At 41.0% G+C, this 67588-nt stretch overlaps 1 protein-coding gene across 4 annotated transcripts; it reads right to left on the bottom strand.

The window, feature by feature from the left end:
- Nucleotides 1-1035: 1035 nt before the first annotated feature.
- On the bottom strand, nt 1036-59455 carry LOC115361783 (uncharacterized). Of its 4 annotated transcripts, none has more exons than XM_030055413.1 (5): nt 16457-16932; nt 4212-4727; nt 1988-2043; nt 1763-1792; nt 1036-1383 (listed from the first exon to the last, which is right to left on the bottom strand). In XM_030055413.1, exons 1-5 carry the CDS (start codon nt 16910-16912, stop codon nt 1308-1310), a joined length of 1134 nt encoding a protein of 377 aa, XP_029911273.1. In that variant the 5' UTR covers nt 16913-16932; the 3' UTR covers nt 1036-1307. The 4 variants fall into 4 exon arrangements, with proteins under 4 accessions (XP_029911273.1, XP_029911272.1, XP_029911275.1 ...); XM_030055412.1 differs by lacking the exon at nt 16457-16932 and adding an exon at nt 6240-6718; XM_030055415.1 differs by lacking the exons at nt 4212-4727; nt 16457-16932 and adding an exon at nt 59204-59455.
- Nucleotides 59456-67588: the final 8133 nt, after the last annotated feature.

Consider the following 67588-nt stretch of genomic DNA (forward strand, 5'->3'; position numbering starts at 1 on the left):
AGTACTGAGAAACGTTTCTGCAGTTTACATACAAACACACACACACATAACACACCATCAGTGCAAATATAAGGAGAAAGTTTTGTTTTGTTTTAATCTCAACATGTTTTGCTATAATTCTTCTCAAACAACAAGATCGCAGAAGAAGAAATTAAAAACATTTGTGCTAGAAAAAAAAAAAAAACAATTGGCAAAATCTCTCCTTCTTTGTTGGTTTGGCTAACAGACTTCTTTGTTCCTCAGCTCGTCTTCCTCTTTCTCCTCTCCTCGCTCTCCTCTTCCTCTCTGTCCAAACCAGATGTTCCCCAGCGGCTCCAGCTCTGATCTCAACTCTTTATTTATGTGAAAGTTTTCTCTCGTGTGGAAAAGTGGAAAAGCAGAGTTTCTAAGCTGAAATGTGTCATGAAACAACAACCTGTCTGCAGAGCGCTGAGCCGGGCTGTCTCTGTGGTTTGGTGTTTCAGGAGGAGAGAGAGCGGCTGCAGCTCAGAGGCCTGGCAGACGCTGCTGCTTCTCTGCAGCCTGATGAGCCGCGTTCTTCTCTGATCCGCCACTAGATGGCAGCATTGTGCCCAATCTATTCTGGTAAACCAGTGACATCTGCTTTTACTTTCCTCACTGAAGTGCATTTTACTGCTATTTACTGTATACTTTAATTTCAGTAAAGATATCAGTGGAGTGCTGTTACTCTGTGGTACTGCTGTTTTTTCTTCAGCAGATGATTTGAGAAGTTTTCCCACCACAGAAGATTTCCCAGCACAGTCACAACAGAGAGAAATATGTTTCATGGTATGATGTTTATTTGCAAAACAACAAAACAGGGGAAGTGTGATTAATATCAATACAATTGTGATCAATACAATTTCATTATAAAATATACAGACAGGAAAATAAAATTTGAGCAAACAAAAAATCCTGAAGTGTGACGAGATTCCTCTAGACACACCGACTTTACATGCTGATCAAAAGCTAAAAAAATGATATTCTACTTATGATTATATTGACATTACAGCACATGTGAAAGTTGCAGCTGATTTATTTGTACAGCACTTCATTAGAAGCCTGAGCCCACCTGGATCCAACTAATCAACCAATCACAGAGCAGAACGATCCAACACAAACACCAGGCAGCAAAATACAGAGCAATAATTTTTAAATGTCATCAGTAGAAAAATGAATCAAACTTTACAGTTTTGATGAATGCTGTTTCTCCTGCCACATCTTCACATTTACTGATCATACTGATCAATACCCAATCTGTGTTGGTGAACCAGTAACGTGTGTGTGTGTGTGTGTGTGTGTGTCCATCATGTACGTTCCTCTTTTTCCAGCAGGTCTATGTCTTCGCCAGGTGATGAATCACGGCGTCTTGGGTTGGAAAGGCTGTTTGGAGGTGAAACACAGTGAGTTGTAATCAGTGAGTTTCCTGTCAGGAGCTGCCAGCCCTGCAGACAGACCTGAGGACAGCTCTAATGCAGGACAGATGCAGGACAGATGCAGGACACACACATGCAGGACTTCATATCACTGCATGCAGGCCAGTTACAACAGATTGTACCAACAGTGTTAGAGGAAGCAGCTGTTAGTGCATCCTGTTACTTTTCCTTCTGGATGAAGCTCACATTCTGGATTTTGGGACATAAAAAATCACCATCAAAGTCAAACCACACTGTGTTTTGGTAAAGTAATCCATGTGTCATCACATGACATGTGACATCACATGTGAGTGAACAGGTGATCAGGAATGGAGGGATGCACTTACCCCAGACCGATCTGATTCGTTTGGAGGCTCCTGTACAAAAGAAATATATTTATTTCACAAAATAAGCATAACCAAAACTCAAATCTTATCTAAAAATGTGGGGTTTTATAATTTTTTATGGGTGAGAAACACAATTTTGTTTTGTATATATGCAAATGCATAAAAAATGACAATAAAGGCATCAATCAATCAATCAATCGATCAACCAATCAATCAGAGCCATACTTGCTCGGATGTTGCCCCAACGAGGACCGCGCCTGTTGATGGGGATCGCCGGCAGCCTGATGACAACACAGACAGATAGATAATACTTTTACTGTTTTTTTTTTTTTTTTGTGCATCAACAGCAGCTCCATTTGTAACAGCACACAACAAAAAAAAAAAAAAAAGAAAAGAAATTAAGACGAGAAACAACAACGAGCACATTTCCATAACACCTCAGTCACTGAGGATAATATGTAGTCCCATATCAGGGAGCTTCAGCAGTTTGATGGCAGCTGGACATCTTCACTGTTCAGAACATGGTCGGGGTTAGAGATGGTGTTGTTGGTCAGCCTCAGTGAGGTGTCATGGCTGATTCATGAAGTGTCTCAAGAGGTTGTCCTACACTCTTTGAACAGATGTTGCAATTTAGATTTTAAAATCATGGTCAAATTCTTGTGCCATGTGGCATTGTAGTACTGTAGAACACATAATGACACAAGTAATAAATAACGGTAACACTTTACAATAATAGTACAACAATTAAGGTTAGTTAATGCCACAATAAGCATTAAGTAACAGTTAACTAACCGTTAACTAATGTGTCTACGAATCATTTACTAATGCTGTTCATGCTAAGGTATTAATTTATATGTTATCTAAGGGTTATTGTAGATATTAACATTAGTAAATGCCATAATAATCCTTAAATAACAGTTAATTAACCATTAATTAACCTTTACGGCATTAACTAACGTTAAGTAACGTTAATTGTTGTACTGTTATTGTAAAGTCTTCTTATTACCAAGTTCGCCAAGTTCGGACTTGTGAACTTTGAAGTTGGGACTTGTTGAGGTCGACTTGGGAAAACAGACTTGGAGGACATACGGTCGTTCTGCAGTTGGAACAGCAGCAACTTGATGACTTCTCATCTCAACTGTCTGGGCAATATTTAACCAGATCTGCTGTAGTGTTTACAATAAAAAATAAAAATGATATAAACACTGCCCTGCCTCCTCCGTTTTCATAAATAAATTCCATTTAATTTAGTTAATTTAATTTAATTAATTACAGCCTACAGCTCAGAGAGCGTATGTTGATTTTATAATAATGACTACAACTCTGCCTCATTCTCATTTTCTTGAGATAATTTATCAGTTTTACAGTCATGAGTTCTCTCCTCAGGAGTTGCTGCCATCCCTGCTGGTTGGTGCCAAATGCATGCTGGGATACCTGGCTGCTCCAAGTCCACACAAGTCACCGACTGATGCCTCCTCGCTAAAAGGGGCGGAGCAAGAACACATCCGGGAATCTTTGAATTGGAACAGGACTGATGACGTTTCACAAGAACACAAGAACAGACAACAACGCAAATTGAGAAACGCTCTTTGTCTTGGTCAGTGTCAGCTGAGACAGGCTGGACAGTCTGGCCTCATCCACCAACACAAACAGCTCGTCATGAGCCTCAGACGGCCTTTGGTGCTGCCGCTGCTGATGGGAAAGTTGTGGGAATGGGAATGAGGTGTTAAGATCCAATGCTAGTTTGCCTTGGCTGCCCTAAAACAGTTTGTGAGCGTCATTAACATAACAGTCATTAACATAACAGTCATTAACATATCAGTGTCATTAACATAACAGTCATTAACATAACAGTCATTAACATATCAGTGTCATTAACATAACAGTCATTAACACAACAGTCATTAACATAGCAGTCATTAACATGACAGTGTCATTAACATAACATTGTCATTAACATAACAGTCCTTAACATAACAGTAACATAACAGTCATTAACATATCAGTGTCATTAACATAGCAGTCATTAACATAACAGTCATTAACATAGCAGTCATTAACATAACAGTCCTTAACATAACAGTAACATAACAGTCATTAACATAACAGTGTCATTAACATAACAGTGTCATTAACTCTCACCAGACTTAACATGCTCACATTCACTTTCATTAGCTGCAGAAACAGCCGTTCAGTTCACCGTTCATCAAAAATATGAGCATGTTCAGTGAACGCTGTTCTTTTAACGTGTTCATGTGCAACACTGCAGATATACATGCTGTAAATATTATGACAATATCCTTTGCATAATTCATGATGGACACCAGACACTCTAGATTCAGCTCCAGCTGCTCAGTACTTGTGAACATCAGCGTTCTCAGAATAAAATAAAACTAAATGTCATGATGTTGACTGATGAGGCTGACAAGATGTGTACACTGTCTCTTACCTCATGTCGTGCTGCTGGTTCAGCTGGACGTTGTCCACTGGTTTGTTGTAGAGCTGATGGTTGACTTTTCCCATCATCATCTTGTTGCTTGTGCTGTTCTTCTTCTTCTCCTTCTCCTTCTTTTCCTTCTTCTCTTTTTCCTCCTTGTTTTTCTTCTTTTTTTGTTTCTACTTCTTTTTCTTGTGGTTTAGCCAAAAGCAATAGTTTTGGATCTTTGCTTATTTCATCAACATAGTCAAAGCATTTCCCCGTTTTCTTATCCTCTTTGAGTTTGTTGGTCAGTGTCCTGTCTGTTGCTTTTTTCACACCGTCCTTCAGTTGATTTTCCCACTCTTCCAGAATCAGTTCATTAACTTCATGCTGTGTGTTAAAGCAACAACTACAGCATCCACACAGGGATTTGCAGCATCGACTACAGCAGTCCATCCGTTTACAGCATGATGACAGACAGGAGTAAAGCCCACCTCCAAAAACACCCAAAATGCAGATACCTAAGAGGACATATAGGCCCCGCTCCTGAAAAAGAAGCATTAAAGAACATGTTGCATTAACACAGTATTATTGTGCACTTCCAGCAACACACGTGAATCTACTTCATCAGTCCCACTGTTGAGTAAAGGGATGATAGATAGATAGATAGATAGATAGATAGATAGATAGATAGATAGATAGATTTTATTGTCCTTTTTCAGGATAATTGTTTTCATTTCCGTACAGCCACGAGGATTACACAGACAACATTACAGAGAGAACACCAACCAATACAATACCATACCAATACAATACCATAAGCGCATACCCGCCACCATACATATACATTTCGCCACAGTTACAGTCTTTTCATTTTCTTGTTCAGTTCAGTTATGGCATATAGGATGAAACTTTTGTTGAATTTTATTTTCTTCCAGGCCAACGACCTGTAGGGGAGAGTGGGGTAATTTGTGCCAAGGGGCAAGTAGTGCTACCCCTGTTATCTAGAAAACCATAGAAGAAGTTGGTCATGTGACCACATATTTTTGAAGAGGCATCCATTTCACTAACTCTGCAAAGAAGGGAGACGCATGGCTTGAGAGGTAAGCACATTTAAGTTCAAAAAACATTTTTTTGCCCTCCAAAGTAAAATTTCCATGATCAAGGTTTTTTGATTGCTGTGTTTGAGCAATTATAGAAAACTTTGAAAACAGTTCACACAGGTTTTAGTACTTTAGTAAGCTACACCATGAGTCTATACAGTTAGCATGATGTTAGCTCAAAACAGCTGGGGGATGCATTTTTTTCAAAATGGTGGGCTTGGGGTAATTTGTGCCAAAGGGCCTGGGGTAAATTGTACCAGTGGCACAACTTGTGATTATATACTATATATTACTTTATTGTATTTTATTGTTATTGTACATTGTCTTCTTACCTTTGATCACTAAAACTATTCAGATTCAGATGAAGATGATTTGCAGGTGCTCATTTTGGATTTTTTATTTTGTTCTGGGTATGTGTTCATGTGGCGCTAGGCCTTGTTATAGAAAAGTGGCCTGTGATCTTGTTAAAATAATAAATAAATGTTAAATAAATCATTTTGTATTGAATTTGTTTTGCTTTTATATAGCATTATCATTTGTGAGATTAAAATGATCTGTTTTACTTCAATTATTAATGGCACAATTTACCCCAGTGTATTCTCTCTAATGGCACAATTTACCCCGCACTGGGGGCAAGTTGTGCCACGAAACCACTTTTTTTTCGAAAGCTGTATTTCTCAAACAGTTTATAAAAGATCCAAAGTGATTGTTCCCAGGGATGTACAACATCTTAAACTATATGTGCATATTTTAGTTGGAGGCATTACTGTAATCCCCTCACTTTAAAGGCACTTTAAGTAAAAATTGGCACTATTTACCCCACTCTCCCCTATTGTCGGCCAGATGGAAGGGGTGTGAAATATGAATTAAGTGGGTGAATGGGATCAAGTCCTATGAAATGTGCTCTGCATGCAGAGGTACCACTATGACTTAAGAAAACAAGACAAACACTCACCAATGATGTGCCTTTGAGGTCAGTAATAATTTGTTGTTCCTTGGGTAAGAGGTTGCTCCTGTTCTTGGCTTTGCAGGCCAGTACTATCTGCTCTGGTGACTGATCGTTCTCACAGCACACAAACCAGTCTCCATCAATTAATACAGATGCCACCCATGTAAGACCTATAGAAGTTGCTTTGAAGATATTCTTAACTAAAACAAAATGAAACACGCCCGAATGATGTTGACATGTATATTTCAGCGCTCTGTAACATGCTCTGTCCGTCCACAGTATCACTAAAAATATTATAAAAAATGGCAGAGCCATGTAGACGACACACTGTCTCCTTCTTGGTTTACAAGTGCATGGTAAGTCCAGATGCAGCACAATATGGTAAGAAAAAATCAGAATGATGGAGACGTAGATGCTGGCTGTTCTAGAAATATGATCAGTAAATTTATTCAATGTAATCTTTAAGCTCTCCATGTTCAGCTCAAGTCCCCGTGTCTCTCCACTCCTGCAGCTTCACACTGAACATGTGCTGACAGGAAACCACACTCTTCCTGTTTTTGTATCACAGTTTGTTATGATTGCTTAGGCACGATTTTCAAAACTCTACACACAATTAGCACATCCACACACACAACATGCAGAACACGTCAAATCGTCAAAACCATATCATGTTACCATATGAAACACACACATTTCATAAGGCTTCATTCTGTCTGAATCAGTTACACACAGCTGTGTTTAACTTCAAACTTCAAGCATGACTGTTCACATCCTTTGCATAGTGAGTTTCAGCTCCTTCGTTCTGGCTGTCGCTTTGTGGTCCCTAAGGGTAGGCTAAAACGATACAGAAATAGTTTTGTACCCACAGCAATTGTAATGCTGAAGAGTAGGGCCACAATGTGAACAATTTTGATCATATTGAACTGTAGTAGGATCCATGGAGATGTCCAGGCACTTTTATATTCTGTGATGATGGCATTGTTTTTCTATTGTATGATTTGTCTGTTTTGATGTTTTGTGTGTCTGTGATGTTATATTGAGATTGCTGAGTTCCTGTCTGCACAACAAATTTACCTTCTGGTACTAATAAAGAAACCTTGACCTTGACCTTTTAGCAATTCTACCTCTCAGTGATTAGCCTGCTGTAAGTGAAGTACACAGAGAATGTGCAAATATACAGTCATATACAAAGATATATAATGCAGACTACTGAAAATATGATTTATTTCTTATTATACACTCAAAATTAGTCAACATGGCCAATCACAACAAAACATGTCCCAAGATTTATGCTACCACAGTACTGTAAATAACACTGTAAGCCCAGAAAATAGACAAAAATAAAATATTGTATTTTGTACTTTTGCACAACACTTCTAACATGTGTCATTTACATGGCCCTGACTCCACTGACTTCACTGTGGTAGTCAAAAGCAAAACATCTGCTCACAGCTAATAGAAATGACATGCATCACTGTGAAATCACTAGTGCACCTGCATCACTACCCTTTCCACCAATCACCATTCACCAATCAATCAGTATGCACCTACAAAAAAGGGGCCTATAAACTGTAAAACTGTATGTGAATTACAGTATTTCAGTTTTTGCCATCAATACAGTAAAATTCACTTCAAAGTCTCTCTGAGTTTGGATGCAATTCTTTACTGTAAGTTCCAGCAGCAACAGTAGAAACATATAATAAAGTTAAATAAAATAGAATAAAGGCTAAATATATATAATAAAGACTATAAAGACTAAAAACTAAAAATATGCAATAAGGGCTAACCTAAGAAAAAGAGATATGAGATGTGAAATATACAGATAGTAATGAATATGAAATATACAGATGGAATTGAAGCATATACATGATTGTATAGATAAGGAGAGTTAGCATGAAACCACGAAACCAAGAACCAAGTGGCAGAACCCGACGCCCGGTACTGGGATTCAGGAACTAACCAACTTGATTCAGCCTCTTAAGGAATCATCCCTTCCCCTCCAGTCTGAAAAACAGTGTGAATGTATATTAACCTAGGATGTAATATATAGATAATAAATAATAAATAAACAGTTAAGGTGCTGGGTAATGGATAATAAATAAACAGTTCAGGTGCTGGGTAATGGAGTGTTAAAACCAGAACTATACAGCAGACAGTTGCAAGTCTCTCTCTGACAGATGTGATTTGTTGTACAGTGTGATGCTTGTGGCAGGAATGATTTCCTGTATCTGTCCCTTCGACAGCGGAGCTGTAACAGTCTGTTGGAGAAGGAGCTCCGCTGTCTGTCCAGTGTGTGTGTGTGTGTGTGGTGTGTGTGTGTGTGTGTGTGTGTGTGTGTGTGTGGTGGAGAGGGTGATCTGGGTTATCCATGATGGATAACAGTTTGTTCAGGGTCCTCCTCTCCACCACAGCCTCCACAGTGTCCAGTTTGCAGCCAATCACGGAGCCAGCCCTCCTGATCAGTTTATTGAGTCTGTTGGTGTCGCTGGCTCCGATGCTGCTCCCCCAACAAACCACGGTGAAGAAGAGTACGCTGGCCACAACAGACTGATAGAACATCTCCAACATCTTGCTGCACACATTGAAGGATCTCAGCTTCCTCAGGAAGTAGAGTCTGCTCATCCCCTTCTTGTACACAGCTTCGGTGTTGGACTTCCAGTCCAGTCTGTTGTTGATGTTGACGCCCAGGTACTTGTAGTCCTCCACCTCCTCCACATCCTCTCCCAGAATACACAGTGGCTGTGAAGGCTTCCTCTTCTTCCTGAAGTTGATCACCAGCTCTCTGGTCTTGTTGACATTCAGCCTCAGGTGATTGCGTCCAGCCCACTCCACAAAGTTATCCACCACTGCTCTGTACTCCCCTTCCCTTCCCTCACTTATACACCCGACAACAGCCGAGTCATCAGAAAATTTCTGCAGGTGGCATGACTCGGAGTTGTACTGAAAGTCTGTGGTGTATAAGGTGAAAAGGAAAGGGGACAGCACAGTCCCCTGTGGAGCTCCTGTATCACTGACCACCGCGTCAGACAGAATACTGCCCAGACGGACAAACTGTGGCCTGCCTGTCTGGTAGTCAGTAATCCAGGAGACAATGGAGGTGTCGACACCCATCACCCGCAGCATCTCACCCAGCAGCAGTGGCTGGATGGTGTTAAAAGCACTGGAGAAATCAAAGAATGTGATTCTCACAGTGCTGCCACCACCATCCAGATGCATATGAGCTCGTTGCAGCAGGTAGATGACGGCGTCGTCAACTCCCAAATGGGGCTGGTAAGCAAACTGTAGAGGGTCTAGCAGCTCCTTCACCTGCGGCCTCAGGTGGGCCAAGACCAGCCTCTCCAGCACCTTCATCAGATGAGATGTGAGGGCAACTGGTCGGTAGTCATTGAGGTCCGATGGAGTCGACTTCTTTGGGACAGGAACCAGGCAGGACATCTTCCATCAGCAGCTGCCTGATGGTTGCCTTTGTCTCCCTTTACATCCTGTGATCTGCTTCATCCCAGTCCACACATCCCTCACGTTGTTCTGCTGGAGTTTGGCCTCCAGCTTCCTCCTGTAGCTGTCATTGCACCCCCTCAATTTCTCCCTGAGTTCGTGCTGCACTCTCCTCAGTTCCTCTCTGTCTCCAGACCTGAAAGCCCTCTTCTTCTTGTTGAGGAGTGCTTTCAGGTCGCTGGTGATCCATGGCTTGTTGTTGGGGTAGCAGCGTACAGTCCGGGTTGGCATGGTGGTGTGTTCACAGAACCTGATGTATTCTGTGATGCAGTCCATCATGTTGTTGATGTCCTCCCCGTGTGGCTCACAGAGTACATCCCAGTCCGTTATCTCAAAGCAGTCCTGCAGTGCCTCAGCAGCCTCCTGAGTCCACCTCCTCACCGTCCTGGTGTGAACAGGCTGCCTCCTAAAAAGGGGGACATACTTGGGGGTTAACAGGACCAGGTTGTGATCCGATCTGCCAAGGGGAGGAAGGGCTGTGGTGTTGTATGCATCACTGGTGTTTGCATACAGCAGATCCAAGGTTTTATTTTCTCTGGTGGGGCAGTCAACCTACTGGTGGAAAGTTGGCAGTAAGTTTGGCTCCAGCTCTGCACCCCCGGCGCCTCCTCCGCAGCTCCTCCGGGATGTCAGGCCTCGCTCTGGGCAGCAGCACAGGTTTACGCAGCGCAATCAGCTGGTGGTGAGTGTAAACAATGCACTCGCCGTCGCGTCTGTGACCCTCCACTGCCATAAGTGCAAAAGTGTCAAAAAAAACGGCCAGAAAGTTAAAAAGAGAGAAAAAGTCGTTGTCTCTAGTGATTAGACAATGACTGGTAGAAAAATGCAGGTGGCAGTACAGAAATTACAAAAGAAAAAATACAAAAACTAAGACACACACGGGAGCTGCTGCAACAGGCTGCCACCTCGTGCGGCGCCACTTATGTGTATGTGTGTGTGTGTGTGTGTGTGTGTGTATGACAACTTTATTGCAAACTGCAGGAGCGTCAGAGGGAAGGTATGAGGAGATCATGAAGACAGTCTCATAAACTGAAACTTAAATAAAACAAGTCAACACTTCAGTCTTCCTCAGGTGTGACAGCAGGTGGCTGACACGTCTTTATAGGGTCACATGATACACCCGGACTGGCTCTCAGGACTGTAGCAACATTAACAATATTAACAGAGTAAAAAAAATCTGAAAAATAACATTGCATTAAGGAGAAAAAAATATATAACAGTAACATGTAGAATAAAATATAAAATCTACATCTCAGAATACGTGTCATGATCCAACCGTTTTCAGAGGGTGTGTGTGGTGTTGTGGTCAGTGTTCCTCTTTTTCCTGCAGGCTTGATGGATCAGTATTATTTCAGTTCAATGTTATGCAATTCAATAATAATACTTAAAGAAATGAAACACTCAAGGAAAAAAAAATGTTTGAGAAAAGATAAAATAAAATAGGACTATAGATTTTTTAACTGTTGCACTGGCATCACTATCTGACAAAGGTTAAAAATCATTTCCATTATTCTTTGTTATACATCATTGGAAGCGTATTGTATTGTATTGTATTGTGTAAGTTCTACAGACCTTCATCACAAGCACATCTTAAAGGAATCCACACATCATGAGTCTACCTCCATCTAACTGATCAATAATCAATCAGTCCTGCACAGCCCGGCCCACCAGCCCAACACACAATAAAAACCTTTTCTGCACATACATAAAGAAAATTACTTATTCATTTTAAATGACATCAGTCAAGGAATAAATCACATTTCACAGTTTTGGTGCAAGCTGTTTCTTCTGCCACTAATTTGATAAAATCAAGAGCATCTGCTCTTACTTTTGTTACCTTAACAAATTTTACTGCTACGTGTTTTATACTTTAATGTCAGTAAAGATGTCAGTGCAGTGTTTTTACTCTGTGGCACTGCTGTTTTTCTTCAGCAGATGATTTGAGAAGTTTTCACACCACAGAAGATTTCCCAGCACAGTCACAACAGAGAGCAGTGACAACGAAAGAAACATGGAGGGACATAGAAATACAATTCCTTTCAGGTATGAAGTTTATTTGTACAACAACAGAAAAGGTGATCAGGAATGGACGGACGCACGTACCTGTAACTGAACTGACTCGCCTTCATTTGGTGGCTCCTGTACAAAATAAATATATTTATTTCAGAAAATAATCATAACCAAAACTCAAAACTTATATAAATAGTTTTAGCGGCCTCTTTGAGCCCATTGGTCCCTCAAAACTCCCTCAACATAAAAAAACAACAACAAAAAAAAAACATCTATACCTCGTATTCTGAACATAACACACTATCAGTGCAAATATAAGGAAAAAGTTTTGTTTTGGTTTGTTTTTTTAATCTCAACATGTTCTGCTATAATTCTCCTCAAACAACAAGATCACAGAAGAAGAAATCAAAGACATTTGTGCTAGAAAAAAAAAAAAAAGTCTCTCCTTCTTTGTTGGTTTGGCTTAAAGACTTCTTTGTCCACTAGCTCGTCTTCCTCTTCCTCTGCTCCTTGCTCTCCTCTTCCTCTCTGTCCAAACCAGATGTTTCCCAGTGGCTCCAGCTCTGATCTCAACTCTTTATTTATGTGAAAGTTTTCTCTCGTGTGGAAAAGTGGAAAAGCAGAGTTTCTAAGCTGAAATGTGTCATGAAACAACAACCTGTCTGCAGAGCGCTGCTCTGCTGCTTCTCTGCAGCCTGACGAGCCGCGTTCTTCTCTGATCCGCCACTAGATGGCAGCATTGTGACTAAGAGCTCCCTGTTTTCTTTCATTTGAAGTCCAGAACAACACATTTCTGTGACCTCAAGATGCAGTTAAGGCTGCAAAATATAATCTATATGTCAAAGTATTATCTAAAATGCCATATTTCCATAATTACTTTGTCTAATGAGGGGAACAGGCCACATAACAAGTGCTGTGCATCTATAATAGCCAAATTAGTGGCATTAATGCACAAGGCGTGAGTGTAAAAGTTAAGTACAAATATCATAAAGTTTACATCTCACAGCCATAATTTATTTATTCATATTTAAGCAGTATCACAGGCGAGGGAGTGACTCAGCACAGACAATAAAAACCTTTCTGCACATGCACAAAGAAAATTATTTATTCAGTTTAAATGACATCACAATTTCACAGTTTAGATGCATGCTGTTTCTCCTGCCACACAGCTGCTGATCGATACACACATTTACTGATCGATGCCCGATCTATTCTGGTAAACCAATGACATCTGCTTTTACTTTTCTCACTGAAGTGCATTTTACTGCTATTTACCGTATACTTTAATTTCAGTAAATGTGTCAATGGAGTGTTGTTACTCTGTGGAACTGCTGTTTTTTCTTCAGCAGATGATTTGAGAAGTTTTCCCACCACAGAAGATTTCTCAGCACTGTCACAACACAGAAATATGTTTCCTTTCATGGTATGAAGTTTATTTGCACGACAATAAAACATAGCAAGTGTCATTAAAACTGATCAATACAATTTCATTATAAACTATACAGACAAGAAAAATAAAATTTGAGCAAACAAAAAATCATGAGATGTGACAACAGATTCCTCTAGACAGGATCTAGAGCAGGGGTGTCAAACTGGTGCCATGGAGGGCCGAGAGGCTGCAGGTTTTCATTCCAACCGAAAACTCCTCCAGGTGATTTCACTGATCACCCCACCTCCAAGCAGAGAGGAGGGACTAATCAGTGAAATCACCTGGTGGAGTTGTTGGTTGGAATGAAAACCTGCAGCCTCTCGGCCCTCCATGGCACCAGTTTGACACCCCTGATCTAGAGGAATCTGGATCAAGAACCAGCAGAACCAGCAAAACCAGTTCCAGCAGAACACAGCAGCCTGACTCCCTCACAGCAAACAGGTAAAACTGTTCACTATGATTTTCTTATGATTTAAATGCCATCAGTAGAAAAATGAATCAAATTTAACAGTTTTTATGAATGCTGTTTCTCCTGCCACATCTTCACATTTACTGATCATACTGATCAATACCCAGTCTGTTTTGGTGAACCAGTAATGTGTGTGTGTGTGTGTGTGTGTGTGTGTGTGTGTGTGTGTGTGTGTGTGTGTGTGCGTGTGTGTGTGTGTGTGTGTGTGTGTTGTAGTTGTTGTTGTATAGTCTGTGATGTATCCATCACAGACGTTCCTCTATGAATCGTGTGCTGATTAATTACTGGGTTTTCTCTTCTTCATCTTTTTGGAAGTAATGGAACTGACTCGCCTTCACTTTGCGGCTCCTGTATAAAAGAAATATATTTAAATGTGCAGAAGATTTCATTTTCAGAAAATAATCATAACCAAAACTCAAACCTTATCGAAATAGTTTTAGCTTCCTCTGTGAGTCCTATGGTCCCTCAAAACTCCCTCAACATAAGAAGAAAAAAACATTCATACCTCTGGTAGATTAACAAAAATTCAGTGTGCATACAGTTAAAAAAATATAGCAGTGATAAAACTCGCTGACTGTCAGTACAGGAGCACTCATGAAGAGGCTCCATAACATTAAATTTACAGCAAACTGAAGCCTTTTGTTCCCAGATGGGGCCTTTCTAGGACACTTTCCAGTGTTTCTAGGAAGACTGGGTACTCCAAACTGCTATTCGGCACTTACACTGCCACAACAGTCAGAGATTTGCCCTCCGTTACCCAAAGGCGCAGGGAGGTGACCCTGTTGTCCACCGAGACAAACTCCAACATAACGGCACTCAATCAGGGGCTGACTGAGTGACCCACCACCCCACCCCCGAGAGGTGACAATCCATGTTCTAAAAGCCAGTTTCTGTACTATAGGTCCAGAACCCGGCCCATCCCATCTCCCCTGTGGCATTGCACCCAGCCCCTACTACTCCTCTCGCAGGTGGTGGGTCCACGAGAGGGCGGCCCCACGGGACCTGTTCAGGCTGAGCCCGGTGGGACCCCGTGGCTGGTCCGGCCATCAGGCGTTCACCTAGGCGTTCACCCAGGAAAGGACCCCAGTCTCTCTAATTCGGGTGAGGTGCCCCCGACACTTGTAAGACTCCTTATAGGGGTCTTCTGAACTGCTCTTTGTCTGGCCCCTCGCCTGAGACCTCTCTGCCATGGGAGTCACGAGCAGGAACACCATTCTCCTGACAGCACAACTCCCAGGTTCACAAGGGTATGCAAACCCCACCACCAAAATAAGGTTGCGGTTCCAGGAGGGGGGCTCCCGGGGCTGTGACCCCCAAACTGGTAGAGTGGCTGCAGCAGATCCCAGGAAAAACATCTGAGATCTCTGTCCAGAAGAGCGCAGTCCTCAGAACAGCTAAGATACTGCACAAAACCCTCAGGCTCACAAGCCTCTTCATGGTGGAAAACCTGCCTAACCCTAACTCTAACCCTAACCCTAACCTTGTCTTGGTCATTGTTACATATCCCGCTGAACACACAGCAGAGACAGGCTGGACAGTCTGGCCTCATCCACCAACACAAACAGCTCGTCATGAGCCTCAGACAGTTGGAACTTCCTTTGGCACTGCTGCTGCTGAAGGGAATGTTGTGGGAATGGGAATGAGGTGTTAAGATCCGATGCTAGTTTGCCTCAGCTCCCCAGTTTGTGAGCGTCCTTAACATAACAGTGCACAACACTGCAGATATACATGCTGTAAATATTATGATAATACCCTTTTTAAAATGCATTATGGACACCAGACATTATATTCAGCACCCGCTGCTCAGTGCTTATAAACATCAGCATTCTCAGAATAAATTACCATTAAATTAAATGTTGTGATGCTGCCTGCTGCGTGTTCCAACTGACATTCAGTGATTTACTAAATATTAATTAATATTAATACAACTAAATATCTGGTATGAGCAACGTTAACCTAATACAGAATACAAGTCATTATCAACACCATCTCTCATCAGCCACGAAAGAACAGCCACAGGCAGCCACACTGTGCCTCTGTGTGTCTGATAAACTGTCAGCGTCTCCTCCGTCTCCTCACCGCTGTCCTCTGCTCGGTCCACACCCTCAACTCTGTGAAACGTCTCAGCCCAAAAACTACAGAGCAGCAGCACTCAGCAGGACAGACATCCAAAAGTCAACAAGGAGCCAAGACATGTAGATTGGTTCTTACCCCTCTGTCTGCTGCTGGTCCCTCTGCTGGCTTTGACTCTGTCATCTCCATCTGGTCATTCAGCAAAACATAAATGTCTTTGACAGTTTCATCAACGATGGCAAAACACTTCTCCATTTTCCTGTTCTGTGATTTCCTATTCTGCGATTTCTTGTTCTTCAATTTCTCCTCCGATTTCTTCTCCACTTCTTCTTCCCAATCCTTAGGGAGTCTGCTGGTCAGCATCAAGCCTGTTGCTTTTATCACACGGTCCTTCAGTTGATTTTCACACTCTTCCAAAATCAGTTCCTCAATCTCATGCTGTGTGTGACAGCATTCACACGGATTTTTACAGCATTTCTTGGGGTTTTGACAGCATTCCTTCAGTTTTTGACAGCACTTACTGCATGATGAAAGACAGGAGTAAATTCCGCTACCAAAGGCCCCCAAACTGCAGATAACTAAGATGATAGATAAGCCCCACCACTGAAAAAGAAGCATTAAAGAACATGTTGCATTAACACAGTATTATTGTGCACTTCCAATAACAATAAATGAATCTACTTCATCAGTTGCACTTTTAGGAATAACACTTACACTATGATTACAGAAAACATGAGAAACACTCACCAGTGATTTTCCTTTGAGCTCAGTGATAATTTCTTGTTCCTCAGATGTGAGGTTGCTCTTGTTCTTGACTTTGCAGGCCAGTACTATCTGCTTTGGTGACTGATCATTCTCACAGCACACAAACCAGTCTCCATCAATTAATACAGAGACCACCCACAGAAGACCGATACAAACCGCCTTGAGTGTGTTCTTCAGTAAAACACAACAAAACTTGCACCGAAAGTTTTTACATGTATATCTCAGCGTGGTTTGACATGAAATGTCTGTCCAGAGTATCACGAAAAATATTATAAAAAATGGCACAACCATATAGACATTGCACTGATTCATTCCTGGTTTACAACTGCACGGTAAGTCCAGATGCAGCACAACATGGTAAGAAACAATCACAATGATGCTGACTGTTTTGGAAGCATGATCCATAAACCTATTAGATGCAACTCCTAAGCTCCCCATGTTGAGGTCCCTGTGTCTGCTCTCAGCTGCAGCTTCACACTCAACAGGCAATCAGAGAAAACACACTTTTTGTTTGGCAGTTGAGCTAGCTGCTGGGCTGTGCAATTACAGGCTCTGTCTTATCAGATTTTTGCATTAGAAACCACACCTTTCTTGTTTTTGCAGGAAAGCATCTGCATGCTGATATTGCACGATATGGAGCTTTAGCCAAAGTTCAGTCAAGAGGACTGTCTTTAATAACTCATACATAAGACCATAGCTGTATTTCTATTTTCTAATTTTCATACCATTTTGCCCCTTAAGCATGCTCATTCATAACTTTCTCTTGGTGTCAAAGAAATGCATTAATACAGGAATAAATTAGTTAAGGGAAATAAATTGGGGAAATGTATTGCGAAATCAATACAGAAATAATTAAATACTTTTAAAATTTAAGAATGCATGAATAAAATGGGGGACATAAATAGGAAAATAAATAAATAGGAACTTAATACAAAGGTAAATAAATACAGAGGCAAAATGGTATGGTAACAAGTGACATCACATGAGAGGCAGTGTTGTTGTACTGATTATCAGCACGGCTGTGATTCGTTCTCTGAACACCTCTTGTCCAATCAGACTGCAGCACCAGAACTAACTGTTGTAGTATTTATAATGATGATCATTAGTAAATAATGTACAAGACATTAGGTAATGATGAAGAAATCATGAACGAAACATTAATACACCGTTGTCATGAACCGGCTCAAAGTCCAGACAAAAACAGGGGAGACCACACAGATACTTACAGGTTTTAACAAAATAAATTTAATTTATGACAGTTAACCCTGTACAAAAAATATATATTTATATCTGGTGTATGCATGTGTGAACAAAAGCTGTAGTCAAGATGCCAATCAAAATCAGCCAAAGAGAATATGCCACAACCAAAACCAAATCCATCTTGTCAGCAGGGAGAGAGAGAGAACTGTTCCAGTCAGACTCTTATATAGCAGTGAGAAGCAATTAGTGGAAGTAGGTGCAGGTGTGGCTCATCTACCTGGGCCACCTCTGCCACTCCTAACTGCAGGCCTCCTACACAGGGAACAAAGACAACCCAGGCCCAGAACCCAGAGGGGGAGGGGTCATCACACCTTGTAAATGATTAGTTAATTATGACTTAGTATGAATAAATAATTAGTAAGTGTTTACCTAATGAATTGCTGATATATAGTTTGAATGAGGTCTGTTCCTTATCTGTTCTAAATGATGTGAAAATGTATTACTGAATCATTTATAAGACATTTACAGGTGTTTTTGTATCCTCTAACAATTCATCATGCGTCAGAACAACAAATACTACACAGTGGCTCACAGTGTTATGTCTGCTTTTATCTCATTCTACCTGTTTGTAACCGAAACGATTAACAAGGAAGTTTCTGCTGATTTAATCTGAGGAAAATGTTGCTGTGAACATTCCTCTGTGTGACTAATGGGCTAATCTTGGAATCAGGAAGTTGAGTTTTATTTTCGTTGTCGAATTCTGTTTAACCCAGTTTGGCAACCTTACAGTGAGAAACAAAAGCAACCAGGTAAAGACTGTACATATGGCCAGTTGTTAGAGGGCTACTGGGGAGGTGAACCAACACACAAAACACAGACTGGACTGACGCCAAAGTGATGGTTTATTTGAAGGCGAGGAGGATGGTTTATCTGATCTAGGTGAGGGTTAAACCAACCTAGGTAAGCAGAGGATCCAAGCTGCGGGGTGCTTATGTGAGCAGAGTCCAGGGGTGAGGAGGGCAGACAAGGAGCAGGAGACAGGGGTTGGAGTCAGAACGGGTAGGACTATGAAGGGGAGGAGACGCAGGAGCAGGTCGGAGAGTGTGGATGTAAATAATAATGGTGTTACAGTGAGGTCGATGGAGGAAGAAGACCTGAGAGGCCGGGTGGGGGTGTTGGTGTGGAGGAGTTCAGAGAGGGACAGAGGAGCAAGGAGTTCAGAGAGGGAATGAGGAGCGAGGAGTTCAGAAAGGGATGGAGGTGCGAGGTTATGGACGGCCTTAAAGGTGAGGAGCAGAATCCTGAAGTCAATGCGACGTTTGACCGGCAGCCAGCGAGGCTGTTGAAGGACAGGAGCGATGTCAGTAACGGAGGAGGTTCTGGCGAGGATGAGAGAGGCACAGTTCTGGACAGGTTGGGGTTTCCAGATGAGAAGGAGACTAAACAGAAGTGAGTGACAGTAATCGATGTGGGATGTGACCAGGGCACGAATAAGAATGCCAGTACTGTTAGGTGTGCGATTAATGTTACATAAATGGTAATATGTAGACCGAGTGACATTACTGATGTGAGCTTGGAATGATGATAGAGATAGGTAATGATAAAACTGTCATGTTTTGTCAGGGGGGATTTGGTGCCTATTAGGAGAACCTCGGTTTTATTGCTGTGGAGTTTGAGGAAGATGCAAGAGAACCAGGACTTGATTTTCTGTAGGCAGAGGAAGGTGGGGAGGAGGGAGAAGGCAGGTTTGGAGGACAGGTAGAGCTGGGTGTCATCTGCATAGCAATGGAATTGGATGTTAGGTTTACGGAAGATGTGGCTAGGATGAAGAAGACAGGTGATAATCAGAAGGGACCCCCAGACAGAAGTGGATTTCTATTCCACTTTTACCTCAGTAGTCAGCACTTGAACCCATTCTTGCCCTGTGTTGTCCACTGATTTATCCTGTATTGTATCTGTTTATACCTGTCCTGAAGGTAAATTTCCATAGTAGTTGTTGGTGTCTGTCAAAAGCCACATGACTTCTGGCAAAGAGCCACAAATGTCTGGCGAGCTGCTGTACTGTATTATATTAGATCTGCCCTTGACTGAGAGACTTCCACTAGTACTGATGTGGGTTTTTTTTCTCTTTGTTCTTTTTTTTCACATTTAGTTCTTTTTTGAATCTACAATTTCATCCTAAATTTTAAGTCTGATGATCCGCCTAGGCATGATGATATTTTCATTGTTTTGTTTTGTTTTTCAACTTTCACAGCTGTTGAATGCTCATTGTGTATTTAAACAACACACATATTATCAAAGTTTCAAAGGTGAATTTTATGATCTGAACATGACTGGTTCTTGTGACATACATGACTGAGTAAGTGTGTATGTTATATGCTCGCAGCCCAGTGCCAAAGTGTGAATATAGTGCTGTGAAAAAAGTCACTCACAATAGGTAGAACTAATGTTGTGTTTTCTGGGTATTTTTAGTAGTAGTGACATACACAGAGACTGCAGTAATACACCTGGAACATATAGCTGAATGGTGTAAATCACCACAGTTCTTATGTGTGCCTGGACACACAGGTACAAACTGTCTCTGCCATGCTACATACACCTGGCTGTAAAGAGGCACACTGGCTTTTCCACCACAGGTGCACATAACAGGGTTGGCTACTGACACCTGGGTGTGAATAGCATCTACCATTATAATATATGAATTACCCTAAAAATAACTACAATTCAGTGACTATCATAGCACAACTGTTGCTGGATTAGCTGGTCTGCTGTTATCTTAGCTAGCTGGAAAATGTTTATGGGCAGGCGAGGCAACATTACTTTAAGATTAGTCATCAAACCAACAAGCAAAACATCTAACTTTGAACTTGAACAACCTGGCAAAGAGAAAGGATCCACCCCTGTCAGAGGCACTGCCTCTTCTCTACGGAAGTCTTCTGTTTACATTCTCTTTGTACTGGAATGCTCACTTGTCATAACTCTCTGTCTCTCTCTCTCTCTCTCTCTCTCTCTGTGTGTGTGTGTGTGTGTGTGTGTGTGTGCGTGTGTGTGAGTGCATGTTACTGCTTGGGATGGATTTAAGGCTTTGAGACTGATTACCTTGCCAAGTCATTTTGTGCTTGACATGCAAAATGCATCACAAGGTGGTGTTTGTGAAACTGTGCTAGTCAACTCAAGTCAGTTTTTTCTTTATATACCCCAGTATCACAAATTACAAATTTGCCTCAACATCCTCTGTCCTTAGAGCCTCACATTGGATGAGGAACAACTCCCTAAAAAACCCTATAACAGGGAGAAAAATAGGAAGAATCCTCAGGAGAGCAATAGAGGATGGATTCCTCCCCAGGACGGACAGACGTGCAGTGGATGTTGAAAGCACAGAACAGAACACAAATTACACAGTACTAACACAGAAACAGGATAACAACATTATAATGTAATTATAGGTGTACCAGAAATGTGATGAGGAGGATGCCGAGTGGTGCCAGATGCACTGGTTTATTTTGTGTGATTTAACCATTTAATGAGGTTCCAGTGTAAGATGAGCACATACATTGTGCAAGAGTAGTGATTGTCACCTTACACTGATAGTTCCATATCTTACAGGTGTAAAAATAAATGTCTAGCACAAGTTTGAGCCTGAGTGAGCATCACTGTGAGTCCCGCAATATATTTTGGTGAGCCAGCCAGGAGGAGGATCCAACCAGTGATCCATTTCAAAGAGGCAAACCTGAATCAGCACCAGTGAGAAGGGGGGAATTATAGAGCCGAGTAGTGCTGACCATGGAGAAGCCAGAGCTCATCACCATCTATGAACATCTAAAATGTAGTGAGCCTTCAGGAGGGTCTGTGAGCCAAACTCATTGTGCACTAATCAGATTGGCTGAGAAGACATTAGAAGACACAGAGGATGATGATGACTCTGTGTTGTTTCAGCAGTATCTGCAGCATCTCCCGTCACTTGTCGATTCCCTGAAACAGATTGGAGAAATAGGACAACAACAGAAAATCTCCTCTGCAAGCCTCATTAACAAGATAGAATCTGGACAACGTAAAGTTAATTCTGAAATTCTTGAGGCAGTCATACATGCAGTGACATATGCTAAAAATCAAAAGAGGCTTTACCTTTCCCACATTAAAAAAAATCCTAGGGCTTCATCATCATTCATCATCAAATCTTCTATGTTGGTTTGTGAATATCTCTGTGGAGTGTCCAGAATTTCAGGCACATTAATAATGCAATAAATACCCACAAAAAACACTATTCAATGCTCCTATCTCAATCAGCACATACAATTATCTCCATATTGACTGTCCCGTCACATCTGATGTCAGATCAAAACAGAGAGAAGCACGTTTCCTTTCAGGTATGAAGTTTATTTGCACGACAGCAAAACAGAGGAAGTGTTAAAACTGATCAACACATTTTCATTATAAAATATACAGACAGGAAAATAAAATTTGAGTAAACAAAAAATCATGAGGTGTGACAACAGATGCCTCTAGACAGGATCTCCTGCTACACCGACTTTACATGCTGATCAAAAAAAAAAAAAAAAAAAAATCTACTTATTACTATACGATTTTAGTACATGTGAAAGTTGCAGCTGATTTATTTGTACAGCATTTCATCAGAAGCCTGAGCCCACCTGGATCCAACTAATCAACCAATCACAGAACAGATTGATCCAACACAAACACCAGGCAGCAAAATACAGAGCAAGAACCAGCAGAACCAGCAGAACCAGCAGAACCAGCAGAAGCAGCAGAACTAGCAGAACCAGCAGCCTGACTCCCTCACAGCAAACAGCTAAAACTGTGCTCAGTAAAGCTTTTCTGATCTGAACAAAGATAATTACAAGTACCACAATGATTTTCTTATGATTTAAATGTCATCAGTAGAAAAATGAATCAAACTTTACAGTTTTGATGAAGGCTGTTTCTCCTGCCACATCTTCACATTTACTGATCATACTGATCAATACCCAATCTGTGTTGGTGAACCCAGTGTTGGCGCTCTAGACAAAATTACGCCCTTGCGCCCTTCCATGCGCAATGTTCCTCTTCTTCCAGCAGGGCTTTGTCTTTTTCAGCGGGTAACACATGCCATCTTGGGTTGGAAAGGCTGTTTGGAGGTGAAACACAGTGAGTTGTAATCAGTCAGTTTCCTGTCAGGAGCTGCCAGCCCTGCAGACAGACCTGAGGACAGCTCTAAAGGACAAATACATGCAGGACTTCATATCACTGCATGCCTGTAACAACAGATTGTACCAACAGTGTTAGAGGAAGCAGCTGTTAGTGCATCCTGTTACTTTTCCTTCTGGATGAAGCTCACATTCTGGAAATTGGTACATAAAAAAATTCAACATCAAAGTCAGACAAAAAAAAAAGTAAAAGTAAGTAAAGTAATCCATGTCTAATCACATGACCTGTGTGTAGTTTTATTGAACTGGTGATCAGGAATGGATGGACGTGCCTTTAGGCCAAGCAAAAAAAAACTTTGGGTTCCGGTTCCTTGTCATTTAAGGGCATGAGTAGGTAGGGAATTTATTTTATTTTATTTTTTATTTTATTTAGCATTTTAAGGATGGGTAGGGGGGATTTATTTTATTTTATTTATTCATGGGAAGGATGGGTAGGTAGGGATTTTATTTTATTTTATTCTTTTTTTTTATTTTCGGAAGCGATGTATGGGTTGCATTTTAAATATAATTATTTCAATATTTGCATAAGTTACCACCTTTTTAACAGACGGAGCAGCGTTATTACTAGCAGAGGGAGGTGTCTCTGGCTCGCATTGCAGCACTAGGTACCTGAAGTAGTGCTGGGTATCGATTCAAATTTCAAGAATCGATTCGATTCCGATTCACAAGATTCAGAATTGATTATCACAATTCAATCTGATTCGATTCGATCCGATATTGATTTGGTTAGTTTTATTAAAAAGCACTTTGAGCTGTTACTGAATTACATGCCTGTCTAGTTATGCAACACATTAATACTTGTATTATATTGTGTCATTTGACAACAAATTAATATAGGTATTGATAATTAAAATGGCTGTAAGACTGGTAAAAATGGCTAGGACCACCTTTTGTAGCCCAGAGGAGATACAGTATGTTGCTCAAACACTTGGTATGTAGTGTTAGTGTATGTTGATGAGTTGTAGAACATAATAAATGATCTTGCAGGAGTAGATGTTTACCAGTAAGCGTGACTCAAATAATTTAACAATATTTTAAATTATTATTTGTTTTAAAAATGTAAATTACTTATCAAACAGACCTAACTATTCAACTACCAGTGAAAGAGCAATAGTATGCATGTGATAACACAGATAAGTCAAAAAAAAAAAAAAATAGCCAAAGTGATACCTCTTCTCTGAATAGACAAGCTAAGCCAGTGTGCCGCTGTTAGTCAGTGAAAATAGATGGAAGTGGGATCTCTTCGCTTTGTTTGTCAGTGCGCTGCTGTAGCTGGAAAGTTTCTCTGCCTTTTGGACTCATACGGTGCCGGTGCAGTTGTTGTACGTTCATATTCCACACAAATGGGAATTTAAATGAAGATCGATTCAAACTCGGAGGATCGATCTTTTCAACACAGATCTATCCTGAAGTCAAATACACTCATCACGCCCACCACCATAGAGCCAGGCTCCGCGGTGGGGGCTTGCACTTGCACTTGCAAATCTGCAACGGCACTGTTTCACCTCTTTCACTACATCTGCAAAGGTTTTCTCTTGTAGTCGGATTATTTTCGCTGGTTTTTGCGAGGACAAATCACACACACCATGCGGAGGTCCGTTCTTTCCAGCCAGTGCTGTCGGTGGCGCCTGATTCCATGAAGTTATTTTCTGAAGTTACGCGAGAACATCACAAATAAGGCGAGTGCAACATACATCAAAATAAAAGCCCTACTTAACTTTTGACCAATGCAAACAAGGTCACACTCGGTCGCATGGTGCCTTTATTTTATTTTTTTATTTTATTTTTACACAGAGGCCAATAAAATAATCTGACTCGGGGGTTAAATGGGACAGTCGGTCGGGAACCGGAACCCAAAGTTTTTTTTTTGTCTGGCCTTATCACATCTTGGCTGGATTATTGTAACACACTTTATTTTGGAGTCAGTCAGTCCTCTCTCGCACGTCTCCAATTAGTCCAGAATGCTGCTGCTAGTCTGCGAACAGGAGCACAAAAGAGGGAGCACATAACTCCTATCCTGGCCTCCCTCAAACTGGCTCCCTGTGCATTTTAGAGTTCATTTTAAGATTCTTTTGTTTAATTTTTAAATTTTTAAATGGCCTCACCCTGCCCTACCTCTCTGAGTTACTTAAGCCTTACGCTCCTGCCCGGTGCCTCAGGTCAGCTGAGCAGCTGCTCCTGGAGGTACCGAGGTCAAAGCGAACGCTCAGAGGGGATCAAGCTTTTTCTGTTGCTGCCTCCAAACTCTGGAACGACTTACCTGTGCACCTTAGACAAGCCTCTTCACTGTCCTTTTTTAAAACCACTCTTAAAACCCATTTTTACTCATTGGCTTTTAACCCAGCATGAGACACAGATGAGCATCGCTCTGTTTTATTTGTTTTATTGTTTATATCCTTTTTACTGTTTAATTGCTCTTACTGTTTTGTTGTTTTATGATAATTTATGTACATTGAGATGTTACTCTGTTTTAATTTGTTTGTTTTTATTCTTTCTACTGTTTTTACTGTTTTGTTGTTTTATTATCATTTATGTACAGCACTTTGTTTCAGCTGTGGTTGTTTTTAAAGTGCTATATAAATAAAGTTGAGTTGAGTTGAGTTGATGATGTACTTACCAGTAACGGAACTGACTCGTTGTCATTTGGCGGCTCCTGTACAAAGGAAATATATTTATTTCAGAAAATAAGCACTGCAAAATATTTCGCTGTGAATTCACAGTATATTGTTGGATAAGTTTTGCATGGCTTTCACAGTAAAGATTACAGCAATATACTGTGAAATATACTCAGCATTTTACTGTAATTTCACATCTGTGATATTACAATGCATTGCTGTAAAAGCACAACTGTGTACTGTAACTTCACAGTTTCAATGACAAAGCAATTACTGTGATATTACAGTACATTACTGGGGAATTACAACCTTTTGCTGTACATCATTACAACAAGGCCCTGTACTTTTACAGTGTGTACTGTGAAAGTAATGCACAAGTTGACAGTAATACTGTGAATTTACTATGTAAACTGTGGAAATCATGCAAAAATTGGCCAGTAATTTACTGTGAAAGTAATGCAGATGAAGTTTCCATTTACTGTGAATTTACAATCACTGTACAGTTAACACACCAACACACAACTCTGAGGTAAAGTCAATGTTAGCCCAATGGCATATTTATTTACAAATAAAGGGTTATTCAACATAAATGCCAAGAAATTCAAGAAATTCAACTTCCTAGTCCTAGTCAAACTTTTCAAAGCATCTTAAAATGCAGAGAAACTGCAGAAACTTGCCATTCAACTACCCAGCTGTGTCACAGTAACAGTAAGAGGATGGGAGTGAGGCCTACATGGCAAGGTAAGAGAGGAAGGGAGAGAGCGATGAAGGGATGTCGTGAAGGGATCAGGCGCTCCTCTCAGTCTCAAACATTCTATAATCCACACGCAACAGCATTGTACAAAAATCTTGTAGTGCAAAGTTGTCTTCAAAAAAAAAAAAAGTACAAAAAGAACTACTCTTAAACTAAAAAAAAAAAAAAAAAAAAAACTTATGATGCCCACTCAAAGTGAATGAGTTTCCTCAAAAGGTGCTCATATGAGGGTTCATTGTTGTTCGCTTCCTGGTCTTTGAGCCTCTCTCAGGATTGATGCCCAAGAAGAACCTGTTAATAAGCAAAGATAGTTTCAGTTTTAAACAGACTTATGTATTGCAGGCAGCATTTATCAAGTTGAGTCATCATCCTTCATAATCTTATCATATGCACACTCAACAGTTCAGTAAAAGCATAATGTACAGTATTTAGGTGTTCAAATTTAAATAATAACATCGGCTGTGATAAATAGCAAACGCTAACGTTAGCTAGCTAGCGTTAACTAGCCTATAGGGGATGGGGGCATGACGTCACGGCTGGAGCGCCGCAGGGGCTGATGGGAGAAATCGCCATATTGTGAGGCCACTTGTTGTTCGTTGTTGCGCGCCGAGATGAGAATATTACAGGGGGAAACTGCTTGAATAGTAGCCTATTAATTTATTTCATTTAGGTGCAATTCTCCCGCGCGGGGGAGAAGCGCACTTGGCAGCAGCTTAAGATGAAATATAATAGGCCTAACATTGTTCAAGCATCTATGCACGGTCTTACAACCATCTCCCGACGAATATTTAATTCTCTGCACCTTCATCCACGGGATCGTTATCAAGGACATGCCATGTTCGTGAAAAAAGTCGCCACCTAACTAGGTTACTAATTGACTTATAAAAGCCTACTGACTGTTTTTTTTTTTTTTAATAACAGACGGCAGAACTAATATGCCACACCAAAACTCGCCTGCTGACTGAATGAATGAGGAAGTTAAATACGGTGTGTGGCTGAAAGAGGGCGGACACAGAGAGAAACTCGAGGTTTCATGAGAAAAACCAGGTCCCGACCAGGTTAGTTTGATGGAGTCTGTTACTGCGGTAACTGACCGAGAGCTTAAGTTAGCCTACCTCCCTTTGTGAAACGGAAAACTCAGTTTCCCTCATTTCAGGGTTAACAGAATCAGAGTTTTCACTAAACCTGCTTTGTGAAACGGACCCCAGGGCTGTATGCCGTCACCTTCATCTTTACACAGGATCGTAAGCTGTCATCTGTGAGGCGTGTGCGATGTTTGCTTTTAAGAGCGACAAAAAATTTTTAACACATTTTATTTAGATGTTACAAGATCACCATAATCTTCAAATTTAGAATTACTTTTTTTTTTTAAAACGAACGAACTAAAATAAAATACATTTTAATTAAATACTCATCAAATATTTTCAAAAGCCACAGGGAGCTGCATCAGAGGGATGACAGAGCCGCATGCGGCTCCGGAGCCGCGGGTTGCCGACCCCTGGTATATGCACTGACGCCACAGACTAAGTACACAAAAAATCAGGAAACGTCAAAAGTCGTTTAATCGACTTTTTAAAATCACTTTCGACAAGTTTTCAAGAAGTTATTGTGTCCTGTTTGCTGTGTTTTTCTCTCGCTCAATATGGCCACACAAAATGGCGGCGCACCATTGTTTACGTCCCAGAATGCATTGCGCAGTGACGTCGGTTGCCAAGCCCTATATCAGACCACACGGGCAAATGCTACAGCTAGCTAACGTTAGCTAGTTAGCTAATAGTCCTAATATCATTTAAAATACCATGGGTGTACTGCAAACAGACGTTATGCTGCAGCTCACCTTCTCCATTCAGCCCAGAAGAGAAGAGGGAAATGGCCTCTTCAGGTTGAGTTTGGTTATGTCATGTGACTTACCAGGGACTATTTGAATACAGACTTTCACTGTAATAATACTGTTGAATGCTGTGAAATCCTTGCATTTTTTTTTTTTTACTGTGTTGCTGTGATATTACAGACCTTGTTGTGATATAACGGGGGTGTTTTGATTTGCAGGATTTTACTGTAAAATAACAGTTAATGCTGTAAAATCCAAGGATACTGTAGTTTTTACAGGTATTCATTGGGATATTACAGGGGAACTTAATTACATCAAGTTACTGTAAAATAATACTGTTAATTATTGTGAAATGCTGGTAATTTATTACAGTGAACATAACCAAAACATTATCTAAAATAGACTTTATTGTCCCAGAGGGAAATTTGGCTTCACAGTCACAAGAACACAAAAGAAGAGCACATAACAACATCGGTGTTTGTGATGACAGTTGATGATGATGCTGTACCTACTTTGACAGTCTGGGGTCTATTGCTAAGAAAATTGTGAATCCAGTGGATGAGAGGTGAAGGGATACTGAGGTTAAGGGGTTTCTTGATCATCTGGTGGCGTTGGATGGTGTTAAAGGACTAACTAAACTAAAATCAACAAAAAGAATTGTAGCAAAGTTGTGCGTGGATGAATCTAGATGTTGAATGAGGGAATGGAGGAGGCATGCCACAGCACCCTCTGTCCCCCACTTGGCCCTGTAGACAAACTGATAGGGGTCCAGCTGAGGTCTGACAGCTGGTAGGATGGTGTTCAGAATCAGTTTTTCCAAGCATTTCATGATTATTGACGTCAGCGCACCGATAGTGATTGGGTTCTGAGGGGTGGGGCTTCTTGGGTACAGGAATGATGGTGGATGGTTTTCCAGAGGGTGGGTACTGAGGCTGTCCTGTAGGATTCCCAGAAGATGGAGTGAAGGATAGGGGAGAGCTCCATGGCACACAGCTTGAGCACCTTCGCTGGGATGCCATCCGGTCCAGGTACCTTGCCAGGTTTGCACCTGGCCAGCTGCTGTTGAACGTCCTCCTGTGTGAAGGGAGGCTGCATGGGCTCTTGAAAGGGGAGGGCTCTCAACAGTTCCTCACAGTCAGCAGAATGGTTATGGATGTCAAACCGTTTGTAGAAAGTGTTCAGAGTGTTTGCAAAGGTGGTAGGGTCTGGCGTGGTGCAACTCTTTTGCCTAGTTTCACAACCCGTCAGAACTTTTACTTTATGGAAGGCTTGTTTTGTGTTCATGTTTCTAAATTCATTCTCTAAGCTGTCTTTGTATCTGAGTTTGGCTCTATGAATATCATTTCTATACTGGCCGGCATCAGGTGGGCCGGCCGCGGCACCGGTTGGTACCAGTCAGGTCTGCCAGATCTGACAGGTGAGATGGCCTATGTTGCCGCCTAGGGCGGCAACATAGGCAGAACCGCCACTGCCTCCGCCTCCTCTCCTCTCCTCTCCTCTCCTCCACAGTCAGAAACACAGGCGAGTCGCGACACCCCCTCCTCAACATGCTGCCTGTTTACAACAGACTCAGACTGTTGGGGCGGGTGTTAATCAAAACAAACCAATCACGTCTTGATCTCTTCACAGGTTGCTGGCCTCTGATTGGCCTGGCTTGTCTCTCTGACTTAAAAAAAAAAAAAAAAAAAAAAAAAGGTCAGACTGGTGAAGCGGACCGGCCTGACAGCTGATTGGCCTGGCCGGCGACCTGTCTAAAAAAAAAAAAAAAAAAAAAAAAAAAAAAAAAAGACAGGCAGGCCACCAGGCCAGTGACAGGCCGGTGCTTTGGGAAATCTCCCGGTTCTACCGATGTACAGTCCGGGCCTGGTCTCCCATAAAGAACACCAGCACTTCGGGATACTTAGCCATCAGAGAGTTAGCCATATTGGCTACTTGCTTGCTCTCATGTTAGCTTTGGGATGAATGTAAACACACCCAATGACAACAGTGGGGAATTCCAGTGGGAGGTAAAACGGGCGAAGTGACAGGGTAAGCATTTCTATGCTGGGTGTACATACCCTATGATGGAGTTTGATGTTGTTACACCATCTGTTGTTGATAAAAATGCAGACCCTTCCACCACTGTTCTTATCCGACTGGATCGTCCGAACTGCCCCCGTCTTCCTCTTTTCCTTAGACAGGTGGTAGGAGAACTGCTGGTCTCATATTGCAGAGGATAGAAGACCATAGCTGGAGCAGATCATCCCGGCTATAGCTGAGTGTTCTGTAGCCACTAGCCTCCCGCGCTAGTGCTGAGGTAGCCTCTGGTGCTGTTTACAAATATAATCCAGATGGTTTTATAAGGATCTGGCATCACTGATGTTTAGCCTGACAGTGGAGACTCTCAAAAACTGACAGAAAAACTAACAAAACAACAAAAGAGATGAGACAGGACACTGGCGGACAAACAGACTGTGCTGTTGCAGCAGAGCATGCGCTGTAGACCGAGAGAGAGCCGGATTGGCGTATTGGTGGTATGTCTGTTGTTATTCTCAGCCTTTTAGGATGATGATGAGATCAGGGTTAGGGTGGTGGGGCTCGAGCTGCGGTGGCCAGTCCATGTGTGAAATCAATATTTCACAGTTTGAGCCTAATGAATCCTGTCATTGTTATCTTGGAATATGTCTGTGCCATCAGGGAAGAACACATCCCTTGATGTTAAAACCTGCTCATTTATATATTCAGGTAGTCAGCTGACCTCGTTTTTGGGCACGTCATGTTGCTGAGGCTCGACCTGACCACATGAAGCAGCCCCAGACCATCACACTGCCCCCTACAGGCTGCTACGGTCGGCACCAGGCCTGAAGGAAGCATCACTTCATCTGCCTCTTGTCACCATGATGCTCCATCAGTCTGGAACAGGGTCACTCTGGACTCATCAGACCACATGACTGTTTCCCATCGCTCCAGAATCAATCACTCACCTCTCTGATGTGGGGTATTCTTTAGGCTCCACAGCTGTTTAGTCCCACTCCCTTGACTTCTCTTTGTATTGTGTGTGGAAATGCTGTTAACTTTCACTATTAAACTCAGCCGTGAGTTCTACGTAAGTGTAAGTGTATACACTTACAATATATTGTAAGTGGATACACACACACACACACAGCTTTGCAGGCCAGTACTATCTGCTCTGGTGACTGATCATTCTTGCAGCACACAAACCAGTCTCCATCAATGTACACAGATGCTACCCATGTAAGACCCATACAAACTGCTTTGACTGTGTTCTTAACTAAAACAAAATGAAACACGGCCAAACGTTGTCTACATGTATATCTCAGCGCTTTGAAACATGCTTTATGCGTCCAGAATATCAGTAAAAATAATGGCACAGCCATGTCACACTGACTCTTTCCTGGTTTAAAAGTGCATGGTGAGTCCAGATGCAGCACAACATGATAAGAAAAAATCTGAATGATGGAGATATAGATGGCTGTTTTAGAAATATGATCAATAATATGATATGAAATATGATCAGTACACTTATTAAGTGCAGTTTTTAAAGGCCCAATGGCCTGAAACATGCAATTTTAGTTGTTTTTGCGTGATAGGTCTTGGGGCCACATAAATACTGTCCCATGCATTACACCTGTGATAAATGGACAAGTGCACACAGCCCGTTTTTTCAAACTGTCCGTGTAAAACGAGCGGATTGTACTTCCTTGAAGTTGTGATGTCAGTGTCTGTCCTGACGTCAGTGACTCTGCCCACAGTGCCTGCATCCCCAGGCAATCAGCTACCAAGCTAGCGAACTTAGCCAGTACCTCTCCGCTCCCAGCGCAACAAGTTCACAACATATTTACAACATATTTAACAAACATAACTTACCATTCTGAAACATCTTGTAAAAAATGGATTTGAGGTGGTTCGGTTTCTCCTGCTGTCTGTGGTTCGGGATCATATGGTTTTATAACATCACGCTCAGGGTCCCGATTTCACGGATCCCGCAGGGTTTTAGTCAAAATTTGCTAGTCTGTTGGGCTCATTTCAGTGCCGACTGTTTTATCAACCCGACACAGTACAAGCCCGGCTTCATCTGTGGTTTAGGATCGGAGTCAGGCTCAGATACGTACGGTCGTATAACAGCACGCTTGGCGGTAGCCATGACAATCACACATAAGTTGAACATATGTTTCAGTTACTTGCTTGTGATTGGCCCGACCATTTGTCACTCAGAAAACAGTCAGCCAATCAGTGGAAAGGGGGTGAATCTCTCTTCTGATTGGCTGAACGAACCCTGCTGCCAGAGCTCCAGAAGAAAGGCAAGAGAGAGGAGCTGTGAAACTATATTTAGCAGACCACAGGTACTCAAAACCACAAATACATCATGCTAGGGAGATCAGCAGTTAAAATAAAACCCTGGAAAAGTGGACAGCATGGGGCCTTTAAAAGGAATTTCATACAGGTGTGCATACGGACGATTTTATGAATCAGAATTTTTTTTTTTTTTTTTTTTTGCATGTGTACTTTTCCGGTTTTGTGCAAACAGAACTATTTTAGTATGGTAGTAGAGTCAAATGACGTCAATCACCCCATTTTATTGGAACACACACACAGCGCTTGAACGGCCTTTGTGTCAACAAAGAAAGTTGACAACAATCATCATGGTACCAGCTATCTCTGATTGTGAGTTTTGGTTTGTCGACCCAGCTCACACAAAGACGGGGTATGTTGAACCTAGTACAGCCCTCTGACATGAACAACCCTGTACAGAACATGAATCATTATCAGTGTCTCCTCACCGCTGTCCTCTGCTCGGTCCACACCCTCAACTCTGTGAAACGTCTCAGCCCAAAAACTACAGAGCAGCAGCTCTCAGCAGGACAAAGAGCCACAAACATCCAAAAGTCAACAAGGAGCCAAGACATGCAGATCGGTTCTTACCCCGCTGTCTGCTGCTGGTTCATCATCTGAACTTTGCCCACCTGGTCCAGGCTGTGGTGATAGTGGTGGTTGTTCTTCTTCTTGTTGTTGTGGTGGTTGAGTTTGCTCATCACCTTGTTGTGGTGGTTGAGTTTCCTCATGATGTTGTGGTGGTGGTCGTTGTTGAATTTGCTCATCATCTTGTTGTTGTATTTGCCCATCTCGTTGTGATTCAGTGAATATCAGTCGTGTTGGATCTTTGATAATTTCATCAACATAGTCAAAACATGTTGCCCCTTCTGTTCCCCAATCTGTTTCAAGTTTGTTGGTCAGCGTCCTGCCTGTTGCTTTTTTCACACGGTGCTTCAGTTTATTTTCCCACTCTTCCAGAATCAGTTCATTAAGTTCATGCTGTGTTTGAGAGCACTTACTGCGTGCTGTTAGACAGGAATAAATGCTGCTACCAAAAGCAGCCACAAAGCAGATAACTAAGAGGACAGATAAGCCCCACACCTGAAAAAGAAGCATTAAAGAACGTGTTGCATTAACACAGTATTATTGTGCACTTCCAATAACACACGTGAATCTACTTCATCAGTCCCACTGTTGAGGAAAGGGATAACACTTACACTATGACTTCAGAAAACATGAGAAACACTCACCAGTGATTTGTTTTTCAGGTCAGTAATATTTTCCTGTTCATCAGATGTGAGGTTGTCCTTGTCTTTGCAGGCCAGTACTATCTGCTTTGGTGACTGATCGTTCTCACAGCACACATACCAGTCTCCATCCATGTACACAGATGAAACCCACAGAAGACCGATACAAGCTGCCTTGACTGTGTTCTTCAGTAAAACACAACAAAATGTGCCTGACCATGTTTTACTTGTATATGTCAGCGCACTCTGACATGCTGTGTTTGTCCAGATTATCACCAAAAATATTATGAAAAATGGCATAAACATGTAGACATCACACTGATTCCGTCCTGGTTTACAGGTACACTGAAAGTCAAACTTCAGCACAACATGGTAAGAAAAAATCAGAATGATGGAGACGTAGATGTTAGCTGTGTTAGAAATGTGATCCATAAACCTTTCAAGTGCAGTTTTTAAGTTCTCCATGTTCAGCTCAAGTCCCTGTGTCTGTCCACTCCTGCAGCTTCACACTGAATATGTACTGACAGGTAACTACACTCCACTCATTTATCTGACTACAGGCTCTTGTCAGCTTTTGTGTATGAAACCACACCCCTCTTGTTTTTGGAGGAAAGGATCTGGACGCCTGATATTGCACAATATGGAGCTTTAGCCAAACTACCATCAAGAGAACTATATTAAATTATGCATGGGACCATAACTATATTTCTAATTTCTGATTTTTATGCCATTTAGTTCCCTCATGCATGCTCATGCGTAACTTCCTCTTGTTGTAAAAGAAATGCATAAAGAAAATAATGCAGGAATAAATTAGTTAATTAAATAAATTCTAGGAAAAATGCATTGGGAAATCAGTACAGAAAGAAATAAATACATTTTAAATTCAATAAATTGAAAAATACATAAATAAATGGGCAGATTAAATAGGAAAATAAATAAACAGGGGTTTAATACAAAGTCATATAAATTCAGAATCAAACTGATATGTACGGTGGCCGAGAACCGCCAAACGCGCTGCAACAGCCAAATGCGTCTCAGTTACAGAAACCAGCTTCAAGTACAGAAACGATCCAAATTCACAAACTCAAACACAAGTCTAAACAAGGTGCAAAAAGAGGAACGTGGTGCAAATGAAAAAAAGGTGCAACTTCGTCATCATCAAACGCGCTGCAAATACAGAAACGATCAAAGCACAAAACGATTCAAACCAAGAAACCATCTTCAAAAGAGCAACGATTTTTTGGCTTCATCTTTACAGAAATTTGATCTGATAAAACCCTTAAAACCTGTTATGACATATGTGTTCAGAGGCAAAGTGAAGTCGTGTGAATAGAGCCCCGAATTTTTCACCCAGGTTGAAAAATTTGAGCTCACGCAAATATGCAAATGATGCGAATTTTGTGTTTTCACAACATTCACATCTTTCACATCACCTGGCGTGAATTTGTGTCTATTTGCATCTTTACGTTGACTTTGTATGTGATTATGTTGCTGTGATTGTTCTGTGGGAGCAACATGTCGTGCCAAGTTTTTTAACATTACAGCGTTAATGTACAATGAACTTTTTAATATGTGACATGAGATAATGATTAATGCATCATTAACAAAACATTAATACACCATGTAAGTGAATAATTGTGATTAATTGTGTTTAAACATATCACAAATATGTAGGTGGAAATGATTTCTTAATTATGATATATTATCAATAAATAATTGGAAATAGGTAAATGTTTACCTAATATGTTGTTGAGATATATTGTGAATGAGGTCTATTCCTCATCTGTTCTAAGGGATTCAGAAATACACTTTCACCTCATTTATAACATGTTTTTTGTTTTGTTTTGTTTTGTTTTGTTTTTGCACCCTCTGATTATACAGCTCATCATACATCAGAGCAGCTGCCTGTTTGTAACTGAAAAAATTAACAAGGAACTTTCTGCTGATTTAATTGGAAGGAAATGTTGTTCTGAACATTCTTTTGTGTGTTTCACTTTCACTGTTCAGCCTGGTTTGGCAGCCTGGTTTGGCAGCCTGACAGTGATCTGTTCATACCTGTTCATACCACACCTGGATGTGTTTTTACAACCATGGTGAAGTCAAAGGTAAATTTTCATAGCAGTAGACAATGAAGTATTGACTTGTTATATTGTTTTCACTCCTGAGTGTATGTGTGTGTGTGTGTGTGTGTGTGAGAGAGAGAGAGAGAGAGAGGGAGAGAGAGAGAAAGAGAGAGAGAGAGAGAGAGAGAGAGAGAGAGAGAGAGAGAGAGAGAGCTTAGTCATTTTGGCTCTTTTAGTTTGACCTCTTCTTGAAACTAGTTTCTGTTAAAAGCCGTATGTGTCGGTGTGTGAACTGTCTACAGCCGTCTGCCTGCCTGTGGTGTGTGTGTGTGTGTGTGTGTGTATTGTTGTTTTCAGCTTTTTAGTAGGAGTCATATTTCTGGTGTGTTTTGTTTCTGTCTGTCTCTGTGTGTTTGCCCTCCTCACCTGCCTGCCCTGCAGCAGCAGCCAGTGCCTTTTCACACCTGAGAGTCCCAACCATTGACATTGAATGGGGAGAACCAGCGTGAGCCTTTGGTTCACAGACACACCGACACACTGCCTCATACACTCACTCACTCACTCACTCACTCACTCACTCACTCACTCACTCACTCACTCACTCACACACACACACACACACACACACACACACACACACACACACTTCTCTAGATGCCTCACCCGGCACATCTTCATCACCTGCACATATGGTTTGTGTAAATTAGCTGGAAATCTAGTTTAAGTCTATTTTCTGGAAATAAAGCCAGTGACAGCTCTTGTGTGATCATTAGACTTCATATCTTCATCATTAGGCCTGATCATAATGCAGCTAAAGATCAACAGAGCAAAACTGACATAAATAAATCATTTATGTTCACTTCCATTTTCAAATGATGACTCAGAGTGGGGGAGACCACTGGCTCAGGCGATCAAGGTGCTGTGAAATGCTGTAAATATATACATAGTGTGGTGCCATTAGAAGGACACCTGACAGGACCAATTGGGGACCAATTACTCACAAAACTAATAAGTTACAATTACTAATTACTTCTGTAAAAAAGTAATTTTGATTACTACTCAATTACTGCTGCAGAAGAGTAATTCAATTACTGGGGAAAGTCATTTTTATGATTACTTTTTTTTCTTTTCTTAAATCCTCTTATTAATGCACATATTTTTGCATTGCTGTTGCAGTGTGGATATTGCTGTCAAATTTCATTTATCATTGTGTTGGACACGTTACTTTGAAAAAGTAATGCATTATAGTTTAAAGTAGTGCTGTCAGTTAGTCAGGATGGAGAATTGAACCCGTGGTCTTCTGTACGACAGGCGGAGAAACTATCCGCTCTGCCGTCGGAGAACACAGACTATTCCTTTAATTTGTGCTCAGTGATTCTCCATGCATGTTGATAAGTTACGAAAAACTGCAAAGTCCGACCGGTTTGAAAATTTGAAGAGTCAATAAATATGACTATGACTATGACTATGACATATTGGCATGGAATACGCAGTGGTCCCCAAACTACGGGCTGGATACGGCCCGCCTCCACATTTGGCCCGGCCCCCTGAACAATACCAGAAACGCATTATGATTTTTTTTTTGTCAGTCTGGCCACGCGATCGAGACTAATACACGCATAGAACGTGACAAGCCTCCTGGAACCGACAAAAGGATTATAAGGAAGGAACACAAGAACTTTAAGAGACTGCTCATATGAGTCATTAAGCAGTGGCGGTTCTGCCTATGTTGCCGCTCTAGGCGAAATTACTGGCTTACGCCCTTTCATGCTACTAATCCAACCCCCCCGCCCCCGCGGCACCACTCGGCCGCGGCACCAGGGCAGCATCAGTCGGCATCAGGCGAGCCGGCACTGGCCGGCATTAAGCCGCTCACCTGTCAGATCCGGCAGACCAGACCGGCCCGCCTGATGCCGACTGATGGTACCCCGGTGCCACGGCATGTGCGGGTCAATATGGTAGTCTCGAAAACTGGCGATTTTTTTTTCTCGTGCGCCCCCAAGTAGATTGCGCCCTGGCCCACACTGCCCATAGCAAAAACCGTCCCTGCATTTAAGTAAGAGATTCTGCTCTGACAACTAAGCTGAACTTTTACCTGTTCAGATTGTGCACGGCACAACAGAAAGTTAATGTTCCATGGACTTTTTTTTCTGTGAAGAACCCAGAGAGGGTTATTTGGTTATTATTTATTTCATAAAAAGTGTTATTATATATTTCCTGACTTTATTTTTTCTGTGAAGAACGCAGAGAGGGTTATTTGGTTATTATTTATTTCACAAATAGTGCTATTTATTTCCTGACTTTTTTTTCTGTGAAGAACCCAGAGAGGGTTATTTGATTTTTATTGATTTCATAAATAGTGTAATTTATTTCATTAATAGTGTTATTATTTATTTCCTGACTTTTTTTCTGTGAAGATCCCGGAAAGGGTTATTAATATTTGGTTATGTGTGGCTTTCTGGAAAACAATAGACAATAAGTTTACATTTAGGCACCCCTGCGATCGTCACACTTTTTCTGTTACAAACTGACCCCGGCCCCCCATCAGAGAAGGGAAAAGTTATGTGGCCCTCACAGGAAAAAGTTTGGGGACCCCTGGAATACAGGCATTGGCTGTGATAAGAGAACAGTGCACAGTGAGGTAATGGTGCCCTCTAGTGGCTAAACACACTCAGAGTTAATGCACCTGTTGAATCACCCAATACACAATCAGTAGGACTAACTTGTAATATTATGCCCTGAACGGCTTCATGTGTTCAAGGTTTCATAGGCAGAGCTTCAAGAAACACTGACAGTGTTTAAGCATTGAGCATTTTTTAAAAAAAATTGTAATTCAAGTTTTTATTACTTTTTTTTTTTTTGATGTATGACAGATCAGTGAATCACATTGTGAGACAGTTCTTGTTGGTTCAATATTCAAGATGTTTTATTGTCAGTTCTGGGGTTATGTTCCAGACACACAGAGAATCAAAACAACATTTCACTCTGACCTTACCCATGGCATAAACAGTGCAGAAGATTAAATGTAAGAAAACAATCAAATAGTGTAAAAAATGCTTTAAGTTAAGAACAATACAAAAAAACACTAAAACAATGATAGTGTGAAAAAAAATGCAACAAAAACACAAAAACAAAACAGCAGCTTTCATATCACAGTGAGTAATAACAATAACAATTATAGCTGCTGTGCAGCAATGGTCGGGCCGGGCTATTTTAGGCAATTCTGAGCAACAAGTGGAGAATTGGAAGATGAAAAGAAAAGAGGCATTTTAGCTTGAACTCACAGTTTCTGGTATGCAGGACAACACTTTATCTCACTGAGCTAATTGACAAGTCTCATTTCGTGTGAGGCTTCACAAATTGACTGAGCCAGTCACTTTCCATGCATAGGCAGCCGCCTATGCATGGAAAGACAGATTTCAAACCACTGTAGAAAAAAAAAATCAGTCATCAAGACAAAAATCTGACAATGATGATCTGGCATGGGACTGGACCTTTGTGCAAAGTTTGGTGAGTTTTGGCACGTGGGAACGTTCTACAAGCTGAGGCTTGCACTCACAATCTTTGACACCGAGGCCTGGCCTCTATCTCACTGAGCTAAAACTTCACATGCAGCTTCACAAACTGACTGAGCCAATCACTGACCTGCAGGACAGCAGCCAGCCATGCATGGAAAGGCAGATTTAAAACTGCTGTCAAAAATTCAGTTATTAAGACAAAAATCTGAAAATACACATATTGCATCTAGACAGCATGGAGATGTTGATCATTTGTTTTTAACAATGATTGATTTGCTCCACAAGTGAAAAACTGATGTTTAAAAATGCCATTCTTGCATTGACTCCAATTGTTCACATGAGAGCAAAATTCAAAATGCTGTCAAAAATTGAGTTTTTGAGATACAATTCTGAAATTTGCCACATATCATCTACCATGACTCCAAAATATTGTCCATTTTTTCATGAACATTGAAGATTGATTTACCAAGAATTTGCAGGTATATGTTAACAGTACCATTTACAGTCAAACATTTTGATGCACTGTAGGCTCAATTTTTGATAAATCTAAAATCTGTGTGGATCGTTTGTGTAGGACAGTCTGAAGATGCTCTGTATCAAATTTGGTGACATTTGAGCAAAAATTGTGGGAGGAGATAGGTTTAACAAGTTTTACAGTTTTTGAAAAAAATAGAGTGATGTACTTCATAATTTGCAATAGGTTTGAGTGCACAAAAGTTTCTTCAGTATTGGGGCTACATTTTGGTGAAAGTTGCAAAGCTGTAGCACATATGGTTGATTTGTTATGAATTTTCAAAGTTTTGAAATTTAGAGGCTTGCTATAGCGCCACCATCAGGACTATTGGCTTGAGTTTGCATCTGAATGTATCTGGCATGGGACTGGACCTTTGTGCAAAATTTGGTGATTTTTCGTGCTGGGAAATAGGACTTCCTCGGAAGAAGAAGAAGAAGAAGAAGAAGAAGAAGAAGAAGAAGAAGAAGAAGAAGAAGAAGAAGAAGAAGAAGGAGAAGAAGAAGAAGAAGAAGAAGAAGAAGAAGAAGCAGAAGAAGAAGAAGAAGAAGAATACAAGAGGGTCCTGGCAGCTTAGGCTGTCCGGCCCCTAATAACATGACTAGAGAGAGCTTCCATAGGCGGCGCTAGGGCATCGGGGATGGGGAAGCTAAAAAAAAAAAAAAAAAAAAAGCATTGCAACAGCAGACTGACGCTTATAATAATAAAGGCTCCATCTTGCTAACATGACCCAGTGAACCCTATTTAACTCAGCATTACACTCAAAATTACAATAATATTTCATATAGGCTAGGCTGATATTGCTAATGTCGAAAACTGAGATGGCGCAGCAGAATAATTCATTCATTCTTTACACAGATTAATACTCATTGGCTACTGTAGTAGCCCATATTAATTAATTAATTATAAAACGGGTGCTTCCCATCCTTAAATGTGATTGGCTGAGCCGCGTTCCATGCCGTTGTAAAATCAGTGTAACCCACTGGCAGACCGCAGCACAAAATATCCCTGCGCCAGTGTAAACGGACATAGCGTTGCCTAGCAACCATTATTCTGCGCTCCACTTCCTCGTTAGGTCACATTTGTTTCAAGACTTTTGTGAACAAAATGTCAGACTTTGTGGTGAATTTTGATTGGCTGGGTGGCCTGAGCCTGGATCAGTGGTTGGAGGAGCTGCTTGGTGTCTGTTAAAAGACGCTGAATTCACCACCAGCAACAATGTTTTCACCGGTGTGGTAAAGAAACTCCACCGAGAAGGACGTGACAAATCTTCCCACCACCAAGCCATAACCGAGGCAGACTGCCAGAAGATGAAGCACTTTCAGGCACGAAGCTCAGACACACCTTGGGGGCTTGTCTGTAAAGTCTGGTTTGATGTGCAGCTTCATATGGGACGCAGGGCGAACGAGGGAAACTGCAAATTAAAGGCCGACTCCTTCAGCATTCGCCACGACGAAAATGGTCTAAAATATGTCACCCTGCCTTTGAAAGAATGCCGAAGAAAACAAAGAAAGCCTGCGGGGATTCATATATGAGCAGCCGGGTAACCCACTGTGTCCGGTGGCCTCCCTGGAGAAATAGCCTACCTCTCCCTGCTGCCTCCTGATCCACCTGCCTTTTATCTCCACCCAAAGCGGACACAGTGTGACAGCGCCGATGTATGGTAAATTAACAGTTTACTTTTATTATTATTGTTATTGTTAAAACCGACGTTAGGCATACGTCTGCGCAAAAACGCACCTGTCGCGAAACGCACGCCACCGTCCCTGCAAAGAGGAGTCCAAACAGTGGCGGCTGGCCCATAGGGGGCGCTGGGGCACCGCCCCTCCAGATGTGGAGGGGGAAAATCTCTAATGTATATATTTACAAATTTTATCATCAGTGTCAGTTTTACTTAATAGTGTGTTCCTACATGCAATCTGAATCATTTAAACAACATTTACACCAACTGACTCATTCAATCAGTGGTGAATTTCCTCCCACAGACTGTATCATTTCTCTTTAGGGGCGCTCGTCAAAGCGCCCCAGACCTGCAGCTAAATAGCCAATCCGGTTATGGTTGCTAGGGGAAAATGATGAATAATTGGCCAATCAACGTCGCCAAATTTAACGCCGTAGGGGCGCTGGAAATGTTGCCCCTACGTCCACGTAAAATGCGTGAAGGTTTCGGACTGCTAAAGCTACTTGAGGAGCCAGCGATCATTGTTTTTCGTAGTGAGATTCCCAGACTTACGGTGCCCTACGAAAAAAAAAATACCGCGAGGAGTGAGTGAGAGAGATAATGGCGGCGACGATGACAGGAGTTCAAGAGCAGCAGCTTCCACCAAATTCGGTGAGATCCTTATTAAATTACCCTTTTGCGAGAAGGACGATAGCGGAAAAAATCCGCGTTAAGGAGCTGGGACACGACAAGCCCGAAATCAACATCCAACAGAAAACCAAGGAGAAAGCTAAACCCTATAGCAGGACTTTTTGCCGGAGCTGGTTTCAGCGCAAGCCGTGGCTGACAGGCTGTGGAGCAGCCAGCGCACTTTACTGCTTCCCCTGCATCCTTTTCAGAAGTGACAGGTATGATTCAGCGTGGACACACACACAGACAGAGAGAGAGACAGACCCAGTGAGAGAGACAGACACACACCAGGGATGCAAACAGCGCGCCGAAAAGTGCAAATCACTTTTTTCGTGGCCATTTGGGTGACTTTCGTGGCCATCTGGGTGACTGTTTTTAACTCGGAATTTGACATAATAACAACGGCACCGGCACCGCACGAGCCAAAAGGCAACACCCACAAGGCAAAGAAACTTTCCAGGCTACAGCAGCGCACTGACATAGATTGTGTAACAAAGCGAAGAGGTGCCACTCCCCTCTATTTTCACTGGCTAACAGCAGCACACTGGCTTAGCTTGTCTATTCAGAGAAGAGGTATAACTTTGGCTTATTTTTCATATTCAATCTGTGTTATCACAGGCATACTCCTGCTCATTCATTGGAGGTTGAATTGTTAGGTCTGTTTGATAAGTAATTTACATTTTTAAAACAAATAATAATTTAACATATTATTAAATTATTGGAGTCACGCTTACTGGTAAACACCTACTCCTTAAAGATAATTTATTATGTTCTACAACTCATAATACTACATACCTAGTGTTTGAGCAACATATCTCCTCTGTGCTGCAAAAGATCCGCTGTAACCCCCTGTTGTTCTGTTGTGTTTGTGACATGCACTGACAAATTTTGCTGCTTCTATGGCACTGATGCTGTTTTCTTCAAGCAAATGTTGCATTTTTTCTTGATCAGATAGGGTAAATCATCTGATTATGTTTTAATTTTTGAAAAGAACTTTGCTGTAAACTCACTCACTCACTCACACTGTTGATTTGTATAGATTCAGCTGAAATCCCTTTCTGTAAATTTATCTCATTGTATTGTATTGTATAGTATTTGATAGCATAAAGTCTAATATAGCTGTAAATTGTAATTTTATCTTTGAAACTGTTGATTTTGAGAAGGAAATTAAATATTATTGTGGAACTGTTAGTAATTTTCCCACTGTTCATTTGAATGCTTATACTAGACTAGGCAGGGAAATGTGTTGGCACACCAGCCCCACCAAGAATCTTTTTCACCAGCCGCCACTGAGTCCAAACATAATTGAACACTATTTTAACAATTGCACTATTAATGGAAATATCCAATTCAACATTAACGAGCCCAAATAGCCTGATGTGACATGATGATGGCGCTAGATGAAAAAGCAATCTTAGCGTCTGTGTTGCTTGGCAACCATTCTGTCCACTCTATCTTGCTTGGTGGAAGAATGAATAGTTCTCAATTTTATTGTTGCATTATTACCAATAAATTCTTGATTTTTTTCGTTTTTTTTATTTTAATTTATGGGCTATATGTAGGGTAACCGTTTTATAAAAGCAATAAGCCCCTTGAAGCCGTGAGTTACAGTGATTTTACAATGCGCGTTGTGCCTTAGAACGCCCCTCAGCCGTTGTAAAATCACTGTAACTTCTCGGGGCTTATTTCTTAAGTAATTTCATACCAAATCTGACGGGTAACAGTGTGAAATTCGCGCGGTGTCTGGTGGCGGGTAGGAGCCGGTCACGGTGTCTGGTGGGTGGGAGCCAGTGTCTGGAGGGCGGGAGCCGCGGGAGCCGGTGTCTGGTGGGTGGGAGCCGGTGTCTGAAGGGTGGCAGGTGGTGGAAGCATCCAGATCGGCTTGAGTGCTGCTGTAGCTCACCACATTCATGGGAGTCTGTAAGGTCGGGAACTTCTGTGGGCTGGTTGGCCTCGTTTGAAGCGACGAGACAGTCTGAGTCTGTGTTGGCTGCGTCTTCTTTACTGTCATTGTTGATTTTGACGTTAAAAAAAATTCTAATGTCCGTTTTGGCGACCACCTTATCAGTTGGCTGTCTTCTTTTCATTTTGCAGTACAGCGACGTAGGTAGCTGGGCTGTTACTAGCTTCTATTTTGCGTGCTGTGTAGCCTAAAGGAAATAGCCTAACACCTTAAGGAAATGACACAGGTTGCCTATCAAATATCTACCACATCTATCTATCTATCTATCTATATATATATATATATATATATATGTATATATATATATATATACAGTACAGGCCAAAAGTTTGGACACACCTTCTCATTCAATGCTTTTTCTTACGGTGGCCGAGAAGTGCAAAACAACGCCGGGGTTTACCGCTGTAAACCCCGTCCACATCAAAAACAAAACTGACTCCATTGGCTCACATATTGTCTACAATACGGACAAAAGAGCACCCGGTCGCTGTCCATATTGGGTGGCCATGAAATCCACTGCCACTGACGACAAAAAACAAAATTGACCGGGCACTTTTTCATTTCCGTGTCAATCAGGGCTTTGGTACATTCCCTTTCCGGTTTGTGTAATTTGTAAATTTGTTTCAGCGCTTGTAAAAGTGTTTCGCGTCTTGTTAATTTGTTTTCCGAAACGTAAATTTGTTTCGGGACTGGTGAAAGTGTTTTGGTAATGTCATTTTGTTTTGTGATATGTAAACATGTTTTCCAAATTGTCTCAAACTTTGTAAAAGTGTTTCACATTTTGTAATGTTGTTTTGCACTTCTCGGCCACCGTATTTTCTTTATTTTCACGACTATTTACATTGTAGATTCTCACTGAAGGCATCAAAACTATGAATGAACACATGTGGAGTTATGTACTTAACAAAAAAAGGTGAAATATCTGAAAACATGTTTTATATTCTAGTTTCTTCAAAATAGCCACCCTTTGCTCTGATTACTGCTTTGCACACTCTTGGCATTCTCTCCATGAGCTTCAAGAGGTAGTCACCTGAAATGGTTTTCACTTCACAGGTGTGCCTTATCAGGGTTAATTAGTGGGATTTCTTGCTTTATCAATGGGGTTGGGACCATCAGTTGTGTTGTGCAGAAGTCAGGTTACTACACAGCCGACAGCCCTATTGGACAACTGTTAAAATTCATATTATGGCAAGAACCAATCAGCTAACTAATGAAAAACGAGTGGCCATCATTAACGAGAATACATGTCATGATCTAGCTGTTTTCAGAGGGTGTGTGTGGTGTTGTGGTCAGTGTTCCTCTTTTTCCTGCAGGCTTGATGAATCAGTATTATTTCAGTTCAGTGTTATGCAATTCAATAATAATACTTACTAAAAAGAAACACTCAAGGAAAAAAAATGTTTGAGAAAAAATAAAATAAAATAAAATAGGACTATAGATTTTTTTAACTGCTGCACTGGCATCACTATCTGATAAAGGCTAAAAATCATTTCCATTATTCTTTGTTATACATCATTGGAAGTGTATTGTATTGTATTGTATTGTGTAAGTTCAACAGACCTTCATCACAAGCACGTCTTAAAGGAATCCACACATCATGAGTCTACCTCCATCTAACTGATCAATAATCAATCAGTCCTGCACAGCCCGGCCCACCAGCCCAACACATAAACAAAACCTTCTGTGCACATGCACAAAGGAAATGATTTATTCAATTTAACCCTCCTGTCGTGTTCGTGGTCAAATCTGACCGGTGTACAAGTTTTCTCTCCAAAAAATGCAGTTAATTTCATCTGTTTGTCATGAGGTTCCATGACTTTGCTCACACATGGCATCTGAACACATAAACTAAATTTGGAGAATTTTTATTAATTTTTGAATGTTTTATTTAACTTGTATACACCCATCGTGTTCCCGGTCACAAATGACCGGTCATTAGAAATGAATGGGTAAGACTACATCAGTGTATAAAATAGAGTTAAACACATTCCCACACTCCTTTCCCACAGCCCAACATGCAGGTGTCTTTGAGCAGACACAGATGTGTGTGAACACACACACACACACACACACACACACACACACACACCTTATAGCCCTTTCTGGCTTCCATGGCAACCCCCACGGGAAAGTATCTCTCAGACTTCTTTCCCACACCCCAACATGTAGGTGTCTTTGAGCAGGCACACACACACAAACACACAGACACACACACACACACACACATGGACACAGACACACACAGACACACACAACTTTGCCCCTTTTTGGCTTCCATGGCAACCCTCACGGGAACCTACCACGAGAACTGCCAACACCTGACACCTGACACCTGACAGGTGTCAGGTGTCAGGTGTCAGGTGTCAGGTGTCAGGAAGAAGACCCAGCTGAAGTTGTGGTCACCTTTCGGTCCAAAAATGGTCATTTTTCCTGGACCTCATCCCCACCTGAGAGGAACGGTCAGCTTCCATGTGAAAATGTCATGAGGATGACTAGCTAAATCATACTGGTCAATGCTGACGGGAACACAAAAGATGTTATTTTTTTGACACTATTTAGAAAATTGAAATGTTTTCAAAACAGTGTCCTTGGAAAACACTGAAATGAAGTACTCTGTGATAAATACTACAATATGTTTCATCTGAGTATTTGTTATAGTCAAAATAATATCTATATAATGTTTTTTTCCCTAAAAAACGAATGGTATGATAATATGTATCATAGTGGATTTATAATCAAATACAATGTTACCGGTCACATGTGACCGGGAACCTCATGAGTGTTAGCCCAAAATGAACAGAATAGGAGGGTTAAATGACATCAATCAAGGAATAAATCAGTTTTGGTGCAAGCTGTTTCTTCTGCTACAAATTTGGTAAAATCAATAACATCTGCTTTTACTTTTGTTACTTTAAAAATTTTTACTGTTATGTATTTTATACTTTAATGTCAGTAAAGATGTCAGTGGAGTGTTTTTACTCTGTGGCACTGCTGTTTTTTCTTCAGCAGATGATTTGAGAAGTTTTTCCACCACAGAAGATTTCCCAGCACAGTCACAACAGAGAGAAATATTTTTCATGCAATGACATTTATTTGCAAAACAGCAAAACAGAGGAAGTGTGATTAATATCAATATAATTGTGATCAATACAGTTTCATTATAAAATATACAGACAAGAAAAACAAAATTTGAGCAAGCAAAGAATCATGAGGTGTGACAACAGATTCCTCTAGACAGGATCTCCTGCCACACCGACTTTACATGCTGATCAAAAGCTAAAAAAATTATATTCTACTTATGATTATATTGACATTTTAGCACATGTGAAAGTTGCAGCTGATTTATTTGTACTTCATCAGAGGCCTGAGCCCACCTGGATCCAACTAATCAACCAATCACAGAACAGAACGATCCAACACAAACAGCAGGCAGCAAAATACAGAGCAAGAACCAGCAGAACCAGCAGAACCAGCAGAACCAGCAGCAGAACCAGCAGCCTGACTCCCTCAGAGCAAACAGGTCAAACTGTGCTCATTAAAGCTTTACTGACCTGCATTAAGTTAATAACAAGTACGACAATGATTTTGTTATGATTTAAATGTCATCACTAGAAAAATGAATGTGTGTGTCTCCATCATGTACGTTCCTCTTCTTCCAGCAGGGCTTTGTCTTGGTCAGGTGATGAATCACGGCGTCTTGGGTTGGAAAGGCTGTTTGGAGGTGAAACACAGCGAGTTGTAATCAGTCAGGTTCATGTCAGCTGCCAGCCCTGCAGACAGACCTGAGGACAGCTCTAATGCAGGACAGATGCAGGACACACACATGCAGGACTTCATATCACTGCATGCAGGCCAGTTACAACAGATTGTACCAACAGTGTTAGAGGAAGCAGCTGTTAGTGCATCCTGTTACTTTTCCTTCTGGATGAAGCTCACATTCACATTTGGGACATAAAAAAAATTCAACATCAAAGTCAAACCACACTGTGTTTTGGTAAAGTAATCCTTGTGTCATCACATGACCTGTTTGTCGTTTTAGTGAACAGGTGATCAGGAATGGACAGATGCACTTACCAGTAACGGAACTGACTCCCCTTCATTTGGCGGCTCCTGTACAAAAGAAATATATTCATTTCAGAAAATAAGCATAACCAAAACTCAGATCTTATCTAAATAGTATTAGCTTCCTCTGTGAGTCCTATGGCCACTCAAAACTCCCTCAACATAAGAAAAAAAAACATCCATACCTCTGGTAGATTAACAAAAATGCAGTGTGCATACAGTTAAAACATATAGCAGTGAAGATTTCACTGTCAGTACAGGAGCACTCATGAAGAGGCTCTTTAGTCCCACTCCCTTGACTTCTCTTTGTACTGTGTGTGTGGAAAAGCTGTTAACTTTCACTATTAAACACAGACGTGAGTTCTACTGTTTTTTTTTATTTATTTATTTTTTTTTATTTCAAACGTTAAAGTGCTCTCCAATGACAATCATTTGGACCACAAATGAAGAAGATGGTTCACCACCAGGTTTTAATAATGCATTGGACATTTCGTAACCCAATTTTAATAGTTTCAATCTCTTAGTTGTTTTCTTTGCTTGATGCAGGCCAGTAATTCAACCCTTCTGAAACAGAGTAACACCTTTTCCACGACCATGGCATTTGTCCTCTCACATGGTTGTTTAAGAAAAGAGAAGCTGCTCGCTGCATCAGTTAGGATTAAATAACCTGTTGCCAGCTGAAACACAGTGATCACTGCAGCAAATATCCAATGGAAGTGTCACGACGGGGGTGGTGCTTGGACCCAAATGCGGGAGCAAGCAGGCACAAAGCTCAGAAGAACAACAAAATATTTAATGAGCTCTAGGAAAAAATGCAGGAAATACAGGAATAAATACACATAGCAACCACAAAACAATGAACAGACAAGAAACAGAACTGAAGACAGGACTTAAATACACAAGAACTGATAAGCTTCCCAAGGTGTGTCACCTGGGGAAGGGGCTGGAGCACAAGACAGGAGAACACAGAGGAGAGGCCGAGGGAAACACTGGGAGGGATCAGAACATCAGGGCTGAAACACAACTCAGTACAGGTGTGGGAACTAGGAGGGGCAAACAAGACAGGTGAAAACACTGAAGGGAACTGGGCAAAGGAAACACACAGGAAAATAGAAACCAAAAACCAGTGGAGGGCAGTAATACGTCTTGCGGCGTCTACACTGCCAGAAATTAAAAAGAAGAAGAAGAAGACAGAATTATTTAAATCCAGGTGGCGCATGTACACACACACACACACACACACACACACACACACACACAGTGGTTAATACCACTGACTTTGGTACAGGAGACCAGGGTTCGAGTGCTGGTCAGGGTGGCAGTTAAAATCCGGTGTGGGCCCTTGAGCAAGGTACTTAATGCGGCATGCCTGAACTTTAATATGAGTGCAAGAACAAACCGGAGAGCCATACCTGCTCGGATGTCGCCCGGGTCAACAAGGGCCGCGCCTGTTGTTGGGGATCCACGGCAACCTGATGACAACACAGACAGATAGATAATACTTTCACTGTTTTTTTTTTTTTTTTTTTTTTTTTGTGCTTCAACAGCAGCTCCATAGGGGAAATGCATAGGTAAAATAAGCACACAAAATAAATATATTTGAAAATACATAAACTTTGGGAAATTGAATAGGAAAGTACGTAAAAAGGGGGATTAAAGCTTTTTTTCTGAATGTTTAAACACTCAAAATCAGTGACTGTTGAAGCGCTGTCTCTGAAACCTCCACAGGCAGCCACACTGTGCCTCTGTGTGTCTGATAAACTGTCAGTGTCTCCTCCGTCTCCTCACCACTGTCCTCTGCTCGGTCCACACCCTCAACTCTGTGAAACATCTCAGCCCAAAAACTACAGAGCAGCAGCACTCAGAAGGACAGACATCCAAAAGTCAACAAGGAGCCAAGACATGTAGATTGGTTCTTACCCCTCTGTCTGCTGCTGGTCCCTCTGCTGGCCTTGACTCTGTCATCTCCATCTGGTCATTCAGCAAAACATAAATGTCGTTGACAGTTTCATCAACGATGGCAAAACACTTCTCCATTTTCCTGTTCTGCGATTTCTTCTTCTCCAACTTCTCCTCCGATATCTTCTCCACTTCTTCTTCCCAATCCTGTGGGAGTCTGCTGGTCAGCATCAAGCCTGTTGCTTTTTTCACACGGTGCTTCAGCTGATTTTCACACTCTTCCAAAATCAGTTCCTCAATCTCATGCTGTGTGTGACAGCATTCACGCTGTGCACACCATTCACACGGGTTTTTACAGCATCTGCTCAGGTTTTTACAGCATTTCTTGGGGTTTTGACAGCATTCCTTCAGTTTTTGACAGCACTTACTGCATGATGACAGACAGATGTAAATGCCTCTACCAAGAGCACCCAAACTGCAGATAACTAAGATGACAGATACACCCCACACCTGAAAAAGAAGCATTAAAGAACATGTTGCATTAACACAGTATTATTGTGCACTTCCAGTAACACACATGAATCTACTTCATCAGTCGCACTGTTGAGTAAAGGGATAACACTTACACTATGACTTCAGAAAACATGAGAAACACTCACCAGTGACTGGTCTTTGAGCTCATTGATAATTTGTTGTTCCTCATATGAGGTGTTGATCTTGTACTTGGCTTTGCAGGCCAGTACTATCTGCTCTGGTGACTGATCGTTCTCACAGCACACAAACCAGTCTCCATCAATTAATACACAGACCACCCACAGAAGACCGATACGAGCCGCCTTGAGTGTGTTCTTCAGTAAAACACAACCAAACTTGCACCGAGACCGTCTACATGTATATGTCAGCGCACTCTGACATGCTGTGTCCATCCAGATTGTCCCGAAAAATATTATAAAAAATGGCGCAGCCATGTAGACATCACACTGACTCCTCCCTGGTTTACATCTGCACGGTGAGTCCAGATGCAGCAGAGAAATGGAAGAAACAATCACAATGATGGCGATGATGGTTGTTTTAGAAATGTGATCAATAATCCTGTTAGATGGAGCTCCTGAGTTCCCCATGTTGAGGCTCCTGTGTTCGCTCTCAGCTGCAGCTTCACACTCAACAGGCACTCAGAGCAGAGCAGCTGGGCTCATATGAAACCATATGGGGGGGTGGGGGTGGGGTTTACGGGAAAATACTAATACGGGAGGGGGCCGGGAAAGCAGGGTAAAATACAGGAAAATCCTGGCCAAAACGGGATACTTGACAGGTATGTGCCATTTTGTTCCCTTATGCATGCTCATTTATAACTGTCTCCTGTTTTTGAAGAAATGCATAAAGAAAATAATAAATAAATAATAAAATTAAATTCCACCTGATGGTAAAAATATTAAGTATATAAACAGACAATAAATAAATAATTAAAAGAATGAGCAAATAAATGAATTAATAAGAAAGTAAATAAATAAAAAAATAAATAGATGGATAAATAAACTAAACTAGATAAGGGAAATTAATTAGGGGAAATGCATAGGTACAAAATAAATATATTTGAAAATACATAAACTTTGGGAAATTGAATAGGAAAGTACATAAAAACTTTGTGCACCTTTTTGTAGACTTTTCTTTCTGCATGGCTGTCCTGGTTTCCTCTTTCCACATAAACACATGTGAAAACACTCGCATCAGTAACACTTACGAATCAGAGCTGCAGCCACAGAGACACATCTGGTTTGGATTAGAAAGGAAGCCACAAATGTTTTCTAGCACAAATGTTTTTGTTTGCTTGATCTGTGATTTGGTCATCTTGAGGAGAGTTGCAGCAGAACATTTTGAGACAAAAAAAACAAAAAAACAAAACTAAATTTCTTTCCCTGATTTGCACTCATTGTGTGTTATGTTCAGACTTTACACATCTGGATACCTGTGTGTGTGTGTGTGTGTGTGTGTGTGTGTGTGTGTTTGGTGTGCAGAATTTTGTGAGTCCTATCCTAAATATCTGATGGATCCCGCCAAAAGGTGCTGAGTCACTTCTCCAACTAACACAAAGTCAAGCTCACCACGTCTTCTTCTATGTCTTTCAGTCTCTTAGACGTTTGCTCTCTTGGGCAGTGAGGACTTTCTCATTCATGGCACCACCACTCCTTGGCTTTGCATGTTTTGTCTCCTGAGGTGTGAGAAGCTGCACAGCAACCTCCACCACCTGTCCTCCACCAACCCCACCACCTCCCCGCATGCTCTTTTCCTGTTTCTGTCTGTCATCTCACCATCTCACCAAGATGTAACACTGCCCCCTCTGGCCCACGGTAGCAAACTCCATTCAATAAACTTAATTAGACTACTATCCAGGGAGGGCTGGTGAAAGTCACTGAAGCAACGAAACTTTAAATTCTTCATGTGCGAAACTAAAACTGCGTTGACCTCTAAAAAGTGGACACCCCATGTGGTGTTTAACACACAATGCAGACAAAAAAAAAAAAAATACAACAGTTTTTAGTAAATACATATATATGACATTAGATGATGATGAATGAATCATCAACAAAACATTAATACACCCTGTAAGGTATTATTTAATTTGAAATAAACATATCACAAATATGTAGGTGGTTGTCTGCAAATGATTACTTAATTATGACATATTATCAATAAATAATTAGTAAATGTTTACCTAATTAGTTGTTGAGATATATTTTGAATGAGGTCTATTCCTCATCTGTTCTAAGGGATTCAGTAATACATTTTCACGTCATTTATAACACGTTTTTTTTTGTTTTTGCACCCTCTGATTATACAGCTGATCATACATCAGAACAGCTGCCTGTTTGTAACTGAAACGATTAATGACGAACTTTCTGATGATTTAATCAGAGGAAAATGTTGTTGTGAACATTCCTCTGTGTGGCTCATGGGCTCTTCTGGGAAACAGAAAGTTGAGTTTTGTTTCACTTTCACTGTTCAGCCTGGTTTGGCAGTCTGACAGAGATCTGCTCATTCCTGTCCTGGATTTGTTTTTCCAACCGTGGTGAACCCAAAGGTAAATTTCCATAGCAGTACACAATTAAGTATTGACTTGTGTGGGGATGTGTGTGTGTGTGTGTGTGTGTGTGTGTGTGTGTGTGTGTGTGAGTGTGTGTGTGTGTGTGTGTGTGTGTGTGTGTGTGTGTGTGAGTGTGTGTGTGTGTGTGTGTGTGTGTGTGTGTGTGTGTGTGTGTGTGTGTGTCTGTGTGTGTGTGTGTGTGTCTGTGTGTGTGTGTGTCTGTGTGTCTGTGTGTGTGTGTGTGTCTGTGTGTGTGTGTGTGTCTGTGTGTGTGTGTGTGTGTGTGTGTGTGTGTGTGTGTGTGTGTGTTTGGTGTGCAGAATTTTGTAAAAACAGATTTCACAGATACACAATCAGAAAACTCTGTGACAGTGTGAGCTCCAGTGTGACGCTGCTTTTATTCAACTGCTCTGAAAACATCTTTCATCAGATTACAGCAATAAGACACAGCACATCATGATTTACTCATTTAATCAATTTTTCCACAATACAAGAAGTCCCATCTGAAATCAATCAGCTGCTGTTGGCCGGCAGCGCCCCCTGCTGTTTTATTAACACAACCATAAGTAGCTGTGGCTCATTGAGCTGCACAAGCGCAGTGACGTTAGTGGCAGTGGCGGCTGGCCCATAGGGGGCGCTGTGTGCCTACATGCAATCTGAATAATTTAAACAACATTTACACCAACTGACTCATTCAATCAGTGGTGAATTTCCTCCCACAGACTGTATCATTTCTCTTTAGGGGCGCTCGTCAAAGCGCCCCAGACCTGCAGCTAAATAGCCAATCCGGTTATGGTTGCTAGGGGAAAATGATGAATAATTGGCCAATCAACGTCGCCAAATTTAACGCCGTAGGGGCGCTGGAAATGTCGCCCCTACGTCCACGTAAAATGCGTGAAGGTTTCGGACTGCTAAAGCTACTTGAGGAGCCAGCGATCATTGTTTTTCGTAGTGAGATTCCCAGACTTACGGTGCCCTACGAAAAAAAAATACCGCGAGGAGTGAGTGAGAGAGATAATGGCGGTGACGATGACAGGAGTTCAAGAGCAGCAGCTTCCACCAAATTCGGTGAGATCCTTATTAAATTACCCTTTTGCGAGAAGGACGATAGCGGAAAAAATCCGCGTTAAGGAGCTGGGACACGACAAGCCCGAAATCAACATCCAACAGAAAACCAAGGAGAAAGCTAAACCCTATAGCAGGACTTTTTGCCGGAGCTGGTTTCAGCGCAAGCCGTGGCTGACAGGCTGTGGAGCAGCCAGTGCACTTTACTGCTTCCCCTGCATCCTTTTCAGAAGTGACAGGTATGATTCAGCGTGGACACACACACAGACAGAGAGAGAGACAGACCCAGTGAGAGAGACAGACACACACCAGGGATGCAATCAGCGCGCCGAAAAGCGCAACTCGCTTTTTGCCTGGCCATTTGGGTGAATTTCATGGCCATCTGGGTGACTGTTTTTAACTCGGAATTTGACATAATAACAACGGCACCGGCACCGCACGAGCCAAAAGGCAACACCCACAAGGCAAAGAAACTTTCCAGGCTACAGCGGCGCACTGACATAGATTATTACAAAGTGAAGAGTTGCCACTCGGCTCTAGTTTCACTGGCTAACAGCAGCACACTGGCTTAGCGTGTCTATTTAGAGAAGAGGTATCACTTTGGCTTATTTTTCATATTCAGTCTGTGTTATCACAGGCATACTACTGCTCATTCATTGGTGGTTGAATTGTTAGGTCTGTTTGATAAGTAATTTACATTTTTAAAACAAATGATAATCTAACATATTGTTAAATTATTGGAGTCAAGCTTGCTGGTAAACATCTACTCCTTCAAGATAATTTATTATGTTCTACAACTCATAATACTACATACCTAGTGTTTGAGCAACATATCTCCTCTGTGCTACAAAAGATCCGCCGTAAGCCCCTGTTGTTCTGTTGTGTTTGTGACATGCACTGACAAATTTTGCTGCTTCTATGGCACTGATGCTTTTTTCTTCAAGCAAATTTTGCATTTTTTCTTGATCAGATAGGGTAAATCATCTGATTATGTTTTAATTTTTGAAAAGAACTTTGCTGTAAACTCACTCACTCACTCACACTGTTGATTTGTATAGATTCAGCTGAAATCCCTTTCTGTAAATTTATCTCATTATTGTATTGTATTGTATAGTATTTGATAGCATAAAGTCTAATATAGCTGTAAATTGTTATTTTATCTTTGAAACTGTTGATTTTGAGAAGGAAATTAAATATTATTGTGGAACTGTTAGTAATTTTCCCACTGTTCATTTGAATGCTTATACTAGACTAGGCAGGGAAATGTGTTGGCACACCAGCCCCACCAAGAATTTTTTTCACCAGCCGCCACTGGTTAGCGGTCAGGCAGGCGGCTCGGATCGGATCATAACAAGCATCTACATTTTCTGCAGTTTACACACACACACACACACACACACACACACACACACATACAGACAGACAGACAGACAGACAGACACACACACACACACACACACAAATGTGTAAAGTATGGATGTGAACATCATAACACACTATCAGTGCAAATATAAGGAGAAAGTTTTGTTTTGTTTAATCTCAAAATGTTCTGCTATAATTCTCCTCAAACAACAAAATCACAGAAGAAGAAATCGAAGACATTTGTGCTAGAAAAAAAAAAAAAACAACTGGCAAAATCTCTCCTTCTATGTTGATTTGGCTATAAGACTTCTTTGTTCTCTAGCTCACCTTCTTCTTCCTCCTCTCCTCGCTCTCCTCTTCCTCTCTGTCCAAACCAGATGTTCCCCAGCAGCTCCAGCTTTGATCTCAACTCTTTATTTATGTGAAAGTTTTCTCTCGTGTGAAAAAGTGGAAAAGCAGAGTTTCTAAGCTGAAATGTGTCATGAAACAACAACCTGTCTGCAGAGCGCTGAGCCGGGCTGAGAGTCTCTGTGGTTTGGTGTTTCAGGCGGAGAGAGAGCGGCTGCAGCTCAGAGGCCTGGCAGACGCTGCTGCTTCTCTGCAGCCTGACGAGCCGCGTTCTTCTCTGATCCACCACTAGATGGCAGCATTGTGACTAAGAGCTCCCTGCTTTCTCTCATTTGAAGTCCAGATCGACACATTTCTGTGACCTCAAGACGCAGTTAAGGCTGCAAAATATAATCTATATGTCAAAGTATTATCTAAAATGCCATATTTCCATAATTACTTTGTCTAATGAGGGGAACAGGCCACATAACAAGTGCTGTGCATCTAGAATAGCCAAATTAGTGGCATTAATGCACAAGGCGTGAGTGTAAAAGTTAAGTACAAATATCATAAAGTTTACATCTCACAGCCATATTTACTTATTCATATTTAAGCAGTATCACAGGCGAGGGAGTGACTCAGCACAGACAATAAAAACCTTTCTGCACATGCACAAAGAAAATTATTTATTCAGTTTAAATGACATCACAATTTCACAGTTTAGATGCATGCTGTTTCTCCTGCCACACAGCTGCTGATCAACACACACATTTACTGATCGATGCCCGATCTGTTCTGGTAAACCAGTGACATCTGCCTTTACTTTTCTCACTGAAGTGCATTTTACTGCTATTTATTGTATACTTTAATTTCAGTAAAGATGTCAGTGGAGTGTTTTTAGTCTGTGGCACTGCTGTTTTTTTCTTCATCAGATGATTTGAGAAGTTTTCCCACCACAGAAGATTTCCCAGCACAGTCACAACACAGAAATATGTTTCTTTTCATGGTATGAAGTTTATGTGCATGACAACAAAACAGAGGAAGTGTGATTAATATCAATACAATTGTGATCAATACAATTTCATTATAAAATATACAGACAGGAAAATAAAATCTGAGCAAACAAAAAATCTTGAGGTGTGACACCAGATTCTTCTACACAGGATCTCCTGCCACACCAACTTTACATGCTGATCAAAAGCTAAAAAAATGATATTATACTCATGATTATATTGACATTTTAGCACGTATGAAAGTTGCAGCTGATTAATTTGTATAGCACTTTATCAGAAGCCTGAGCCCACCGGGAGGGAGGTTATCAGTTAAGGGGGGAATATAACTTCAAAATCTTAAACATATGAACACCTTGAAAAGTTTCTGTATATCAATGACCAGTGTCAAGCTATGGAACAATCTAAGTGAGGAACTCAAGCAAAGTTCAAATATCAACCAGTTCAAGAAAATGTACAAAAATATGTTGAATGGGATTTTGCTCCCTTCAAAAAGGGGGCGAGGGGACATGTTTAGCCATGTTGGTCATAACAATCGATTGACAATCCTTACAACTTATTTCTCATTGAAAAGGGGACTAATCAGGCTTTCTAACGGTATAAGAGACAACAGCAATCGGTATTGTTAAATGGGAGAAATGATCAACTGAAAAAATATTGCAGGGGATTTTGTCAAAAAAAAAATTGGTCGCTTCCCACACAATTACCGGTGTCACTCATTCCAGAAATGCAGGATCCTTACAAGTTGTATCTCATTGGAAAGAGGACGAATCAGGCTTTACAACGGTATAAGATACAACACTATTGGGTATAAATAAAGGGGAGAAATTATAGATTGAAAAAGCGGTGCAGAACTTTTTTTGCCTAGTATATATGTATGTGTGTGTGTGTGTGTGTGTGTGTGTGTGTGTGTGTGTGTGTGTGTGTATATATATATATTTAAACAAAGGGGTTAGAGCTAATAAGCTATGCTTCTTCTCACTCCTTTTCGCATGTCATTTATTTTCTGTATTTTCTTTTATTAGTATTTTGCTTCCTCAATTTTCATTTCTATATTATGTTGTGCAAAGAATTTGTTTAGTAGTAATCAGGAAGCCTTGTATTATTTACACTATTTGCATATTCAGAATAAACAAACAAAAACAAAACAAACAAACAAACCTGGATCCAACTAATCAACCAATCACAGAACAGAACGATCCAACACAAACAGCAGGCAGCAAAATACAGAGCAAGAACCAGCAGAACCAGCAGAACCAGCAGCAGAACCAGCAGAACCAGCAGAACCAGCAGAAGAACCAGCAGAACCAGCAGAACCAGCAGCCTGACTCCCTCACAGCAAACAGGTCAAACTGTGCTCATTAAAGTACCACAATGATTTTCTTATGATTTAAATGTCATCAGTAGAAAAATGAATCAAACTTTACAGTTTTGATGAATGCTGTTTCTCCTGCCACATCTTCACATTCACTGATCATACTGATCAATACCCAATCTGTGTTGGTGAACCAGTAATGTGTGTGTGTGTGTGTGTGTGTGTGTGTGTATCCATTACAGATGTTCCAGCAGGTTTTTGTCTTGTTCAGGTGATGAATCACGGTGTCTTGGGTTATAACGGCTGTTTGGAAGTGAAACACAGTGAGTTGTAATCAGTCTTGTTATATTTTTACTCCTGAGTGTGTGTGTGTGTGTGTGTGTGTGTGTGTGTTAGTGTGTGTGTTTGTGTGTGTAAGAGAGACAGAGAGAGAGAAACAGAGAGCTTCGTCATTTTTAATTTTGCTCTTTTAGTTTGACCTCTTCTTGAAACCAGTTTCTATCAAAAGCTGCAAGAGTGTGAAGAGTGCCACAGTGTGTAAACTGTCTCTGTCAGGAGTGTCTAGCTGGTATAAGTAAAGGATAGTCATGAGCCTCAGATGGCTGGAACTTCCTTTGGCACTGCCGCTGCTGATGGGAATGTGGTGGGAATGGGAATGAGGTGTTAAGATCCAATGCTAGTCTGCCTCGGCCTCAGCTGCCCTAAAACACTTTGTGAGCCTCATTAACATAACAGTCATTAACATAACAGTCATTAATATAACAGTGTCATTAACATAACAGTGTTATGTTAGTGTTATGTTATGAGCATGTTCAGTGAACGCTATACTTTTAACGTGTTCATGCACAACACTGCAGATATACATGCTGTAAATATTATGACAATATCCTTTACATAATTCATGATGGACACCAGACACTCTAGTTTCAGCTCCAGCTGCTCAGTGCTTGTGAACATCAGCGTTCTCAGAATAAAATAAAACTAAATGTCATGATGTTGACTGATGAGGCTGACAAGATGTGTTCACTGTCTCTTACCTCATGTCGTGCTGCTGGTTCAGCTGGACGTTGTCCACTGGTTTGTTGTTGTATTTGCCCAGCTCGTTGTGGTTCAGTGAAAAGCAGTCGTTTTGGATCGCTGATAATTTCATCAACATAGTCAACACATTTTGCCCCTTCTTCTTCCCAGTCCTCTGTGAGTTTGTTGGTCAGTGTCCTGTCTGTTGCTTCTTTCACACGGTCCTTCAGTTGATTTTCCCACTCTTCCAGAATCAGTTCATTAACCTCATGCTGTGTTAAAGCATTCACTACAGCATTTGCACAGGGATTGTTTGGGTTCATTACAGCATTCGTTCAGTTTCTGACAGCATTTACTGCATGATGACAGACAGGAGTAAAACCCACCTCCAAAAACACCCAAAATGCAGATACCTAAGATGACATATAGGCCCCACACCTGAAAAAGAAGCATTAAAGAACATGTTGCATTAACACAGTATTATTGTGCACTGAATCTACTTCATCAGTCCCACTGTTGAATAAAGGGATAACACTTACCACAATGACTTCAGAAAAAATCACAAACACTCACCAGTGACTGGCCTTTGAGCTCAGTGATAATTTCTTGTTCCTCAGGTGTGAGGTTGCTCTTGTTCTTGGCCTTGCAGGCCAGTACTATCTGCTTTGGTGACTGATCGTTCTCACAGCACAAAAACCAGTCTCCATCAATTAATACAGATGCCATCCATGTAAGACCCATACAAACTGCCTTGAGGATGTTCTTCAGTAAAACACAACAAAATGTGCCCGAACATTTTCTACATGTATATCTCAGCGCTCTGTAACATGCTCTGTCTGTCCACAGTATCACTAAAAATATTATAAAAAATGGCAGAATCATGTAGACAACACACTGACTCCTTCCTGGCTTACAAGTGCATGGTAAGTCCAGATGCAGCACAACATGGTAAGAAAAAATCAGAATGATGGAGACGTAGATGTTGGCTGTTTTAAAAATGTGATCAATAAACTTATTCAGTGTAATTTTTAAGCTCTCCATGTTCAGCTCAAGTCCCTGCATCTACTCTCAACTGCAGCTTCACACTGAACATGTACTGACAGGAATCCACACCCCTCTTGTTTTCGTATTAAAGTATTTGCATACCCGATATTGCACGATATGCAGCTTTAGCCAAAGTTCTGACAAGAGGACTGTCTTTAATAACTCATGCAAAAGATCATAGTTATATTTTTTAATTTTCATGCCATGTAGTTCCTTCATTCATGCCCATAACTTTCTGTTGCAGTCAAAGAAATGTATAAAGAAAATATATTAGTTAATGGAAATAAACTGGGGGAAAAGGCGTTGGGATATTAAAGCATAAATTAATACATTTTAAAAATACATCACTGAAGACATGTCCCAACACAGATGTATCTTGAAACCTCAGTTGTTTACCTTCATCTGGGCCTGCACTCGTGCTGAAGGCAGTGGCGTGGCGTGACTTTTCCACTAGGTGGGGCTATGGACCAAGGTTTCTCTGAGCCTCCGCGTATTCTGGCACCTCTCATGCACCGTAAAGGTAGCAGAAAGCCAGCTGCTTGTGGCTAATGGCTAGGCTAGTGATTTCTATAACTTACAAAAAAAAAGAAAAAAAAAAAAGATATATTTGGCCTGCTGCTTTCACTTTACGATTATTATCACAGTATCACAAACAAAGATCCGTGTACCCCTTGCCTGCTTTCAGGGGATAAATGCTGTATTGTATTGGACGTACCTTTAAACACCGTGGCCGTTTCCAATTGATGTTTCAACACACTGTCCAATTCAGCTACAAAATCCACTAGTCCGTTAAAAATCCCAGGGTTCGCCGTGTAATAGGTCTCATCATGGCCAAGTAATGCAAGTTCATATGCACCACAAAATTTGAGTCAATAATCCTTGAAAGAACGGCTCGGTTCCTTCCGACCTCTTCATTGTAGATAGATAGATAGATAGATCTTTTTTATTTCGGTTCATCCTCCATTGCCACATGCAGACAATACAGAAAAAATATACAGCTAATTACAACCGAAAAGGTGTAGGCAGAAGCCGTAGCTTATATAACGCCTACCCTTTCTTACATCTTTCATGTTATTTCATCAAAGCAAAGATCAAAAGGAAAGAAAATCGAATCAATAAATTATCAATATACCATAAACAAAAGGTGACACTGTGATCAGTAAACACTCCTAATGTGGACAAAGTGCTACAGATCAAATGCAAGATTCATAATATATATACATATACACATACATACATATATACATACACATATACACACACACATACATAAGCACACACATACACTCACATACATATATATACACATGCATACATACATACACGTATTTCTATAATAAGGATTTGTATTTATTAATTACCTTAAGTTTAAACATCTTTTTGAATTGACAGACAGATGTGCTTAGCTATGCCAACCCGATAGCTGTCGCTAATCTGGCTAGCAATGTTTGCTTTTCCAAATATAGCCAGTTTCATTGCGTTATCAATATGATACTTGCTTTCTTCATGTTTTTTTTTTTTACATTTTTCTGAAAGATGCTTCAAATCTGTCACTCCCGTTTCTGTCCACGTTTTGTCAGATGTGGACATCCGAAACAGGAGGTATGGGAAACAAAAAAGAGCACGCCTTTTGGTACAACCAGAAAGCCACGGTTTGCGTTGATACCACTCGCTAGCAAAACTCCGAATGTAGAATTTCCCTCGATCACGCCCAGAAGGCTGCTGGATATTCAGGTCCTTCGAGTACATCACTATCTGTATCTGTATCTGTATTTGTATCTGTATCTGTTTAACCATCCACATTATCTGTATCCGTATCCGTATCCGTAATCGGAGTGGGCGGGGCCAAAACCGGAAGTGGGTGGGGCTTAACCGGTATGTTATTTTAACCCTGAAATTGATACGGGTTGATCAGAAGTTGCTATATTTAATGTTTATTAGAAAACTATTTACAGAACAGCCTCAGAATTGAGCTTCAGATCAATATTTTTGATCACAATAGTAAATGAACTATTTACAGAACATTTTTTTATAAACACAGAACATGAATATTCTTAAGTGCATCAATAAATACAGCACATGCAGAAGGCAATTATGAAGTACTAGAGAGAGAGTGTATATACAGTACAGGCCAAAAGTTTGGACACACCTTCTCATTTAATGCGTTTTCTTTATTTTCATGACTATTTACATTGTAGATTCTAACTGAAGGAATCAAAACTATGAATGAACACGTGGAGTTATGCACTTAACAAAAAAAGGTGAAATAACTGAAAACATGTTTCATATTCTAGTTTCTTCAAAATAGCCACCCTTTGCTCTGATTACTGCTTTGCACACTCTTGGCATTCTCTCGATGAGCTTCAAGAGGTAGTCACCTGAAATGGTTTTCACTTCACAGGTGTGCCTTATCAGGGTTAATTAGTGGAATTTCTTGCTTTATCAATGGGGTTGGGACCATCAGTTGTGTTGTGCAGAAGTCAGGTTACTACACAGCCGACAGCCCTACTGGACAACTGTTAAAATTCATATTATGGCAAGAACCAATCAGCTAACTAAAGAAAAACGAGTGGCCATCATTACTTGAAGAAATGAAGGTCAGTCAGTCCGGAAAATTGCAAAAACTTTAAATGTGTACCCAAGTGGAGTCGCAAAAACCATCAAGCGCTACAACGAAACTGGCACACATGAGGACCGACCCAGGAAAGGAAGACCAAGAGTCACCTCTGCTTCTGAGGACAAGTTCATCCGAGTCACCAGCCTCAGAAATCGCAAGTTAACAGCAGCTCAGATCAGAGACCAGATAAATGCCACACAGAGTTCTAGCAGCAGACCCATCTCTAGAACAACTGTTGAGAGGAGACTGCACGAATCAGGCCTTCATGGTCAAATACCTGCTAAGAAACCACTGCTAAGGAGAGGCAACAAGCAGAAGAGATTTGTTTGGGCCAAGAAACATAAGGAATGGACATTAGACAGTGGAAATCTGTGCTTTGGTCTGATGAGTCCAAATTTGAGATCTTTGCTTCCAACCGCCGTGTCTTTGTGAGACGCAGAAAAGGTGAACGGATGGATTCCACATGCCTGGTTCCCACTGTGAAGCATGGAGGAGGAGGTGTGATGGTGTGGGGGTGTTTTGCTGGTGACACTGTTGGGGATTTATTCAAAATTGAAGGCACACTGAACCAGCATGGCTACCACAGCATCCTGCAGCGACATGCCATCCCATCCGGTTTGCGTTTACTTGGACGATCATTTATTTTTCAACAGGACAATGAGCCCAAACACACCTCCAGGCTGTGTAAGGGCTATTTGACCAAGAAGGAGAGTGATGGAGTGCTGCGGCAGATGACCTGGCCTCCACAGTCACCGGACCTGAACCCAATCGAGATGGTTTGGGGTGAGCTGGACCGCAGAGTGAAGGCAAAGGGGCCAACAAGTGCTAAACACCTCTGGGAACTCCTTCAAGACTGTAGGAAAACGATTTCAGGTGACGACCTCTTGAAGCTCATGGAGAGAATGCCAAGAGTGTGCAAAGCAGTAATCAGAGCAAAGGGTGGCTATTTTGAAGAAACTAGCATATAAAACATGTTTTCAGTTATTTCACCTTTTTTTAAGTACATAACTCCACATGTGTTCATTCATAGTTTTGATTCCTTCAGTTAGAATCTACAATGTAAATAGTCATGAAAATAAAGAAAACGCATTGAATGAGAAGGTGTGTCCAAACTTTTGGCCTGTACTGTATATATATACATACATACATATATATATATATATATATATACATATAAATAGAGAGAGAGAGAGAGAGAGAGAGAGAGAGAGAGAGAATTTGTAATATTTATACTACTACTATATTTATTTTTTATGAACTACAGTGAAAAAGTGTCAGTCTCTCAGTGCATGCAGACAAAATAAAATACAAACAATAAAGTCCTTTGTGTGTTCAGCTAATGTGTGTGTGTAAGTGGTGTGTGTGTGTGTGTGTGTGTGTGTGTGTGTGTTAAGACTATGACTCTGTACCGCACCCATTACGAGCAAAGTTTTCCAACTGACTTTATATCAAAAACCAGCTGGTAAGTGAGCAGATGGTAAAAAAAAAAAAAAAAAAAAAAAAAAGTGGTGTGTCGGCAGTGAGAGACGCATTCAGCACTAACCCCTAACCGCTAACCCTTAACCCTTAACCCTTAACCCCTGACCCTAACTCTGCTGCGTCTGTTACCAGTCAAGTTCAGTAGAAACTCTACTGACTATCAGACCGAGGGAAGAACGAGCTGGAAAACACCTGACCGCTACTGAAGAGAGACACGACGTGAGCTGTCACACCTGAAGGAGAGACAGAGAGACTGTCCCTGTGTGTGTGTGTGTGTGTGTGTGTGTGTGTGTGTGTGTGTGTGTGTGAGTGTGTGTGTATGTGTGTGTGTAGGGGAGGGGCGCTGTGTGTGATTGAGAGAGTATCCGGCTCAACCCTATTGTTAAGTACTTGGTTAAGTATTTGGTGTTGTTCATGGGAGGGCCGGTGAAGGTCACTGAAGCAAGGAGGTTATTTGTAAATAATTACTTAATTATGACATATTATCAATAAATAATTAGTAAATGTTTACCTAATGAGTTGCTGAGATATATTTTGAATGAGGTCCATTCCTCATCTGTTCTAAAGGATTCAGTAATCATACATCAGAATAGCTGCCTGTTTGTTACTGAAACAATTAACGACGAACTTTCTGCTGATTTAATCAGAGGAAAATGTTGTTGTGAACATTCCTCTGTGTGGCTCATGGGCTCTTCTGGGAAACAGAAAGTTGAGTTTTGTTTCACTTTCACTGTTCAGCCTGGTTTGGCAGTCTGACAGAGATCTGGTCATTCCTGTCCTGGATTTGTTTTTCCAACCGTGGTGAACCCAAAGGTAAATTTCCATGGAAGTAGACAATGAAGTATTGAGTTGTTATATTGTTTTTTTTTACTCCTGAGTGTGTGTGTGTGTGTGGGTGTATGAAAATAGACTTACATTAGATTTGCAGCTAATTTACACAAACCATATGTGCAGGTGTTGAAGATATGCTGGGTGAGACATCTAGAGAAGGGTGTGTGTGTGTGTGTGTGTGTGTGTGTGTGTGTGAGAGAGAGAGAGAGAGAGAGAGAGAGAGAGAGCTTGGTCATTTTTGTTCTTTTAGTTTGACCTCTTCTTGAAACCAGTTTCTGTTAAAAGCCGTATGTGTCGGTGTGTGAACTGTCCACGGCGTCCTACAGCCATCTGCCTGCCTGTTGTGTGTGTGTGTGTGTGTGTGTGTGTGTGTGTGTGTATTGTTGTTTTCAGCTTTTTAGGAGGAGTCGTATTTCTGTAGTGTTTTGTTTCTGTCTGTCTCTGTGTGTTTGCCTCCTCCCCTGCCCGCCGGCTGGTTTTGCCTCCACACAGTTTGTTGGGGCCTTTTCACACCTGAGAGTCACAACCATTGACATTGAATTAGAACCAGCATGAGCCTTTGGTTCACAGGAAATCAGAGTGTTTCCGGGTGGAGACACCGACACACTGCCACACACACACACACACACACACACACACACACACACACCCTTCTCTAGATGCCTCACCCAGCAAATCTTACTTACATTAGATTTCCAGCTAATTTACACAAACCATATGTGTAAATTAGCTGGAAATCTAATGTAAGTCTATTTTTTTTTGGAAATAAAGCCAGTGACAGCTCCTGTGTGATCATTAGACTTCATATCCTCATCATTAGGCCTGATCATAATGCAGCCCAAGATTAGCAGAGCAAAACTGACATAAATAAATCATTTATGTTCACTTTCATTTTCAAATGCAATTTGGGTTTAGAGCCCATCACTCAACAGAAACAGCCAACTGTTTATTTTTGGAAAAGGTTAAACATAAGAACTCTCTAGATAAGGGTTCTTATGTTGGTGCTGTCTTCTTGGACCTAAAACGAGCTTATGATGCTGTTAATCACAACGTTCTTTTATCTAAATTAACATATTTTAATTTCTCTGAGCAAGCTCTCCACTGGATAAAATCATACTTGTCCAGTAGAAAGCAATGTGTTCGTGTTAACCACTCAAGGTCCCCTTTTTGTGAATGTCCAGTAGGGGTCCCCCAAGGCTCCATACTTGGTCCACTCCTGTTCACACTGTATATCAATGATCTACCAGAGATAGCATCCACACTTAGATCTGCAATGGCTCATATTGATGACTGGCTTACTAAATCATGTCTCTACCTAAACACCAAAAAAACAGTCTGTATGGTGTTTACGAAACAAAACACGAAGGTGTCACATTCTAATGTATTCCTTAGAGGACAGGAGCTTGATATTGTAAATGAATTCAAGTATATTGGAGTGATATATGACTCCACCCTAACATGTAAAAACAAAATCATGTAAAAAAGGTGGCAAATAAGGTTAAATTCAATCTGCAGAATTTTAAACAACTTGGGCCCTTTCTTGACATCAAAGCTGCCAACATGTTCTTACATACTATGATTTTTTCACACATTGAGTATTGTTTTATAAACTGGTCAGTGACAGCATGGCTTCACTTAAAAGCATCGAATCACTCTTTAAAAAAAGCCATAAAAAACCTTTGATTAAAAAGCATTGTCATTTCACCATTGCAGTATCTTAAAGAAACATGCATTTTTAAGCTTTGAGAATTTTAGAAATTTCAAGTATGCTTGCTCCTTGTATAAAGTGTTACATAATCTTGCTCCTCCTCTGCATGGCTTCTTTCAAAGACTTGAAAGCGGTGGTAGCACACGGGCTTTTGTAAAAGGGGACTGTGTGATACCTTTCAGACGTACTACTTTTGGTCAAAACACACTGTCAGTAATAGGAAGTAAACTCTGGAATAGTTTGCCCCTCCCAGTAAGAGAGTGTCCTACATACAACACCTTTAAAACCCACTTAAAACAGTGGCTCCTGGTAAACCAGAGATGTACTCACTATTAACTACCACACATCTCATCATCCAGATTTTATGCTGCTAGATGTGGATGAATAATGTTCTTGTCATCATCCTGTGTCTATTTTCTTTTTGTTTGTTTGTTTGTTTGTTGTCTGTTTTGCTCTGTTTGATGTCTTTGTCTCTGTGTTAGTCTTTATGTCACCTGCCTAGGGACTACACATGTTTGTTGCTTGTTTTTACTAATTCTGGCATATTTACATTGGTGTATCTTTCACACAAATGTTCATGAATATGCATTGTCCCCCTTAAATAAACCAATAAAATAAAATAGATCAAATAAATGATGACTCGGAGTGGGGGAGAGCACTGACTCACGCAATCAAGTTACTGTGACAGCTGTAAATATATACATGGTGTAGTGCCATTAGAAGGAC

The sequence above is a fragment of the Myripristis murdjan genome, chromosome 7, assembly GCF_902150065.1.
Source record: "Myripristis murdjan chromosome 7, fMyrMur1.1, whole genome shotgun sequence".
Lineage (NCBI taxonomy): Eukaryota > Metazoa > Chordata > Actinopteri > Holocentriformes > Holocentridae > Myripristis > Myripristis murdjan.

Coding starts and splice junctions, on each gene's coding strand:
- LOC115361783 (XM_030055412.1), bottom strand. CDS start 6,707: ATGGAGAGCTTAAAGATTACATTGAATAAATTTACTGATCATATTTCT. Junction 1,793..1,987: donor TTGGGGCAACATCCGAGCAA/GTATGGCTCTGA, acceptor TCTTTTGTACAG/GAGCCTCCAAACGAATCAGA. Junction 1,384..1,762: donor ACGAATCAGATCGGTCTGGG/GTAAGTGCATCC, acceptor ACCTCCAAACAG/CCTTTCCAACCCAAGACGCC.